Raw genomic sequence first — 72,089 nt, 5'->3', positions numbered from 1 at the left:
CCCCTGGTCCAAATTGGACTAGGAGAGGGGGGTGACGCCCCCCTTTCCTTCTCCCTCCCCACTTCCTTCCCCCTCCTAGTAGGAGTCCTACTCCTACTAGGAGGAGGACTCCTCCTTGGCGCGCCTATAGGGCCGGCCGGCCTCCTCCCCTTGCTCCTTTATATACGGGGGCAGGGGTCACCCCTAGACATACAAGTTGATCCACGTGATCGTATTCTTAGCCGTGTGCGGTGCCCCCTTCCACCATAATCCTCGATAATATTGTAGCGGTGCTTAAGCGAAGCCCTGCGATGGTAGAACATCAAGATCGTCATCACGCCGTCGTGCTGACGGAACTCTTCCCTGACACTTTGCTGGATCGGAGTCCGGGGATCGTCATCGAGCTGAACGTGTGCTAAAACTCGGAGGTGCCATAGTTTCGGTGCTTGATCGGTCGGGCCGTGAAGACGTACGACTACATCAACCGCGTTGTGCTAACGCTTCTGCTGTCGGTCTACAAGGGTACGTAGATCACACTCTCCCCTCTCGTTGCTATGCATCACCATGATCTTGCGTGTGCGTAGGAATTTTTTTGAAATTACTATGTTCCCAAACAAACACTGTGGTGATGGATGAGAATGAACCATCTTCTGTGCAAGCACAAGCAAAGAGGGAGAAGACAAGGACTGAAAAGGCTGAAAAGATGCCAGCCATTGATGAGGCATCTCAGTATCTTCTGAAGAGCAAGCAAGATCAGCTTGGCTACTTGATTGCCTCCACTCTGAGGATTGAGAAGGGATTGGCCACCCTGACTGAAAACCAGGAGAGCTTGGAGATGATCATGGAGCAGAAGTTCTATGATTTAGATGTGAAGGTCACTGGGATACAGTCAGTTGTTGAGAAACTTCAGGATGAAGTGTAGGAGAAGAAGGGCAAGTCTACCACTGATGCTTTTGCTAGAGTGCCCAGAGGACAGAGATCTGCTGCAGTGCCAGTTACAGACACCAGAGCAACTTCATCTGCACCAGCTATAGCTTCAGTGCCACTAGCTCCAGCACCCACTCCACCAGCTCCATCTACATCAACTGATGCCTTTGTCCTTGGAGTTTTATCTACACCACCACCTTAAGACCAAGCCTGAGAGTCGATCTAGCACTATGCATTTTTTATGAACTTTTTGGTAACTTGTTGCCAAAGGGGGAGAAAATGTATAGATCATAGGCTTCGAGGGAGAGTGTTGCTCTTTGTTCTCTCTTGGTATTTGGTGGTTGAACTTTGTTATTTGCTTGTTTGAGATACTTTATGCTTTTGTGTGATACTTGGATGATCATGTGTTTGATCATATGCTACCTTAATGCTTGTTGGATGACATTATCCTTTTATATCCCATATGATCATTCACTTTGCTTGGTGATGAGTGCATGTATTTAATTATTATCATTTTGAGCGCTCCACCAAGATGTATGTGACATGGAAGAGTAACCCATGATCCTAAATCTTAAACGATGCACAAATTTAGGGGGAGCTCTTGCTTTTCACAAACGTCTCAAAGCGACAATGTTTCACAAACGTCATCAATTACCAAAAAGGGGGAGATTGAAAGTGCAACTATCCCTAGGTGGTTTTGGTAATTCCTAACAACATATAGCTCATTGAGCTAATGCTATTTCAAGATTAATATTTCAGGAAAGCTCAATGATTGGCATGGCATGGATGAGAAAAGTGGACCCCTCAAAATGCTAAGGACAAAAGGATTGGCTCAAGCTCGAAGCTCAAGACTCTACATTTTCTATTTTAGTGATCCAAGATCACACTGAGTCTATAGGAAAAGCCAATACTATCAAGGAGGGATGAGGTGTTTCTTAATGAGGCTCTTGCTCAAAATGCTTAGTGATATGCTCCAAAGCCCTCAACTACTTTCTCACATCAACATATGACCTAAACCAAAAGTCAAACTCGGCCCCACCGATTCTTTCTATCCGACGCCACCGAGTTTAGATGTCATAGCCACTGCCACAAACCCTAGGCAAATCGGTCTCACCGATAGGGATCTCGGTCTCACTGAGATGGGATTGTAATCTCTCTGTTTCCCTTCGTCACATTTCGGTCTCATCGAGATGAGCGATTTGTCCCACCGAGATTGCAATGTAAACTCTTTGTTTCCCTTTCATAACATTTCGGTCTCACCGAAATGAGTGAATCGGTCTCACCGAGTTTACCTGACCAACTCTCTGGTTAGCTTATTACCAAAATCGGTCTCACCGAGTTTGTGTAATCGGTGTCACCGAGATTACGTTATGCCCTAACCCTAATCATATCGGTCTTACCGAGTTGCATGTCGGTCGCACTGAAAATCCTAACGGTCACTAGATTTGCTGAATAGGTCCGACCAAGTTTATCAATTCGGTCCCCCCGAGATTGGCAAGTTGTGTGTAACGGTTGGATTTTGTGTGGAGGCTATATATACCCCTCCACATCCTCTTCATTCATGGAGAGAGCAATCAGAACGAACCTACACTTCCAACTTACCTTTTTTGAGAGAGAACCACCTACACTTGTGTTGAGGCCAAGATATTCCATTCCTACCATATGAATCTTGATCTCTAGCCTTCCCCAAGTTGCTTTCCACTCAAATCTTCTTTCCACCAAATCCATATCCTGTGAGAGAGAGTTGAGTGTTGGGGAGACTATCATTTGAAGCACAAGAGCAAGGAGTTCATCATCAACACACCATTTCTTACTTCTTGGAGAGTGGTGTCTCCTAGATTAGCTAGGTGTCACTTGAGAGCCTCCGACAAGATTGTGGAGTTGAACCAAGGAGTTTGTAAGGGCAAGGATATCGCCTACTTTGTGAAGATCTACCGCTAGTGAGGCAAGTCCTTCGTGGGCGACGACCATGGTGGGATAGACAAGGTTGCTTCTTCGTGGACCCTTCGTGGGTGGAGCCCTCCGTGGACTCGCGCAGCCGTTACCCTTCGTGGGTTGAAGTCTCCATCAACATGGATGTACGATAGCACCACCTATCGGAACCACAACAAAAACATCCATGTCTCCTATTGCGTTTGAATCCTCCAAACCCTTCCCTTTACATTCTTGCAAGTTGCATGCTTTACTTTCCGCTGCTCATATACTCTTTGCATGCTTGCTTGAATTGTGTTAAGATTTCTTGACTTGTCCAAAGTTGCTAAAATCTGCCAAGAACTAAAATTGGGAAAAGGATAAGTTTTATTTGGTCAAGTAGTCTAATCACCCCCCTCTAGACATACTTCCGATCCTACAAGTGGTATCAGAGCTTTGGTCTCCATTTGCTTTGATTTCCATAGCTTTTGGTAGTCATAGCCTTGGTCTCACAACCTAGGAGAGTATGGCGTCTAGCGAGGGAAATTACCATCGTAGAGGCTAGCAAAAGACCGGGAAGCGACCAGCTAGAGAGCGACAACAGTCATGAACATGCATTAAAATTAATCAACACCGAATGCAAGCATGAGTAGGATACAATCCACCATGAACATAAATATCGTGAAGGCTATGTTGATCTTGTTTCAACTACATGCATGAACATGTGCCAAGTCAAGTCACTTAAATCATTTAGAGGAGGATACCACCCTATCATACCACATCACAACCATTTTAATAGCATGTTGGCACGCAAGGTAAACCATTATAAGCCTCTAGCTAATTAAGCATGGCACAAGAAACTATGATCTCTAGTTGTCATTGCAAACATGTTTATTCATAATAGGCGGAATCAGGAACGATGAACTAATCATATTTACAAAAACAAGAGAGGTCGAGTTCATACCAGCTTTTCTCATCTCAGTCAGTCCATCATATATCGTCATAATTGCCTTTCACTTGCACGACCGAATGATGTGAATAATAATAATAGTGCACGTGCATTGGACTAAGCTAGAATCTGCAAGCATTCAATAAACATGAGAAGACAAGGCAATATGGGCTCTTTTGTCAGATCAACAGTAATGCATATAAGAGCCACTTCAACAATTTAATCATGGTCTTCTCCCATCGACCCCAAAGAAAAGAAAAGAAATAAAACTATTTACACAGGAAAGCTCCCAACAAGCAAAAGAAGAACATGAAATATTTTTGGTTTTCTTTTTAATTACTACTACAAGCATGGAAAGTAAACCAATTAAAAGCTACAACTTTTGTTTTTCTTAAGGTTTTATTAAGCACACAAGAAGAAAGCATAAAAAGGGAAATAAACTAGCATGGATGATACAATGAAAAAGTATGAGCATCGACATCTAGCAATGGGTGTGTGAACATGAATATAATGTCGGTGGGAAATACGTACTCCCCCAAGCTTAGGCTTTTGGCCTAAGTTGGTCTATGGCCACCGTTGGCCTGGCGGATATCCATAATAATAGTTGGAGTCGTACTGCGAAGAAGAAGACTCTGACTGCCACTGGTTGGCAATCACTTTTGGATCCCAATGGTAATTAGACTGTCATGGATGATCAACTTGTGGTTCTGACTCTGGCTCTGTGGCTGATGTAGGGTTTTGGTAGGTGTGAATAGCCTCTAACGGAACAAGGTACTGGCCTGCAGATAAATCAAACAAGGAAGGAGCAGGCAGGCTAATAGTATCAGGATGATGTTTATGAAAGAACAATTTGTATTTAAACTCCCCTTCCCTATTCTTAACAATAAAGTCGTATGCCACCATACTCTTATAAACTAAATAAACAGTGGGCAGCAATTTTTCTTCCTTCTCATAATGCCTAATAGGTATGTTAAAATGTGCAGCTAGGCGTGAAGCATAGATGCCTCCAAAGATGGGGCCCTTTGTACGGTTCAGACTTAACCGTTTAGCAATAATACCGCCCATACTAACAGAGTTATCACAGAATAAACCGTGGAACAAAATAATAATATCAGGAACACTAAGGTTTCCATAGTTTCCGCGACCAATTAAGCAACGACTAGCAAATATTGCAAAGTAGCATAAAACAGGAAAATGTATGCTAGTGATTCGTGCATCGGAAACCTTCCTCGTTTCCCCTACAGTGATGGTATCAATAAACCCATCCACATCACCACGGTGTGGTTCCTCTATTGTTCCCTCGAAAGGGGATCAAACAAACCCGACAAAAATCATGAAGTGACATCTCCTTATGCTCATCATATAAATAAAACTCCACCGTAGGTGGTGAGTTCCTAGCATGGAAATGAAAATTTTGCACAAAGATATTGGTGAGTAAGAGATACTGTTCGCGTCGGTCGTGGAGGAAGGCGGTGAGGCCTACATTCTCAGCCAATTCATAAAAATCATCATAAATCCCGGCTGCTCTCAAGAAATCATCGGAAGGCCATTCACACGGCCGAACCTCCGCGGTGCGAGGCAGATTATATTTGGGCCTCTCTGCTTTTTCATTTTGCTTTTCCTTCGAGCTTCGGCTCGATGAGCCCCTCAAAAATCTCTTCATTATTTTCTGATTTTTTTGAAATTTTTAGTAACTTCAAAATAAAAGTAAACCAAACTCAACAAAATTGATAGCAACTACTCCTACAAGTGCCTAGAGCCTATATCGTGCATCAAAACTACTTTTGACCATATAAATTTGACATGCAAGCTCAAGAACAGGGTCACCTAAGTAGCACAAATTTGCAATGAATAAAGCACTAGAACAAAAAGTAATTGGACCAATGGAGGAGTCACATACCAAGGAACAATCCCCCGAGCAGTTTTGTGAGAGGTGCTTTGAGCAAGGAGATCGAAAATGGCAGTAAAATGAGCTAAAACTCGTGCTTGAGCTGGATATTCGTGTTTGTGGGAGGAAGAAGAAGTATGTGGGTGTAGGAATAAGTGGAGGAGGGCCACCATGGGCCCACGAGGCAGGGGCGCGCCCAGGGGGTAGGGCATGCCCTCCACCCTCGTGGCCAGGTGGATGCCCCCCTGCCGTGTTCTCAATGCCAAATATTCTCAAATATTCCAGAAAAAATCATATTTAAATTTCAGGGCATTTGGAGAACTTTTATTTTCAGGGTATTTTTATATTGCATGGATAATTCAGATAAAAGACAGAAAAATACTATTTTTATTTTATTTAATATAAATAACAGAAAGTAAAAGGAGGGTACAGAAGGTTGTGCCTGTCGTGGTTCTAACTCGGACAGTGATGTAGGGGGGTATGTATGGAGAGGCCGCAGTAATCGGAAGCGATAAAGCGGAAGCTCCTCGATCCCCGTGTCGCCTTTTTCGCCACGTACTGCGTGCACGTCCGCTGCGGGATTTGACTGGATAGTTTGGGCCTACCAGTCAGCCACTCGGGAGCAGCCCCTTATAAATCGCCGGCTCAGGGTTTCCAAGCAGTGCGCTCTCTTCTCCTCCTTTCTTCTTCCTCTCTCCCTTCGCAAGTCCTTCCGCCACCTCCGTTCTCGCCCCAGCGCAGCAGGCCCGTGCGAGACCTCGCTGGCGACGATGACGAAGGGCAAGACCTCCGCTCTGGAGCGCACGAAGAAGGCGGCGGCGGCAGGGAAAGGGAAGAGGTCTGCTCGGGGCGGATCTTCCTCTAGGACCGCTCTGCCCAAAGGTTGGATCCAGGGCGACTGGATGCCGTCGGTGCTCCGGCAAGAGGATCTCGATGACATGGTCGAGGGGGGGGGGTCATTCCCCACGAAGCCACGCGTCTTCCGGGGGGAGAGATCGAGCCTCAACCCCGCGACGGTGAGTGCGTGCTCCTAGCCACCCACATCGACCGAGGGTTTTCTCTGCCGCCCCATCCTTTTTTCCGGAGCTTCTTGAACTTCTTCGGAGCGCAGCTCCACCACTTTACTCCCAACTCCATTGTATACCTTGCCGCCTTCATTTCCATGTGTGAGGCTTTCTTGGGTTGCCGCCCCCATTGGGGACTTTTCAAGCACATCTTTACCTGCCGTTCTCAATCGGTCAAGAAGGCCAAGTCGAGTGACGAGAGGACGCAGGTGATCCAGTTGTGTGGGGGCTTGGCGATCCAGATGAGGGGGAAGAGCTGTTTTCCATCCATTACTTTCCCGGAGTCGGTCCGTGGTTGGCAGGCGACCTGGTTCTACTGTCAGGACCAGGCGACCCCAGGACAGTCGACTGGTCTTCCGCCTTTCTCCCTCGACCGAGCTGAAAAACCTGCTTCTCTGAAAGTGGCGCCGGAGGAAAGGGCCCAAGTCAAAGTGTTGGCCGGTCGAGTGGTTGAGCTTGTCCGTGAGGGTGTGACTGGGATGGACCTGCTGGAGGTCTTCCTCCAGAGGCGCATCCAACCGCTCCAGGCCCGTGACCACCCGATGTGGTTGTACTCGGGTCTCGATGACACCACTCGGATCCACCCGGAGGAGGTCACCGACGAGATGCTGGAGGGGTGGCTGTCGAGCATCACGGGGAACAAAGACAACCCCCGAGGAGCCAGGAGGGTAACTCCACTCGACAACTCGTATGAAGTGGACCAGGTATGTCTTTATGCTCCCGACTGAAATCTTTTTTTCTGCATTGGTCTTCTTTGAGTTGGTCGATTGACTTTCCTCTTGTCTATTGTTTTCCAGGCGACCACCGAGATGTACTCGACGCCCAACGGGGCTCAGGAGCCAACTGAGGAAGGGGAGGCGAGCGGAGGTGAGAGTGGGGACGACCAAGGCGAGTGGGAGTCCGACGGTGAAGGAGAGGGAGACGACAACGTCGACTTCAGCGAAGAGGAGGAGGAGGAGGTCGAACCCCCTCGCCCAGAGGGGCGGTCCAAGCACACACACGACCCAGCGCGGGAACGTGGCAAGGCGACTGCTTCTGTTGGGCAGTCGTCGAAGCGCCCTCGGACCTCTTCTCCTACGCCGACTGGGAAGGTTCCCAAGCACCCACGCACGACGCTGTCCAAGCCGCCCAAGGCTCTGCCTAAGATGAAGATAGCTGTCCCTACCATTTTCGGGTAATAATAAAACTTGCTTTCCTTCGTCGACCATGGACAGATCCTTGGTCAATTCCTTGAGCCAACTGACTGACTTTCGAGATTTGCAGCGCTACTACTTCTGAGGTCTCTGCCAAGGACGACGACCAAGAGATGGAGGATGCTGTTACCTCCAACCCTGGTACGATTACTGACGTTCTGCTTTGAGTCGACTAAACATTTGTTGCAACCCTGGTCGATTGAACTTTTCCTTTGTAGCCCCTCCTCATGTTATCGACCTCCTGGATGACGACGACAACGGTCCGTTGAGAGTGAGGAGGCACAAGAGGGCGTCAGCTGACAAGACCCCCCAATCCGCTCCGGCGTCCAAGGCCGTGGCTCGGGATGGTGGTGACACCACTCGGGCTTCTGTGACCTTCGCCGTTCCTCTGGCGAGTGCGTGGCCCTCGTCGTCGACTGCGGATCCGTCTTCGCTTTTTGCCGCATACCCCGTCCCTGAGGACCAAGCGGCTGCTGCAAAAGAGGCTATACGCCAGGCGGGGATCATGATGGAGCAAGTGAAGATGGCTCGGGAGGCCAGCCAAGCAGCCTATGATGCGAGTTCGGCTCTTCAGAGAAACGTCCAGGTCAGTCGACTCAACACTTGGCCTGTTATGATATGCTGTTTGAAGAGTCTCTTTTCCGAAGATCTTTTGTATCTGTATCTGTACACCCACTGGGTGTGTCTGTCAATCCTTGGACGAGTGGGGGCACGCTAAGTGCACCCACTGGGTGTAGTCCCCGAGACTACAGTGGACTGCTGGCAGTCGACTGTAGTCTTTACATTGTGTTGCTGTAGCTGTATTTCTTCACTCGGTTTGGTCAGGCCAGGTCGAGTGGAACTGTATCCGGTCGACTGCGGGCAGTCGACTTTTTCTCTCTTTCTCTTTGTTTTTTTTGGTCGAACTAGTGGGGGCACGCTGAGTGCACCCACTGGGTGTAGTCCCCGAGACTACTATCGAATGTTTTTGATTCGGCTGTGGTCTTAGAAACGTCATCATTGTCTCTTAGTTACTCGGAAGTAACTTATCTTGGACGTCTGTCGACTGATTTTTCTTTTTACAGAAATCTTGCGAACTTGTAGCTCGCTATACTGAGTTGGAGAATCAGCAGATCCAGCTCAACCTTAACTTGAAGATTGCTCAGGAGAATTTGAAGAAGGCGCAAGAAGAAGCAAAAGGTATGGCTGGTGAGGTTCTCCATTCTTAACGGGTGGCTTTTCTTTCTTGTCCATTCTTGATGTTGGTTCCACTCGACGCACCGCAGATAAACTGGAGGAAGCTCTGAAGAAGAAGGATCAAGACCTTGCAGAGGCACAGAAGGAGGCCTCGAGCAAAACGAAGCTTGCAGAAGAGAAATTGGCTTCGATCGGAGCTCTTGAACAGGAGAACTCCAGACTGAAAACTGCCCTCGAGACAGCTAATCGAGATGCCAGTCGACTGAAGAAGGAGAAGATGGCTCTGCACGACAAGGCGGGCGAGTTGGCGGGGAAGGCAAAAGATCTGGAGGCTTATCTCGGAGGACTCGCCAAGAAGCTGCTCGTCATGCTCGAAGGTAATTATTCCAACCCGGCTGTCTTGTAGTTGCCGAGCCTGCGTACGGCCACTGTCTTATTCTTGAATCGTGCTTGCAGAATTCTGCCGGAGCTTCGAAGAGGAAACCAGTCGAGTGGAGCCAGGCTTGGATCCCGCCAATTCTCTCATGAGGGACGAGGCTGCTATGAACGTGCTCCGACTGGAGTCTCGCGTTACCAGCGTCGTTGATTATCTTGCTCGGCTGAAGGCTGCAATGTCGCGGATCGACACATCACTCTGGCCCGGAGCGACACTTCAGAATGACCTCGAGTCCCTGATGGTCCGACTGAATGAAGTCCCGGGTCGAGTGGCGGAATGGAAGAAATCCTCTGCTAGATGTGGTGCTGATGTCGCTCTGTCTCTGGTCCGCGTCCATTGCAAGGAGGCGCGAGAAGAAAAACTGGCTGCCATCCAAGTTGCCAATACCAGGAAGCACAACTTTCAGGACTTCATGGAGACTTTTATTACTGCTGCCACTCGTATTGCAGATGGGATCGACTTGGACGAGTTCGTCGCCCCTTCCAGTCCTCCTCCTGAGGAATGAAAAAACTTCTATGCTTCACTTTAAATTTGCCTCGGAATGCCGAGTGGATTTGTAACCGTTAAACTCCGCCAAGCCGAGGGCTTGAGTACTTTGATCTGAGGTCTGGGACCTTTTAGGCTTTATCTGATCTTGATTTGTCATTGAATATCTTCATGGTTTGATTCGTCAAGTGGATCTTGACCTTCACTCGGAATAACCTTGTATTTGCAGCGCAGCTCCGAAGGGGAAGGTAGCAGTCGACTCGCGGATTGGGTTGTGTCTTGTACTTAGGCGAGCACTGGGCTGTAGCTAAGCCTCCGAGTGAGAGGTTTGCTCTCCACTCGGTAGGATTTTTAAACACTTAGGCGAGCACTGGGCTGCAGCTAAGCCTCCGAGTGGGAGGTTTGCTCTCCACTCGGTAGGATTTTTAAACACTTAGGCGAGCGCTGGGCTGCAGCTAAGCCCCCAAGTGGGAGGTTTGCTCTCCACTCGGTAGGATTTTTTCAAACTTAGGCGAGTGTCTGACTGCAGCTAAGCCTCTAAGTGAGAGAACTTAGGCGAGTACTGGACTGCAGCTAAGCCCCCGAGTGGGAGGTTTGCTCTTCACTCGGTAGGATTTTTGAACACTTAGGCGAGCACTGGGCTGCAGCTAAGCCTCCGGGTGGGAGGATTGCTCTCCACTCGGTAGGATTTTTTCAAACTTAGGCGAGTGCCTGACTGCAGCTAAGCCTCTAAGTGAGAGAACTTAGGCGAGTGCTGGACTGCAGCTAAGCCCCCGAGTGGGAGGATCGCTCTCCACTCGGTAGGATTTTTTCAAACTTAGGCGAGTGCCGGACTGCAGCTAAGTCTCTAAGTGAGAGAACTTAGGCGAGTGCTGGACTGCAGCTAAGCCCCCGAGTGGGAGGATCGCTCTCCACTCGGTAGGATTTTTTTCAAACTTAGGCGAGTGCCTGACTGCAGCTAAGCCTCTAAGTGAGAGAACTTAGGCGAGTGCTGGACTGCAGCTAAGCCCCCGAGTGGGAGGATCGCTCTCCACTCGGTAGGATTTTTTCAAACTTAGGCGAGTGCCGGACTGCAGCTAAGTCTCTAAGTGAGAGAACTTAGGCGAGTGCTGGACTGCAGCTAAGCCCCCGAGTGGGAGGATCGCTCTCCACTCGGTAGGATTTTTTTCAAACTTAGGCGAGTGCCGGACTGCAGCTAAGTCTCTAAGTGAGAGAACTTAGGCGAGTGCTGGACTGCAGCTAAGCCCCCGAGTGGGAGAATCGCTCTCCACTCGGTAGGATTTTTTCAAACTTAGGCGAGTGCCGGACTGCAGCTAAGTCTCTAAGTGAGAGAACTTAGGCGAGTGCTGGACTGCAGCTAAGCCCCCGAGTGGGAGGATCGCTCTCCACTCGGTAGGATTTTTTCAAACTTAGGCGAGTGCCGGACTGCAGATAAGTCTCTAAGTGAGAGAACTTAGGCGAGTGCTGGACTGCAGCTAAGCCCCCGAGTGGGAGGATCGCTCTCCACTCGGTAGGATTTTTTCAAACTTAGGCGAAACGGATTCGCAGCTAAGACACCCACTGAGGGATTTCGCACGCAAACAAAAGTGACAGCAACTATTGGAACACTCTTGTCTTTGATAAAAATGAACTGCGGAATTTTCTTCTTCTTATTACATCCCGTCCAAGGGAGAACTCAAGTGTAAAATGGGCGGAGTAGTTCCACATTCCAAGCTTGTGGCTCGTCGATCCGGTGATCAACATTGTAGAGGTGATATGCTCCATTGTGGAGGACTCTGGTGACGATGAAGGGGCCTTCCCAAGTAGGAGCAAGTTTGTGCGGTTTCTGTTGATCCACTCGGAGGACCAAATCTCCTTCCTGGAAGGCTCGGCTCTTCACATTCCGGGCATGGAATCGACGCAAGTATTGCTGATAAATGGTCGATCTGATCATGGCCATCTCCCTCCCTTCTTCTAGGAGGTCGACTGCGTCTTGCCGGGCCTGTTCTGCTTCATCCTCGGTGTAAAGCTCGACTCGGGGCGCGTTGTGAAGAAGATCACTCGGCAGGACTGCTTCGGCTCCATAAACCAGAAAGAATGGAGTTCTTCCAGTCGACCGGTTAGGGGTGGTCCTCAATCCCCACAGAACTGACGGAAGCTCGTCGACCCAAGCACCTGCCGCGTGCTTGAGATCGCGCATCAGTCGAGGCTTTAGTCCTTTGAGAATCAGACCATTTGCTCTTTCAGCTTGTCCATTCGACTGGGGATGGGCGACCGATGCGTAGTCGACTCGGGTGCCTTGAGAGGCGCAAAAAGCTCTAAACTTGTCCAAATCGAAGTTTGACCCATTGTCAGTGATGATGCTATGTGGGACTCCATATCTGAATGTTAGCCCTCTGACGAAACTGATAGCAGTGCAAGCATCAAGATTCTTGATAGGCTTAGCTTCAATCCATTTGGTAAACTTGTCGACTGCCACAAGCACATGAGTGAAACCACTTCTGCCTGTTCTCAGTGGACCAACCATGTCTAGTCCCCAGACAGCAAAGGGCCAGACGAGTGGAATGGTCTTCAGGGCTGATGCAGGCTTGTGCGACATGTTGGAGTAGAACTGGCACCCTCCACACTTGTCGACTATCTCTTTCGCCATCTCATTTGCTCTAGGCCAGTAAAATCCCGCTCGGTATGCTTTAGCCACAATGGTCCGAGAGGACGCATGGTGACCACAGGCCCCCGAGTGGATATCATCAAGGATTATCCGACCCTCTTCTGGTGTTATGCACTTCTGACCAATTCCCGTCGTGCTTTCTCTATACAACTGCCCCTTTATGACTGTGAAGGCCTTGGATCGGCGGACGATCTGTCGAGCCTCTTCCTCGTCCTCTGGGAGTTCTTTCCTTAGGATATATGCGATGTACAGTATCGTCCAGTCGGGAGTGATTGCCAAGACTTCCATGATTAGGTCGACCACAGCAGGAACTTTGACTTCAGTCGGATCTGTGGCACTTTTCGGCTGCGGGGCTTCTTCTGTGAAAGGATCCTCTTGGACTGACGGCGAGCGGATGTGCTCCAGAAACACATTGCTGGGAACGGCTTCTCTCTTGGAGCCTATCTTTGCCAGATCATCAGCTTCTTGATTTTTCAGTCGGGGGATGTGATGAAGCTCTAACCCCTCGAATTTCTTTTCTAGCTTTCTCACTGTGTTGCAATAGCCAGTCATAGCCGGACTTCTGACGTCCCACTCCTTCATCACCTGATTAACTACCAAATCTGAGTCGCCATAGACCATGAGGCGACGGACGCCGAGTGAAATGGCCATGCGCAACCCGTATAAAAGTGCTTCATATTCTGCTTCATTATTGGAGGAATCGAAGTGAATCTGGAGAACATATCTGAGCTTATCTCCTCGGGGGGAGACTAGAACTACCCCAGCACCGGAACCATTCAGCATCTTAGATCCATCGAAGAACATGGTCCAGTGCTCCGAGTGAACTTGAGTCGGAAGTTGCTGTTCAATCCACTCGGCGATGAAATCTGCGATTGCTTGGGACTTGATAGCCTTCTTTGCTTCAAACTTGATATCTAGGGGGAGGAGTTCAATCGCCCACTTAGCCACTCGACCAGTTGCATCTCTAATGTGCAAGATCTCTGACAGTGGAGCGTCGCTGACGACTGTAATGGAATGTTCAGAGAAGTAGTGAGCAACCTTCTTCGTGGTCATGTAGATCCCATATACAAGCTTCTGGTAGTGAGGGTATCTTTGTTTTGAAGGGGTCAAAACTTCAGACAGATAATAGACTGGGCGCTGAACTCTGAAGGCCTTCCCTTCTTCTTCCCGCTCGACTGTAAGTACTGTACTGACAACTTGTCCTGTGGCTGCAATGTAAAGCAGCAGAGGCTCTTTGCTGATTGGGGCAGCAAGCACCGGCTGGGTGGAGAGCAGAGCTTTGAGCTCTGCAAATGCTGCGTCAGCTTCTGGAGTCCACTCGAACTTGTCAGACTTCTTCATCAGTCGGTAAAGAGGCAACGCTTTTTCACCGAGACGAGAAATGAATCGACTTAGAGCGGCCAAGCAGCCTATAAGCTTTTGGACATCGTGCACGCGTACAGGACGCTTCATCCGGAGTATGGTGCCAACTTTTTCAGGATTGGCATCGATCCCCCGTTCGGAAACGAGAAAACTGAGTAACTTTCCACCTGGAACTCCGAACGTGCACTTTGACGGATTGAGCTTGATATCATACCTCCTGAGGTTGGCAAAGGTTTCAGCAAGGTCAGCCCGCAGGTCGGAACCTTTCCGTGACTTGACCACAATATCATCCATGTATGCCTCCACATTCCGACTGATTTGAGTGAGTAGACACTTCTGAATCATTCTCATGAATGTGGCTCCGGCGTTCTTGAGGCCGAATGGCATGGTGACGTAACAGAAGCATCCGAATGGAGTGATGAAAGCTGTTTTGATCTCGTCGGGTCCATACAGACGGATCTGATGGTACCCGGAATAGGCATCTAGAAAAGACAATCTCTCGCACCCCGCAGTCGAGTCGACTATTTGGTCGATGCGAGGGAGAGGAAAATGATCTTTCGGGCAGGCCCGATTGATATGTTTGAAATCAATGCACATGCGAAGTGACTTGTCCTTCTTGGGGACCATGACAACATTGGTGAGCCACTCGGAGTGGTAGATCTCTCGGATGAACTCTGCTGCTAAGAGCCGAGCCACCTCCTCGCCAATAGCTTTCCTCTTCTGGACGGCGGACCGTCGAAGATGTTCTTTCACGGGCTTGAACTTTGGGTCGACTCGTAGACGGTGCTCAGCCAGCCCCCTGGGAACTCCAGGCATGTCAGAAGGCTTCCATGCGAAGACGTCCTAGTTCTCATGGAGGAACTGGATGAGCGCTTCTTCCTATTTGGAGTCGAGCGTCGTCGAGATGTGAGTCGGAGCAGCGTCGGGGTCGGTCGGGTGAATGTGAGCTGTCTTAGTTTCACCGGATGACTGAAAAGCAGATTCTGAAGCAGGCTTCTTGGCTCGTAGCAGTTCACTTGGATCAGCAGTCTTCTGGTACTCTTGTAGCTCAACGACTACCATCTGAGCGTCAGCAATCTTCGATCCTTTCTGAAAACACTCTTCTGCTTTCTTCCGATTGCCGGTAACGGTGATCACACCTCTGGGGCCGGGCATCTTCAACTTGAGATATACGTAGCATGGTCGAGCCATGAAGCGTGCATAAGCTGGCCGGCCCAGAATAGCATGATAAGCACTTTGGAAGTCCACAACCTCAAATGTCAACTTTTCCCTGCGGTAATTCTTTGAATCACCGAAAACCACATTGAGAGCAATCTGGCCGAGTGACTCGGCTTTCCTTCCAGGAATGACTCCATGGAAGCTCATGTTGCTGGCACTGAGCCTGGACATCGGAACGCCCATCCCTTTCAATGTTTCAGCATACAATATGTTCAGGCCACTGCCACCATCCATCAGGACTTTGGTCATTCGAGTGCCTTCGACGACTGGGTCGACCACCAAAGCTTGCCTCCCAGGGGTGGCAATGTGCGTAGGGTGATCGGACTGGTCGAATGTGATGGCAGTCTGAGACCACTTCAGATAACTGGGTGTCGCCGGAGCAACCATATTCACCTCACGGTTAATGACTTTCAGTCGACTTTTGCTTTCGACATCAGCAAAAATCATCAGGGTGGAATTGATTTGGGGGTATCCATCGTCACTGTCTTCCTTATCCTCGACCCTGTCCGACTCTTTTTCCTTATCCTTGGACTGTTTGCCCTGAAACTGCTGGATCAGGAGCCGACACTGTCGAGTGGTATGCTTTGGGTAAATGAAGTTACCCTCTTCATCTTTCTTGGTGTGGATGTGACATGGCAGATCCAAAACATCGTTTCCATCCTGATCCTTGACTTTCTTGGGCTTCCAGGTGCCTTTGGGTTTTCCCTTGAAGTTTCCCTGGGCAACGGCCAGGGCCTCCCCAGGAGCGGCTGGCTCGGCCTTCCGCTTCTGTTTCCGACTGGAGTTTCCTCCGGTTTCTTGGGCGACTGCCTTGTGCTTGCCACTCCGGAGTCGGTCCTCGTCTTCACCATTAGCGTACTTGGTGGCAATCTCCATCATCCGATTCAGAGACATCTCTCCAGTTCGACCGAACTTCAGATTCAACTCTCTGTATTTAACGCCTTCCTTGAAGGCACAAACTGCTTGATGGTCTGGCACGTTCTCAACCGAGTGATGTAGTGTGATCCACCTCTGGATGTATTACCTCAGAGTTTCATTCGGCTTCTGTACGCAAGACCGCAACTCTGTAAGGCCTGCAGGTCGCTTGCATGTTCCTTCAAAGGTTGTGATAAACACTCGGGAGAGGTCCTCCCAAGTGTAAATGCTGCTGGGTGCCAACTGATTTAGCCACGCTCTGGCTGAGCCCTCTAACATGAGAGGCAAATGCTTCATGGCCACCTCATCATTGCCACCGCCAATCTGTACAGCCACTCGGTAATCTTCGAGCCAAGTGTCAGGCTTAGATTCACCGGTGAACTTGCTGATCCCAGTCGCCAGCCTGAAATTGGGAGGAATCACTGCGGCTCTGATGGCTCGACTGAAACACTCTGGCCCTGAAACACGTATTCTGCTGCTGGAGGGCGCATCTCTGTTCTGGCCTTCCCGATGAGCCCTGTTCCTGTCAACCAAGCCTTGAACGAGGACAGATCTCGCGTCAAAGCCTGGGCCCCTGGGGTCGACGGGAATCCTCTGCCCAACGCTATGAGGGCGCCTGTCATCTCGATGTCGAGGCGCATATGACCCACTCCTCGGGGGAGGGGTTGGCACTCGACGTCGATCATCGCGATCGGATCGGTGATCATACTGCTCATTCCTTCTGTACTGATCATGCCGGTCGCCACGTCCCTCACGCCTCGGGGGCGACCGCGGGCTGTGAGCCGACTGGACTGCATCTGTTGCAACGGATCGACTGTGGATCCTATTCCGCGACTGGGAAACAACGGAATTCTGGTTTCCCGCCGCCCGGAGCAACGCTCTGATCTACAACAAGCCCCTGCCAGCCTCCGACCGGGAGGGCTGAATCGATTCTGCTATACGGGCCGCGGCGGCCAAATTCTGAACTGGGGTTTGATATACCTGCGTCGGCGGGAGAGCTGGCGTCGACTGGACTCGGGAGCCCGCTGACGCGCTTGCTCGTCGAGTGCTCGCTGGAGATTCTCCAGTCGAGTGCGCTCGGCCAAGTTAGCCAAGCGCGCGTCCTCCAAGGCCCGGGCCTCGGGGGTCTCTCCGACGATAGGAGTGCGGAGTGCGTCCATGTTCCGGCGGCGGAGCTCCTCCCGCTTAATGATGTGAGAGGTTCGGGGAGATACTCATCGTGGGGATGCGACGGGTCGCCCCCACCCGCGCCTCCATCAGCGCGAGGGAAATCGGGAGGACCGTGCGTTCCATCGACCGCCAGGATCTCAGCCGCGGGGTCGCTGCTGTCGCACTCGGATGCGGTCTCCGCGGAGCCAGTCGACAGGTCGAACAGGCCGCAGAGGGATTCGTCGGGCTCGATTACCGCGACTTGCGGGGCGGCCGACTGGCGAGCCACGGCATGCCTCACCCACCTCTGAAGTCTCGACCGACCGGAGCGCTTGCGCCGGTGGGAGACAGAGCGGGGAGACGATACGGGGGCCGACCGATACTGGGTCGACGGCTGCCGCAGGAGGACGCCACGAACGCATGCGCGGAAATGCGTCGCACCGCGGACGGGGAGCGCGTCGATGTCGAGTGGCGCCTCCTAAAGCCAGGCGGAGTCGTCGGCGATGAACGTGAGCGCGCCGAGGTGGATCTCGCGGCCCTCCACCAAAACTCCGCACGAAACCATGATCAAAGGGATCGGAAAAAACGCAACTTCTCCAATCAGGCGCTAAGATTCCTGCCCCACGGTGGGCGCCAACTGTCGTGGTTCTAACTCTGACAGTGATGTAGGGGGGTATGTATGGAGAGGCTAGATCTCAGCTATTGGGAAGTTGTAAACGCACCAAGATGTACGAGTTCAGGCCCTTCACGGAGGAAGTAACAGCCCTACGTCTCGGTGCCCGGAGGCGGTCGACTGGATTACTGGCGGTGAATAACAGGGGTGCGAACCCTTCATACTGAGGAGGGGGGTGGCTTATATAGAGTTTGCCGGCCCCCTCCTGCCCTCAGTAATGCAGGGTTTAAGGTACATTTAAGGTTGGGCGTTACTGGTAACACCCCTAATAAAGTGCTATAATGACCATAAAGACTACTTAACAGCTGACCGTTTGCCTGCGGAGTGACTATAGGTCTCCTGGCGGTCGAGTGGTTGGCTTCATGGTCGAGTGATAGCTTTCTGGTCGAGTGTCTTGAATCCGTCGAGTGGGATACCTTCAAGTCGATTGGAAGGTGACTTCTCCTAGGGATGTCCTAGGGTAGGGCTTCTTGGACAGGTCCGTGCCCCTACCCTAGGTACATGGCTTCATCAGTGCCTTCTAGTTTCATCCATCTCATGCTCGTCAAAAGGAATCCACTAACAAGGTTGATCAAGTCTTGTTAATGAACTCATTTCGAATAACATGGAACTGGAGAAATTTCGAATAACACTATGTTACCTCAACGGGGATATGCACATCCCCAATAATAAGAATATCATATTTCTTCTTGACAGTAGGAAGAGGAAATTCAAAACCTCCAAATATAATCGATGGAATTTTTCCAATAGAGTTGATACTATGAACTTGAGGTTGTTTCCTCGGAAAGTGTACCGTATGCTCATTACCATTAACATGAAAAGTGACATTGCCTTTAGTGCAATCAATAACGGCCCCTGCAGTATTCAAAAAGGGTCTTCCAAGAATAATAGACATACTATCGTCCTCGGGAATATCAAGAATAACAAAGTCCGTTAAAATAGTAACATTTGCAACTACAACGGGCACATCCTCACAAATACCGACAGGTATAGCAGTTGATTTATCAGCCATTTGCAAAGATATTTTAGTAGGTGTCAACCTATTAAAATCAAGTATACGATATAAAGAGAGAGGCATAACACTAACACCGGCTCCAAGATCACATAAAGCAGTTTTAACATAGTTTCTTTTAATGGAGCATGGTATAGTGGGTACTCCTGGATCTCCAAGTTTCTTTGGTATTCCACCTTTAAAAGTATAATTAGCAAGCATGGTGGAAATTTCAGCTTCCAGTATCTTTCTTTTATTAGTAACAATATCTTTCATATACTTAGCATAAGGATTCATTTTGAGTATATCGGTTAATCACATACGCAAAAAGATAGGTCTAATCATTTCAGCAAAGCGCTCAAAATCCTCATCATCCTTTTTCTTGGATGGTTTGGGAGGAAAAGGCATGGGTTTCTGAACCCAAGGCTCTCTTTCCTTTCCGTGTTTCCTAGCAACAAAGTCTTTCTTATCATAACGTTGATTCTTTGATTGTGGGTTATCAAGATCAACAACAGGTTCAATTTCTATATCATTATCATTACTAGGTTGAGCATCATCCTGAACCTTATCATTAACATTATCACTAGTTTCAGGTTCATTACCAGATTGTGTTTCAGCATTAGAAATAGAAATATCATTTGGATTCTCCGGTGGTTCAGCAATATGTTCACTAGAAGCATGCAAAGTCCTATCATTTTTCTTTTTCTTCCTTTTAGAAGGACTAGGTGCATCTATATTATTTCTCTGAGAATCTTGCTCAATTCTCTTAGGATGGCCGTCAGGATACAGAGGTTCCTGAGTCATTCTACCACCTCTAGTCATAAATCTAACAGCATTATCATTATTATTACTATTCAGTTCATTGAGCAAATCATTTTGAGCCTTATGTACTTGTTCTACTTTAGTGGTAACCATAGAAGCATGTTTACTAATAAGTTTTAATTCACCTTTGACATTAGCCATATAATCACCCAAGTGTTCAAGCATATTTGAATTGTATTTCAATTGTCTACCAAAATAAGCATTAAAGTCTTTTTGCTTAACCATAAATTTATCAAACCCATCTAAGCATGGGCTAGCAAACTTAGTAAATGGGATTTCAGCTTTATCATATCTATAGAGAGAGTTTACCTTTACTACCTGTGTCGGGTTATCAAGACCATGTATTTATTCAGTAGGTAATGGATTAAGATCATATGTTTCTTCAACAGGCGGTAAATTAAGACCATGTATTTCTTCAATAGGAGGTAAATTCTTAATATCTTCAGCTTTAATACCTTTTTCTTTCATAGATTTCTTTGCCTCTTGCATATCTTCAGGACTGAGAAATAGAACACCTCTTTTCTTCGGAGTTGGTTTAGGAATAGGCTCAGGAAGTGTCCAATTATTTTCATTTGTCAACATATTATTCAATAGAATTTCAGCTTCATCCGGTGTTCTTTCCTTGAAAACAGAACCAACACAACTATCCAGGTAATCTCTGGAAGCATCGGTTAGTCCATTATAAAAGATATCAAGTATTTCATTTTTCTTGAGAGGATGATCAGGCAAAGCATTAAGTAATCGGAGAAGCCTCCCCCAAGCTTGTGGGAGACTCTCTTCTTAAATTTGCACAAAATTATATATATATCCCTCAAAGCAGCTTGTTTCTTATGAGCAGGGAAATATTTAGCAGAGAAGTAATAAATCATATCCTGGGGCCTATGCACACAACCAAGATCAAGAGAATTAAGCCATATCTTAGCATCACCCTTTAATGAGAACGGAAATATTTTAAGGATATAAAGGTAGCGAGATTTCTCATCATTAGTGAACAGGGTGGCTATATCATTTAATTTAGTAAGATGTGCCACAATAGTTTCAGATTCATAGCCATAAAAAGGATCAGATTCAACCAAAGTAATTATATCAGGATCAACAGAGAATTCATAATCCTTATCAGTAACACAGATAGGTGAAGTAGCAAAAGCAGGGTCAGGTTTCATTCTAGCATTAAGAGATTACTGCTTCCATTTAGCTAATAACCTCTTGAGCTCGTATCTATCTTTGCAAGCTAAAATAGCTAAAGCTCCACAAGAACCACTTCTTCATCGCCCAACGAGCTCTTCATCAAGAAAGTGAAGCTTTGGGTGAGCGCATTGAACAACTCGCCACCGACCTTCGTCAATCGCAAGCAAGGAACCGCGACTACCTCGATGCCAAGCTCACCACACAAATGGAAGAATTCTGCAACATGATCATGAGCTGCACGTCTTCCTCAACCTCTTCGCCAAGACGGCACCACTCAAGCCGCTGCTCAAGTCGGCAATCTTTGGACTACTCTTCTTATGATGCAAGTCCTCCCCGAGCTCGCTTTCATTGACGTGACGATCCTCAAGATCGCCAAGCTCAAGAAAATCCATTCCATGGCAATGGTTTCCAAGACCGAGTCCGAGCACGTGAAAGGGCGAGACGCCAAGCTCAAGACGTCGAGGATCAAGAGCAACCTCCACAAGTGCAAATTCAAGCACCTCAAGACGGTGATGCAATCCGACAAGCACAAGAGTGCCGTGAAGCACAAGCACTCGAAGCACAACATGCACTCTGCGAGACCACTAGAGCCATCGACGAGCGCAACTGCCAAGTGCGTGAACAAGAAGAAGCACTTCGTCAAGCACAACAAGAGGAAGCCGCCCGACATGAAGAGCAACAAGAAAGCTGAAACCAAGCGCATATGCCTCATCCTCCTCCATGACAAAAATGACACCAGGTGGTGTTGGGAAACGTATTATTTCAAAAATATTGCCTACGATTACGCAAGATCTATCTAGGAGAAGCATAGCAACGAGCGGGGAGAGTGTGTCTATGTACCCTCGTGGACCGAAAGCAAAAGCATTTAGTAACGCGGTTGATGTAGTCGAACGTCTTCGCGATCCAACTGATCCAAGTACCAAACGTACGACACCTCCGCGATCAACACATGTTTAGCTCGGTGACGTCCCTCGAACTCTTGATCCAGTTGAGTCCGAGGGAGATTTCCGTCATCATGACGGCGTGGCGACAGTGATGATGAAGTTACCGGCGTAGGGCTTCGCCTAAGCACTACGACGATATGACCGAGGTGTGTAACTGTGGAGGGGGGCACCACACACGGCTAAAAGATCAACTTGTGTGTTCTAGGGTTCCCCTGCCCTCGTATATAAAGGAGGGAGAGGGATAGGTAGCCGGCCCTAGGTGGGCGCGCCAAGGTGTGGAGTCCTACTAGGACTCCCTAGTCCTAGTAGGATTCCACCTCCCACACAGAGTAGGAAAGGGGGAAGGGAGAAGGAGAAGGAAAGGGGGGGCCTTCTCCTAGTCCTAATCGGCCTCTTGCCCAAGGGGGGCGCACCAGCCCCTTATGGGCTTGTGTGCTTCCCTCTTATGGCCCATAAGGCCCATAACTTCTCCCAGGGGGTTCTGGTAACCTCCCAGTACTCCGGAAAATACCCAAACTTCTCCGGAACCATTTCGATGTTTGAATATAGCCTTCCAATATATCAATCTTTATGTCTCGACCATTTCGAGACACCTCATCATGTTCGTGGTCTCATCCGGGACTCCGAACAAACTTCGGTTCATCAATTCACATAACTCATAATACAAATCGTCATCGAACGTTAAGCGTGCGGACCCTAAGGGTTCGAGAACTATGTAGACATGACCGAGACACATCTCCGGTCAATAACCAATAGCGAAACCTGGATGCTCATATTGGCTCCTACATATTCTACGAAGATCTTTATCGGTCAAACCGCATAACAACATACGTTATTCCCTTTGTCATCAGTATGTTACTTGCCCGAGATTCGACCGTCGGTATCATCATACCTAGTTCAATCTCGTTACCGGCAAGTCTCTTTACTCATTCCGTAATACTTCACCCTGCAACTAACTCATTAGTCACATTGCTTGCAAGGCTTATAGTGATGAGCATTACCGAGAGGTCCCAGAGATACCTCTCCGAAACACGGAGTGACAAACCCTAATCTCGATCTATGCCAACCCAACAAATACCTTCGGAGACACCTGTAGAGTGATATGTCCATTTTGCATCATGCTTTTATATCGATATTTATTGCATTATGGGATGTTATTACACATTATGTCATAATACTTATGCCTATTCTCTCTTATTTTACAAGGTTTACATGAAGAGGGGGAATGCCGGCAGCTGGAATTCTAGGCTGGAAAAGGAGAAAATATTAGAGACCTATTCTGCACATCTCCAAAAGTCCTGAAACTCCACGGGAGCACTTTTCAGAATATATAAAAAATATTGGGCGCAAGAAGTACCAGAGGGGGGCCACCCATCAGCCATGAGGGTGGGAGGGGCGCCCTACCCCCTGGGCGCGCCCCCTGCCTCGTAGGCCCCCTGGTGGCCCTCCGATGCCCATCTTTGGCTATATGGAGTCTTTCGTCCGATAAAAAGTCATAAGCAAGCTTTCGGGAAGAAACTTCGCCGCCACGAGGTGGAACCTTGGCGGAACCAATCTAGGGCTCCGGCAGAGCTATTCTGTCGGGGAAACTTCCCTCTAGGAGGGGGAAATCATCGCGATCGTCATCACCAACGATCCTCTCATCGGGAGGGGGTCAATCTCCATCAACATCTTCACCAGCACCATCTCATCTCAAACCCTAGTTCATCTCTTGTATCCAATCTTTCTTTGTATCCAAACCTCAGATTGGTACGTGTGGGTTGCTAGTAGTGTTGATTACTCCTTGTAGTTGATGCTAGTTGGTTTACTTGGTGGAAGATCATATGTTCAGATCCATTATGCATATTAATACCCCTCTGATTATGAACATGAATATGCTTTGTGAGTAGTTACGTTTGTTCCTGAGGACATGCGACAAGTCTTGCTATAAGTAGTCATGTGAATTTGGTATTCGTTCGATATTTTGATGAGATGTATGTTGTCATCCCTCTAGTGGTGTCATGTGAATGTTGACTACATGACACTTCACCATTGTTTGGGCCTAGAGGGAGGCATTGGGAAGTAATAAGTAGATGATGGGTTGCTAGAGTGACAGAAGCTTAAACCCTAGTTTATGCGTTGCTTCGTAAGGGGCTGGTTTGGATCCATATGTTTCATGCTATGGTTAGGTTTACCTTAATACTTATGTTGTAGTTGTAGATGCTTGCAATGGGGGTTAATCATAAGTGGGATGGTTTTCCAAGTAAGGATAGTAGCCAAGCACAGGTCCACCCACATATCAGATTATCAAAGTACCGAACGCGAATCATATGAACGTGATGAAAACTAGCTTCACGATAATTCCCATGTGTCCTCGGGAGTGCTTTCCTTCATATAAGAGTTTGTCCAGGCTTGTCCTTTGCTACAAAAAGGATTGGGCCATCTTGCTGCACCTTATTTAGTTTTATTACTTGCTATTCGTTACAAATTATCTTATCACAAAACTATCTGTTACCGATAATTTTAGTGCTTGCAGAGAATACCTTGCTGAAAACCGCTTATCATTTCCTTCTGCTCCTCGTTGGGTTCGACACTCTTACTTATCGAAAGGACTACGATAGATCCCCTATACTTGTGGGTCATCAAGACTCTTTTCTGGCGCCGTTGCCGGGGAGTGAAGCGCCTTTGGTAGGTGGAATTTAGTAAGGAAAAATTTATATAGTGTGCTGAAATTTACCGTCACTTGTTACTATGGAATATAATCCTTTGAGGGGCTTGTTCGGGGTATCTTCACCCCGACCAGCAGAGCAAAGAGTTGATCCTCAACCTACTGAACCTACTGAAAATGTTTACTTTGAAATTCCTTCGGGTATGATAGAGAAACTGCTAGCTAATCTGTGGCACCCCGGCTCAGAGCGACTGGTTTACCATGCATTGCCAGCCCAGAGACCATGTCTTCTAGCAACACACAACATCTTGGTACAGAATAACAACCGCTTTATTGATGCTAGCGGAATAGAGTTACATTACAACAGTTGCCGAGGCCAAGCGGCACACTCTCTTTAGCCAGGCCATTCTCTAGAGGAGAGTTCCGAGAATGAATTCCAATCCGGTGTGGCTGAACAATATGTACAGTATTTAGTGAACATAAAGGGGCCTCGATCCGAGCAACTACGTGGCAGTGGAATAACGTCATGGTGGAAGCTCCATATCACAGGGACACCGATGTGGACATGATCTAGACCCGAACAACGCTCCTCTCCAACGATACTTCCCTGAAATCTAGCATGACACGCCAGGTCAGTACATTGAATGTACTTGCAAGCTCACAACAGGCATAATCATAATGACAAACAATATCATGATATTTAACCAATTATTAAAAATGCAACACTATATGTCAACATGCTGTGATCATGCTCGAACGTCCCTCAGGACAACTTACCAACCGTGATCATCTCTAGATCACAAACACACCACCAAAGTGGTCAGATCACAAACACACCACCAAAGTGGTCTTTCTCAAGAACAACTCGTGATCCTTACGGCGATCACAACCAAGACCATCATTTGGTCCAAATGCCTCGATGGCCTTACTGCCATCCATCAACAATGCAAAGTTCATAGCTTAGTGTGCAATTTTTATTAAACGTTGACTCATGGTGGGACCTACTACGAGGTGTCTGTAACCGTGGACTCGGCTATCGATAGATTACACACTCTGCAGAGGTAGCACACTGTACCCACACCACGGAACCCATGGCCTCGTACTCCCATTCGGGTGGACCAACGACATTCTGTCAAAACCCCTCCATTACCACGGCACTCTCCCGGCCACTCCGACCCAAATCCCCAACGGGCTGGTCCTGGGTGGCCCCGTGTCAACCGAAGACACCCCGACCACCATCGTGGTCAAAATACTCCCACTCGGGGACACTCCCACTCGGGGACTCGGTACCATAATCTCATCAATGAGCACACAAGATTATGTCTGCTTATCGGGCCAGGGCAAGCACGACATAACCTTCCCTAGATGGAGGCACCTAGGCCGTGTCAATGTACCGAATCAAGGCCTTCCCACAAAGGCAAATGTGGTTGCACTGGAAAGAAACTCGATTCAGCGGCATCATGACCCAGTCAACGATATATTCGAGTTGAGTTATATTCAGGTTTAACTTTAAACTGAAATTGACCGGTGTCATAGCATGCCATGAAATGCAAAACAACACATGCATCATATAGTGATAAAAGACCGATGTCATCCTTATACACACCAAGCATAACGTCAACAACTCAAATTACTCTACTTGCTCAAATAACTCACAACTTAACCAAAATATTTTGCAACAAGTTTTATTGATTTCTTACGCAAGAAAGTAACTCCGATAAATTTCTCATATGCTTGTCAAAAATATTTCACTATCAACAACTCTTACTTTCTTTATCACTAAGTTGGGTTCAAACATTCTGTAAGACAAGTGATATGATTAAACAAGTATTTAACAGAACATTTTATAACAAATTTTTATCAACCTAAGAGGGCAAAAACATAGCTTTAAATAATTGCTAACATGCATAACAAAATTATTTCTAACATCACCTCAAATAAATCTTATCTTGCTTTATCCATTAAACTAGTTTCACCTATTCTGTAAATCAAGCATAACAACTAACCAATATTTAACAGAATATAAATAACTCCATAATCATTTAAATGCATGGATTAATCATTTCATTCAAGTAAGAAAAATCACAAATATTGAAATGGCACCATGAAAATGTTGATGTGGCTTGCCTTAGTGCAGATGAGGTTCACAAGCCTCCTGGTGATCCTCAAGACAAGCTTCACCTTCTTAAAATAGTTTTAAACACAAAAAGAAAATATCAAGAACACTTCTGAAAATCACCAGAAATTCTAGACAGCTCAGGAAAATCTCATCTTTGGTGAGCTGCTAGATTTCTTATCAAAGAACACAATGCAAAAAGAATCAATTCATTTGGGCTTATGGTTGAAAAGTTATAACTGTTTGAAGTGTTCTGTAAATTCAAATGAATTTGAATAAAAGAAATAGACTGGGGGTGACGTCGAAGGCGTAAAGCCCAGGGGCGCCACCACTCGTACTGCTTCACGTGCGTACTGAGTGGCTGACTAGCGGGCCCCACTAGTCAGGTGGGGGAAGAGGGAGAAGGAAACAGAGGGGGCGCGGCTTCGCCGGAGCTCTCGCCGGTGACGAGGGCTCCTTGGCCCAAACGAGAGGGAGGGATGGCAAGAGGGGGTTGAGGCGCACCTGCCCGTACCCGTAGCATAGCTAGGGGCGGTCAGACGACGTCGGAATCAACCTCGCAAGCGGAGGCAGAACGTGGAGGTGGCCGGAGTTAAGGACGACGGCGAGCAGAAAGTGCACCTAATTTTTGGTATTTCGTGTTCCATATCCATAACTAAAGATAGAGAACAACTAAGAACAGCAAATAAAATTACTTAGTGATAAAGCAAACAAGCACACACGAGAATATTCACCCCACGCTATTGCTCCCCGGCAACGACGCCAGAAAAAGGTCTTGATAACCCACAAGTATAGGGGATCGCAACAGTTTTCGATAAGTAAGAGTGTCGAACCCAACGAGGAGCTAAAGGTAGAACAAATATTCCCTCAAGTTCTATCGACCACTGATACAACTCTACGCACGCTTGACGTCCGCTTTACCTAGAACAAGTATGAAACTAGAAGTACTTTGTAGGTGTTGTTGGATAGGTTTGCAAGATAATAAAGAGTACGTAAATAAAAAGTAGGGGCTGTTTAGATAAAGAAACAATAAAGTAAATAAAGCGAGTGTGGAAAAGTGGTGGTAGGAGTTGCGAAATTGCCCCTAAGCAATTGACTACTTTACTAGACCGATAGCAAGTATTATGTGGGAGAGGCCACTGCTAGCATGTCATCCCTGACTTGGAATTCTATGCACTTATGATTGGAACTATTAGCAAGCATCCGCAACTACTAATGTTCATTAAGGTAAAACCCAACCATAGCATTAAGGTATATTGGTCCCCCTTCAATCCCGTATGCATCAATTTCTATGCTAGGTTGAAGCTTCTGTCACTCTTGCCCTCCAATACATAGTCCTATCAACATACAACTAACCCTAGGGTGTGATCCACGCGCGCAATAATATGATGGGCACCAAAGGACAGCAACATAACCACAAGAAAATTAAATCAATCATAGAAATTCATCAACCACCAATAGGACAACGAAAATCTACTCAGACATCATAGGATGGCAACACATCATTGGATAATAATATGAAGCATAAAGCACCATGTTCAAGTAGAGGGTACATCGGGTTGCGGGAGAGTGGGCCGCTGTAGATAGAGGGGGGAAGGTGATGGAGATGTTGGTGAAGATGGCGGAGGTGTTGGTGTAGATCGCGGAGATGATGATGATGGCCACGGCAGCGTTCCGGCGCCACCGGAAGAGAAGGGGAGAGGGGGCCCCTTCGTCTTCTTCTGCCTTGACCTCCTCCCTAGATGGGAGAAGGGTTTCCCCTCTGGTCCTTGGCCTCCATGGCATGGGAGGGGCGAGAGCCCCTCCGAGATTGGATATGTTTCTCTGTCTCTCTCTGTTTCTACGTTCCCAAATTCTTCCCTTTCACCGTTTCTTATATTCCCGGAGATCCGTAACTCCGATTGGGCTGAAATTTTGACACGATCTCTATCCGGAAATTAGCTTTCTTGCGGCGAAAGAAGGGCACCAACCGCCTTAAGGGTGGCCCACGAGGGTCAGAGGCGCGCCTGGGGGGCAGGCGCGCCCTCCTGCCTTGTGGCCACCTCGGGCACCGTCTCGTGTGGATTTTTCTTCCCAAAAGTAATATATATTCTGAAAAAAATCTCCGTCAGTTTTTATTCTGTTTGGACTCCGTTTGATATGGATATTCTGCAAAACAAAAAACATGCAACAAACAGGAACTGGCACTGGGCACTGGATCAATATGTTAGTCCCAAAAATAGTATAAAAAGTTGCCAAAAGTATATGAAAGTTGTAGAATATTGGCATGGAACAATCAAAAATTATAGATACGACGGAGACGTATCAATGAGTGGAGTAATAGTAGTAGATGCAGGCAGGAGTCGGTCTACTTGTCTCGGATGTGATGTCTATATACATGATCATACCTAGATATTCTCATAACTATGCTCAATTCTGTCAATTGCTCAACAGTAATTTGTTCACCCACCGTAAAATACTTATGCTCTCGAGAGAAGCCACTAGTGAAATCTATGGCCCCCGGGTCTATCTTCATCATATTAATCTCCTACTACTTAGTTATTTCCTTTGCTATTTACTTTGCCTTTATTTTACTTTGCATCTTTATCACAAAAATACCAAAAATATTGTCTTATCATATCTATCAGATCTCACTCTCGTAAGTGGCCTTATAGGGATTTACAACCCCTATTTGCGTTGGTTGCGAGGATTTATTTGTTTTGTGCAGGTATGAGGGACTCGCGCGTAGCCTCCTACTGGATTGATACCTTGGTTCTCAAAAACTGAGGGAAATACTTACGCTACTTTGCTGCATCATCCCTTCCTCTTCGGGGAAAACCAATGCAGTGCTCAAGAGGTAGCAAGAAGGATTTCTGGCACCGTTGCCGGGGAGGTCTACGCAAAAGTCAACATACCAAGTACCCATCACATACCCTTATCTCCCGCATTACATTATTTGCCATTTGCCTCTCGTTTTCCTCTCCCCCACTTCACTCTTGCCGTTTTATTCGCCCTCTCTCTCTATCCTCCCTCTCTTTCTCTATTTGCCTCTTTTTGCCCGCTTGCTTTTTGTTTGCTTGTGTGTTAGTTTGCTTGCTTGTAATGATGGCTCAAGATAATACTAAATTGTGTGACGTCACCAATACCAACAACAATGATTTTATTAGCACTCTGATTGCTCCTCTTACCGATGCTGAATCTTGTGAAATTAATACTGCTTTGCTGAATCTTGTCATGAAAGATACGTTTTCTGGCCTTCCTAGTGAAGATGCCGCTACCCATCTAAATAGCTTCGTTGATTTGTGTGACATGCAAAATAAGAAAGATGTGGATAATGATATTGTTAAATTGAAGCTATTTCCTTTTTTGCTTAGAGATCGTGCTAAAGCTTGGTTTTTGTCTTTGCCTAAAAATAGTATTGATTCATGGAATAAGTGCAAAGATGCTTTTATCTCTAAGTATTTTCCTCCCACTAAGATCATCTCTCTTAGAAACGATATTATGAATTTTAAGCAACTTGATCATGAACATTTTGCACAAGCTTGGGAGAGAATGAAATTAATGATACGTAATTGCCCTACTCATGGTTTAAATTTGTGGATGATTATACAAATTTTTTATGCCGGATTGAATTTTGCTTCTAGAAATCTTTTAGATTCGGCCGCGGGAGGCACCTTTATGGAAATCACTTTAGGAGAAGCTACTAAACTCCTAGCTAATATTATGGTTAATTATTCTCAATGGCATACCGAAAGATCTACTAATAAAAAGGTGCATGCGATAGAAAAAATTAATGTTTTGAGTGGAAAGATGGATGAACTTATGAAATTATTTGCTAATAAGAGTGTTTATTTTGATCCTAATGATATGCCCTTGTCTACTTTGATTGAGAATAATAATGAATCTATGGATGTGAATTTTGTTGGTAGGAACAATTTTGGTAACAACGCGTATAGAGGAAATTTCAACCCTAGGCCTTATCCTAGTAATCCCTCTAATAATTATGGTAATTCCTACAACAACTATTATGGAAATTATAATAAGATGCCCTCTGATTTTGAATCTAATATTAAAGAATTTATTACTTCGCAAAAGAATTTTAATGCTATGATTGAAGAAAAATTGCTTAAGATTGATGATTTGGCTAGGAACGTTGATACAATTTCTCTTGATGTTGATTCTTTGAAACTTAGATCTATTCCACCTAAGCATGATATCAATGAGTCTCTCAAAGCCATGAGAATTTCCATTCATGAGTGCAAAGAAAGAACCGCTTTGATGCGTGCTAAGAAAGAAGGCTTTATAAGAGTGTGTTCTTCTAGTTCCTATGAAAATAAAGATGAAGATATAAAAGTTATTGATGTGTCCCCTATTAAATCTTTGTTTTTCAATATGAATTTTGATAATGATGGGACTGAATATGATCCACCTTTACCTAGAAGGCGTTCCAAGAATTCAGAATTTGTTGATCTTGATGCTAAAATTGATAAAAGTGGGATTGAAGAAATTAAAACCCTAGATGTTGCTAAATCCACTATTATGGATTTCAAGGAATTTAACTATGAAAATTGCTCTTTGATTGATTGTATCTCCTTGTTGCAATCCGTGCTAAATTCTCCTCACGCTTATAGTCAAAATAAAGCGTTTACTAAACATATCGTTGATGCCTTGATGCAATCTTATGAAGAAAAACTTGAATTGGAAGTTTCTATCCCTAGAAAACTTTATGATGAATGGGAACCAACTATTAAAATTAAAATTAAAGATCATGAATTCTATGCTTTATGTGATTTGGGTGCTAGTGTTTCCACGACTCCAAAGACTTTGTGTGATCTGTTAGGTTTCCGTGATTTTGATGATTGCTCTCTAAACTTGCACCTTGCGGATTCCACTATTAAGAAACCTATGGTAAGAATTAATGATGTTCTTATTGTTGCAAATAGGAATTATGTGCCCGTAGATTTTATTGTTCTTGACATAGATTGCAATCCTTCATGTCCTATTATTCTTGGTAGACCTTTCCTTAGAACGATTGGTGCAATTATTGATATGAAGGAAGGAAATATTAGATTCCAATTTCCATTAAGTAAAGGCATGGAACACTTTCCTAGAAATAAAATTAAATTACCTTATGAATCTATTATGAGAGCCACTTATGGATTGCCTACCAAAGATGGCAATACCTAGATCTATTCTTGCTTGTTATGCCTAGCTAGGGGCGTTAAATGATAGCGCTTGTTGGGAGGCAACCCAATTTTATTTTTATTCCTTGATTTTTTTCTCCTGTTTAGTAATAAATAATTTATATAGACTCTGTTTTGGTTGTGTTTTTTGTATTTAATTAGTGTTTGTGCCAAGTAGAACCGTTGGGAAGACTTGGGGAAAGTCTTGTTAAACTTGCTGTAAAAAACAGAAACTTTAGCGCTCACGAGAAATGCTGCCATTTTTATTTGTAAAGTGATATTTAGTTAATTATTTTTTCAGATGATTAATAGATAAATTACTCACGTCCAGAAATTTATTTTAGAATTTTTGGGGTTCCAGATCTTGCGCTAGCTACAGATTACTACAGACTGTTCTGTTTTTGACAGATTCTGTTTTTCGTGTGTTGTTTGCTTATTTTGATGAATCTATGGCTAGTAAAATAGTTTATAAACCATAGGGAAGTTGGAATGCAGTAGGTATAACACCAATATAAATAAATAATGAGTTTATTACAGTACCTTGAAGTGGTCTTTTATTTTCTTTCGCTAACGGAGCTCACGAGATTTTCTACTTTAAGTTTTGTGTTGTGAAGTTTTCAAGTTTTGGGTAAAGATTTAATGGATTATGGAACAAGGAGTGTCAAGAGACTAAGCTTGGGGATGCCCATGGAACCCCCAAGATAATCTAAGGACACCTAAAAGACAAAGCTTGGGGATGCCTCGGAAGGCATCCCCTCTTCCGTCTACTTCTATCGGTAACTTTACTTGGAGCTATATTTTTATTCGCCAAATGATATGTGTTTTGCTTGGAGCGTCTTGCATTATTTGATTCTATGATTTTTATTTTACCACAATCATCCTTTCTGTACACACCTTTTGAGAGGTCCATACATGATTTGGAATTTGTTAGAATACTCTATGTGCTTCGCTTATATCTTTTGAGTTATATAGTTTTGCTCTAGTACTTCACTTATATCTTTTAGAGCACGATGGTGGATTTGTTTTATAGAAACTATTGATATCTCATGCTTCACTTGGATTATTTTGAGAGTCTTAATAGCATGGTAATTTGCTTAAAATCCTAATATGCTAGGTATTCAAAGTTAGTAAAATTTTCTTAAGAGTGTTATGAATACTATGAGAAGTTTGATGCTTGATGATTGTTTTGAGATATGGAGGTAATAATATCAAAGTCGTGCTAGTTGAGTAGTTGTGAAATTGAGAAATACTTGTGTTGAAGTTTGCAAGTCCTGTAGCATGCACGTATGGTAAACGTTATCCAACAAATTTGAAACATGAGGTGTTATTTGATTGTCTTCCTTATGAGTGGCGGTCGGGGACGAGCGATGGTCTTTTCCTACCAATCTATCCCCCTAGGAGCATGCGCTTAGTACCGAGGTTTTTGATGACTTGTAGATTTTTGTAATAAGTATGTGAGTTCTTTATGACTAATTTTGAGTCCATGGATTATACGCACTCTCACCCTTCCATCCTTGCTAGCCTCTTCGGTACCGTGCATTGCCCTTTCTCACATTGAGAGTTGGCGCAAACTTCGCCAGTGCATCCAAACCCCGTGATATGATACACTCTTTCACACATAAACATCCTTATATCTTCCTCAAAACAGCCACCATACCTACCTATTATGGCATTTCCATAGCCATTCCGAGATATATTGCCATGCAACTTTCCATCATTCCGTTTATCATGACACATTCATTATTGTCATATTTCTTAGCATGATCATGTAGTTGACATAGTATTTGTGGCAAATCCATCGTTCATAATTCTTTCATACATGACACTCTTGGTCCATTGTATATCCCGGTACACCGCCGGAGGCATTCATATAGAGTCATCTTTTGTTCTAGTATTGAGTTGTAATCATTGAGTTGTAAATAAATAGAAGTGTGATGATCATCATTTTCTAGAGCATTGTCCCGAGTGAGGAATAAAAAAAGAGATAAAGGCCATATAAAAAAAGAGAGAAAGGCCATAAAAAAAGAGAAAAGGCCCCCAAAAAAGAAAAAAATGAGAGAAAAAGAGAGAAGGGACAATGTTACTATCCTTTGCCACACTTGTGCTTCAAAGTAGCACCTTAATCTTCATGTTAGAGAGTCTCTTGTTTTGTCACTTTCATATACTAGTGGGAATTTTTCATTATAGAACTTGGCTTGTATATTCCAACAATGGGCCTCCTCAAGTGCCCTAGGTCTTCGTGAGCAAGCAAGTTGGATGCACACCCACTAGTTTCTTTTGTTGAGCTTTCATACATTTCTAGCTCTAGTGCATCCGTTGCATGGCAATCCCTACTCCTTGCATTAACATCAATCGGTGGGTATCTCCATAGCCCATTGATTAGCCTTGTTGATGTGAGACTTTTTTTGTCTTCTCCACATACCCCCCCTCATTATACTCTATTCCACCCATAGTGCTATGTCCATGGCTCGCGCTCATATATTGCGTGAAAGTTTATAGGTTTGAGATTACTAAAGTATGAAACAATTGCTTGGCTTGTCATCGGGGTTGTGCATGATGAGAGCATTCTTGTGTGACGAAAATGAAACATGACTAAACTATATTATTTTGAGAAGACATAATTGCTTAGTTAGTATGCTTGAAGTATTATTATTTTTATGTCAATATGAACTTTTGTCTTGAATCTTTCGGATCTGAATATTCATACCACAATTGAGAAGAATTACATTAAAATTATGCCAACTAGCACTCCACATCAAAAATTCTGTTTTTATCATTTATCTACTCGAGGACGAGCATGAATTACGCTTGGGGATGCTTGATACGTCTCCAACGCATCTATAATTTTTTATTTCTCCATGCTATATTATCTACTGTTTTGGACATTATTGGGCTTTATTATCCACTTTTATATTATTTTTGGGACTAACCTATTAACCGGAGGCCCAGCCCAGAATTGCTGTTTTTTGCCTGTTTTAGGGTTTCGAAGAAAAGGAATATCAAACGGAGTCCAAACGGAATGAAACCTTCGGGAACGTGATTTTCTCAATGAACAAGACCCGGGATACTTGGACCCTACGTCAAGAAATAAAAGAGAAGGCCATGAGGTAGGGGGCGCGCCTACCCCCCAGGCGCGCCCTCCACCCTCGTGGGCCCCCTGTTGCTCCACCGACGTACTCCTTCCTCCTATATATACCTACGTACCCCCAAATGATCATATACAGAGCCAAAAACCTAATTCCACCACCGCAACTTTCTGTATCCACGAGATCCCATCTTGGGGCCTGTTCCGGAGCTCCGCCAGAGGGGGCATCGATCACGGAGGGCTTCTACATCAACACCATAGCCCCTCCGATGAAGTGTGAGTAGTTTACCTCAGACCTACGGGTCCATAGTTAGTAGCTAGATGGCTTCTTCACTCTTTTTGGATCTCAATACAATGTTCTCCCCCTCTCTTGTGGAGATCTATTCGATGTAATCTTCTTTTTGCGGTGTGTTTGTTGAGACCGATGAATTGTGGGTTTCTGATCAAGTCTATCTATGAACAATATTTGAATCTTCTCTGAATTCTTTTATGTATGATTGGTTAATTTTGCAAGTCTCTTCGAATTATCAGTTTAGTTTGGCCTCCTGGATTGATCTTTCTTGCAATGGGAGAAGTGCTTAGCTTTGGGTTCAATCTTGCGGTGTCCTTTCCCAGTGACAGTAGGGGCAGCAAGGCACGTATTGTATTGTTGCCATCGAGGATAACAAGATGGGGTTTTCTTCATATTGCATGAGTCTATCCCTCTACATCATGTCATCTTGCTTAAGGCGTTACTCTGTTTTTAACTTAATACTCTAGGGGGTTGTTTGGGTAGATAGAATATATAGAATGCAATCTCTACAAACTAGGAAAACCGTCCAACAGAAAAAAATCTTGTTTGGGTACTCTAACTAATCCGTGGATATAAAGAACATGTTTCTAGGAAACCCAGAATTTCATGGTTATGGAAAAACGACTACTAGTGGTTTTTCCAAAAACACATTTCACATATACTGGATCGTAACTGAACTTCTCATGATGCGCTCGTTTCTCACGGCCCGCTCCTACCTATACTCACGGGAGCGATGGTTATCCAAACAAGAAATTAGATAGGCCAGCTTTTAGCCTTTTTGACACCAAACGTGATTCTACATAAACTGATTATTCATAGAAAAACTAGCAAAACCGATTTTACTAAAAATCTGCTATAAACAAGTTTTTGATAAACGCATGGCTAAGTATCACTATCCAAACAAGCACTAGATGCATGCTGGATAGCGGTCGATGAGTGGAGTAATAGTGGTAGATGCAGGCAGGAGTGGTCTACTTGTCTCGGACGTGATGCCTATATACATGATCATACCTAGATATTCTCATAACTATGCTCAATTCCGTCAATTGCTCAACAATAATTTGTTCACCCACCGTAGAATACTTATGCTCTCGAGAGAAGCCACTAGTGAAATCTATGGCCCCCGGGTCTATCTTCATCATATTAATCTCCTACTACTTAGTTATTTCCTTTGCTATTTACTTTGCCTTTATTTTACTTTGCATCTTTATCACAAAAATACCAAAAATATTGTCTTATCATATCTATCAGATCTCACTCTTGTAAGTGGCCTTATAGGGATTGACAACCCCTATTTGCGTTGGTTGCAAGGATTTATTTGTTTTGTGCAGGTACGAGGGACTCGCGCGTAGCCTCCTACTGGATTGATACCTTGGTTCTCAAAAACTGAGGGAAATACTTACGCTACTTTGCTGCATCATCCCTTCCTCTTCGGGGAAAACTAACGCAGTGCTCAAGAGGTAGCATTTGCTAACAGCAAAAGAGATGTCAGGTCTTGTAGCACTGACTAAGTACATAAGCGAGCCAATAATCTGAGAATACTTCAATTGGTCTCTAGCAGCTCTTCGATTCTTTCGAAGCAACACACTAGCATCATATGGTGTTGGAGAGGGCTTGCAGTCACTGTAGCCAAAGCGACTCAAGATCTTTTCCACATAGTGAGATTGAAGCAATGTAATCCCACCATCATCGTCTCTCAACAACTTGATGTTCAGAATGACATCAGCCACTCCTAAATCTTTCATCTCAAAACAGTGAGATAGAAAGTCCTTGACCTCCTTAATAACATTCAGATTTGTTCCAAAAATTAGCATGTCGTCAACATACAAGCAAAGGATAACTCCCTCGCCCCCACCATGGCGATAGTACACACATTTGTCAGCTTCGTTTACAACAAAGCCTGCAGCTGTTAAAGTTCTTTCAAACTTCTCATGCCACTATTTGGGTGCTTGCTTGAGTCCATACAAAGACTTCAAAAACTTGCACACTTTTCCTTCCTGACCATCTAGTACAAAACCATCTGGTTGTTCCATATAAATTTCCTCATCCAACTCTCCATTTAGGAAAGCAGTCTTAACATCCATTTGATGAACGAGAAGACCATGCGAGGCAGCTAGTGAAAGTAGAACTCGAATAGTGGTCAGTCGAGCCACATGTGAGTAAGTATCAAAGAAGTCTTCACCTTCCTTTTGGGTATAACCCTTAGCCATGAGCCGAGCCTTGTACTTTTCAATAGTACATCAAGCCTAAGCTTCTTCTTGAATACCCATTTGCATCCTATAGGTTTGCACCCATAAGGACGATCAGTTATCTCCCAAGTTTCATTCGCCAAGATGGAGTCCATCTCGCTACGAACCACTTCCTTCCAGTAGTCAGCATCTTCAGATGCATAGGCCTCTGAAATAGAACTGTGAGTGTCATCTATGAGATACACAAGAAAATCATCACCAAAGGACTTTGCAGTCCTCTGTCTCTTGCTCCTAGTAGGAACTTCATTGTTCTCCTCCACGGGACTTTCAAAGTGTTCCATCAAAACGACAGGTTCTGTAATTGTAACTGGTTCCTGATTCGATGAACTAGGCATCTCCTAATTAGATGAGGTAGCCATATCCTTCATGGGAAAGATATCTTCAAAGAAAATCGCATCATTCGACTCCATGATCGTACCGACATGCATGTCAGGTACCTCAGATTTTACAACCAAGAATCTATAACCAATGCTATGAAAAGCATATCTCAGGAAAACACAATCCACGGTCTTTGTCCAAGCTTGCGCTTCTTTGGAATTGGCACATTGAATTTCGCCAAACAACCCTAGGTTCGTAGATAAGAGAGCTTTAACCTTTTCTTCTCCCATTCCTCGAATGGAGTTATCTCTTTGTTCTTTGTGGGGACTCGGTTTAGGACATGACATGCTGTCAATATCGCCTCCCCCCACCATGCCTTGGAGAGACCCGATGTGTCTAACATGGCGTTAACCAAATCAGTTAGAGTACGGTTCTTTCTTTCGACCACCCCATTTGACTGAGGTGAGTAGGGAGGCGTTCTCTCATGGATTATACCATGTTCCGCACAAAAAGCATCAAATTCATTGGAAAAATACTCTCCACCACGGTCGGACCTAAGCCTCTTGATTTTTCGATCAAGTTGGTTTTCCACTTCACCTTTATAGATCTTGAAAAAGTTCAAAGCCTCATCATTAGATTTCAGAAGATACACACGGCAGTATCTAGTGGAGTTGTCAATTAACGTCATGAAATATTTCTTTCCGCCTTTTGTCAAAACACCATTCATTTCACATAGATCTGAATGTATGAGCTCTAGTGGTGCAAGATTTCTCGTTTCCGCAGTCGTGTGAGACTTACGAGGTTTCTTAGCTTGCACACAAACTTGACACTTAGATCCCTTGACAGTGGTGAAACTAGGGATTAAGTTCAACTTCGCTAGTCATGACATGCAACCAAAGCTAACATGACAAAGACGTGAATGCCACACATTTGATTCACTATTGTTGCAAACATGATTAACAACTTTATTGCAAACGTCTGATAAGGATAAACGAAATAGGCCTCCTGACTCATAGCCTTTACCAAAAAAGGTTCCATACTTGGATATTACAAATTTATTCGACTCAAAGACAAGCTTATAGCCATCTCTACATAGAAGAGATCCGCTAACAAGATTTTTATTGACGGAGGGGACATAATGCACGTTCTTCAGCCACACGATCTTCCCCAAAGTAAACTTCATATCGACCGTGCCAACACCATGAACAGAAGCACTTGAACCATTGCCCATCAGCATGGTTGAAGTCCCTGCGGTCTGATAAGAAGAAAACATGGAAATATCACTGCATACATGCACATTAGCACCCGTGTCAATCAACCAATCATGATAATGACATACTGAAAGAATAGTGGGAAATATACCATACCCAGCATCCTTCATGTCAATGTCTCCAATGACAACATTAGCAGTCTTGCGGCCTTTCGCAGAATGACGCTTGTCATAGCGATTAGGGCAACTAGGAGCCCAATGATCAGGATCCCCACACACATGACAAACACCTTTATTCTTGTCATTCTTCTTCTTGAAATTCGTGTGTTGCACAACCTTGTTCTTCCCATCAAACTTTGCTTTACCATCAAACTTGCCCTTGTTCTTGAACTTGTGGGGCTGGAAGTTCTTCTATAGCATATTGGCACTAGATCCTCCCTCAATACCTCGAGCACATGTGTCCTTTTCTCTCGCTTTTCTTCGACATTAAGAGTACCAATGAGATCCGGAATGGAAAACTCCTGTCTCTTATGCTTCAGTAAGGTAGCAAAGTTCCTCCACGAAGGAGGAAGCTTGGTGATGATACCTCCGGCAACAAACTTGTCTGGTAGCATACAGTTGAAGTGCTCAAGTTCTCTAGGAAATGACTGTATCTCATGAGCTTGCTCAACCACGGAGCGCTCTTCAGTCATCCTGTAATCATAGAATTGCTCCATGATGTACAGCTCAGTGCCGACATCCGAGACCCCAAACTTGGCCTCGAGTGCGTCCCACTTATCTTTTCCATTGTCAATTAATGCATAAGCATCAACTATGTTCTCACCAAGAACACTCAAGAGAGCAGCCTCAAACAGAGTATCCATTTTCTGAAAAGCTTGTTCCTGTTGGGCATCAAACTTCCCTTCAGGCTTTCCAAGCGTGGCGTCATAGCAACTCATGGTTTGAAACCATAAGACTTCTCTCACGCGCCACCTCTTATAGTGGATACCCTCAAACATAGGAGGTCTCATGAAAGCAGCAAAACCACTTGGGGTAAATTGCCTATAATAAGGTTTTTGGATTGTTGGAAATATGAGCAATTTACCAAATGAATTTATTAACAGAAATAGTAGATAAAGCATGACTAATATAGTAGAGATAAAACAAGTCATGCATTCTAACAGAGAGAAGGTAAATAACATCTGCATATATGAACTGTAGCCTAGCATATCTAGAGCAAATAGTAGAGCTAGTTGCATATATGGAGTAGAACCTAACATATGTAGGGCAGAAACTAGAGCAAAGAACTGTGGTAGAACTTCTAACATAAAGGAAAAGAACACGTACGGGACGGCAACAGCAGAAGCACTGGACTTGGGGTCGACATCCTCTCCAGCCATGTCGTCGATGAGGTTGTCGACGTCGCCTACTGTCCCGACCTGCGGTGCACGCCGCAAGCCGGGATGGGGAAGATCGTAGCAATAGTGCAGTGCTCAGGAACCTTGTGGTGAGAGGAAGAGGTAGGCATAGGAGAAGGACGCGAACAGGCTGCAACGAGCGGTGAAGCAATGAAGGGAGACGAAGCGAACAGGCAGCACTCAAAGAGGTGCGCCATTCGTATTCAGTCTCCACTACAGCAAAATGTTTCAGCTCCCGTGTGACCGTTCGTATACCCGTCGTGCGTGGCAAAAATTTAGACATCGGCTCGGCTCATTCCCGCAACCCGCAACCCATGGCGTGTCATGTCGTGACAAGGCGTGGCGTGGCGAGGCGGGCGGCGGAGGAGGAGCGCGCGTGGATGTCCCTCTTGTTCTCATGCTCATACATGTGGGGAAAGAGCCTCCCTTATAAAGAGGTCCAACTCCCTCTAAACTAGCAATGTGGGACTAAACTTTAGTTCCACCTCTTGCCTTGCACGAATGGGCTGCGTGTGCCTCTAGGATTTATTAGGAATTTCTGAAACTGCTATTGGGCTAGGCCAAAAATAGACAAAATTCCAGCACAAAGAGCAATTCTAGAAGATCATACTTAAAAGATATAAGTGAAGCACATGAAGCATTCTATAAATCAATGAAGGGCTATCTCATACTATCATGGTTCTTAAAGGAAAAACAGAAAACACAAAGGACACAAATCATGTGAACAAAACAAAAACTGAGGTATACCGATAATTGTTGAAGAAGAAAGATGGGATGCCAACCGGGGCATCCCCAAGATTAGATGCTTGAGTATCCTTGAAATATTGACTTGGGGTGCCTTGGGCATCCCCAAGCTTGGGCTCTTGCCTCTCTTTATTCTTGTCATATTGGTAGCTCCTCGATCTTCGAACACTTCATCCACACTAAACTTTAACAAAAACTTTGTGAGATCCGTTAGTGTAATAAAGAAAATCACTACCAACTTATTCCAATTTCATATTAGAACTATATCTACTATATTCCAACTTCACCATGGTTCATTCCCCCCGATACTACCCATAGATTCATCAAAATAAGTGAACAACTCATAGAAAATAGAATCTGTCAAAAACAGGACAGTCTGTAGTAATCTGGAAGTTTAGTAAACTTCTGTAACTCCAAAAATTCTAAAAAAATATGACAATTTAAACAATTTATACAGAAGTAATGTGCAAAAAGTTTCAGACCCATTTGACTTTCCAGTAAAAAAAATGTAAAATCACGTGCTGCGGCCAAAGTTTCTATTTTTGTACTGCACAAAGTATACAAGCAATCTAATCATCCTAAAACCAAGGCTTGTCACATTATTTTTATAATACAATGGATATATACAAGGGGATAATTATATTCAGAGAAGCTTCCATGAATTTTTTTACATTGTTTCCATGAGCATGAACACAAGTGTTCAAGGTCGACCCTCATTTCTCCAATGCATAACCTTCCAATCACTTCTCTTATTGAAAAACTTTTTAGGTATGAGAGGCAAGTATTTTTTGTATTTTCATTCTTTAAAAAAAGTATGTTTCACCCACAACTAAACAGAAACAAAAAAGGAAAAACAAAATATACTTAGTGAAGAAAGCAAACAAGCATACACAAGAATATCAACCCCACGCTATTGCTCCCCGGCAACGGCGCCAGAAAAGAGCTTGATAATCCCCAAGTGCAGGGAATCATCGTTGCAATTCCCAATGGTGGAAGTGATAAGTATGGAGTGTCGAACCCACAAGGAGCTAAAGGTAAGATCAATATTCTCTCAAGCCCTATCTGCCACTGATACGACTCTACGTACACCGAACGTTTGCTTCCAACTAGAAACGAGAAATAAAACTACGTTGTGGGTATGAAGAGGGTAACTTTGCATGGTATCGGAGAGATAAAATATAAAAGTAGGGGCTGTTATCATAAAGTTAGAATATATTACTAAATATTATAAATATCGAGTGTGGAATAATGATGGATCGGTGTGCGGAATTGTCTTAAGCAATTGTTAACAAGACCGGTGGTCGTCATTGCAATTTCATATGAGGGAGAGGCATAAGCTAACATACTTTCTCTTCTTAGATCATATGCACTTATGATTGGAACTCTAGCAAGCATCCGCAACTACTAAAGATCATTAAGGTAAAACCCAACCATAGCATTAAAGCATCAAGTCCCCTTTATCCCATACGCAACAACCCCCTTACTCGAGTTTATGCTTCTGTCACTCAAGCAACCCACTATAAGCGAATCATGAACGTATACAAAGGGAATCCCTCATGCTTGCGCGACAAGTAGGGCACAATAGGACAACACAAAAATAAAATATACAACTCGTACCAATCTAGATCATCAATCAACCTAAAGACAAAGGATATCTACTCAAAACATCATAGGATGGCAACACATCATTGGATCATAATATGTGGCATAAAGCACCATGTTCAAGTAGGGATTACAACGGGGTGTGGGAGAGTGGACCGCGTAAAAGAGATGAGGATGGTGATGATGATGGTGATGTTGATGAAGACGATCACCGCGGCGATGATTCCCCTCCCGATGGCACTCCGGCGCCACCGAGAGAGAGGAGGAGAGGTTCTCCTCCTTGTGCTTCCTTCTCCATGGCCTCCCCCTGGATGGGGAGTGGTTCCCCCTCTGGTCCTTGGCCTTCATGGTGATGATGGCCCCTCCGGGATCCTCCCCCGTGCCCTCCGGTGATGATGGCCCCCTCCGGCAGGGTGCCACAGAGGGCCTAGATTGATTTCTCGTGGCTACAGACGCTTGCGGCGGTGGAACTTCCGATCTAGGTTATTTTATGGAGGTTTGGGGATTTATAGGAGAGGTTGGCGTCGAGAACAAGTCAGGGGCCCCACGGGAAGTCCACGAGGCACAGGGGCGCGCCCAGGGGGGTGGGCGCCCCCACCCTCGTGGGGCCCACGGGGCTCCCCTCCGGTAGATTTTTGTTCCAGTATTTTTTATATTTTCCAAAAAAATTCTCCGTTGATTTTCACCGCATTCCGAGAACTTCTATTTCTGCACAAAAACAACACCACGGTAGTTTTGCTGAAAACAACGTCAGTCCGGTTAGTTCTAATCAAATCATACCAAAATCATATAAAACTATTGTAAACATGGCATGAATACTTGATAAATTATAGATGCGTTGGAGACGTATCAGTACCCAACAGTTTCTTTTGGGTATCCTATGAAGACGCACTTCTCCAATTTGGGTTTGAGCTTATCAGGCTGAAACTTTTTCACATAAGCATCACAACCCCAAATTTTAAGAAACGACAGCTTAGGTTTCTTGCTAAACCATAGTTCATACGGTGTCGTCTCAACGGATTTTTAGACGCTGCCCTATTTAACGTGAATGCAGCTATCTCTAATGCATACCCCCAAAACGATAGTGGTAAATCGGTAAGAGATATCATAGATCGCACCACATCTAATAAAGTACGGTTACGATATTCTGACACACCATTATGCTGTGGTGTTCCAGGTGGCATGAGTTTGTGAAACTATTCCACATTGTTTTAATTGAAGGCCAAACTCATAACCCAAATATTTGCTTCTGCGATCAGATCGTAGAAACTTTATTTTCTTGTTACGATGATTATCCACTTCACTCTGAAATTCTTTGAACTTTTCAAATGTCTCAGACTTGTGTTTCATCAAGTAGATATACCCATATCTTCTCAAATCATCTGTGAAGGTCAGAAGACAATGATACCCGCCGTGAGCCTCAACACTCATCGGACCGCATACATCGGTATGTGTTATTTCCAATAAGTCAGTGGTTCACTCCATTGTTCCGGAGAACGGAGTCTTAGTCATCTTGCCCATGAGGCATGGTTTGCAAGCATCAAATGATTCATAATCAAGTGATTCCAAAAGTCCATCCTCATGGAGTTTCTTCATGCGCTTTACACCAATATGACCTAAACGGCAATGCCACTAGTATGTTGCACTATCATTATCAACTTTGCATCTTTTGGCATCAATATGTGTATCACTACAATCGAGATTCAATAAACCATTCACCTTGGGTGTACGACAACAGAAGGTTTTATTCATGTAAACAGAATAATAATTATTCTCTAAATGAATAACAATATTGCAATAAACATGATCCAATAATATTATGCTCAACGCAAACACCAAATAACATTTATTTTAGGTTCAACACTAATCCCGAAGGTAAAGGGAGTGTGCGATGGTGATCTTATCAACCTTTGGAATCATTTCCAACACACATCGTCACCTCGTCCTCAACTAGTCTTTGTTCATTTTGTAACTCCTGTTTCGAGTTACTAATCATAGCAACTGAACAAGTATCAAATACTCAGGGGCTACTATGAACACTAGTAAAGTACACATCAATAACATGTATATCATATCTACTTTTGTTCACTTTGCCATCCTTCTTATCTGCCAAGTATTTGGGGCAGTTCCGCTTCCAGTGACCATTTCCTTTGCAGTAGAAGCACTCAGTTTCAGGCTTAGGTCTAGCTTTGGGCTTCTTCATGGGAGTGGCAACTTTCTTGCCATTCTTCTTGAAGTTCCCTTTATTTCCGTTGCCCTTTTACTTGAAACTAGTGGTCTTGTCAACCATCAACACTTGATGCTTTTCTTGATTTCTACCTTCGCCGATTTCAGCATCGCGAAGAGCTCGGGGAATCGTTTTTCATCATCCCTTGCATATTATAGTTCATCATGAAGTTCCAGTAACTTGGTGATAGTGACTAGAGAACTCTGTCAATCACTATCTTATCTGGAAGATTAACTCCCACTTGATTCAAGCGATTGTAGTACTCAGACATTCTTAGCACATGCTCACTGGTTGAGCTATTCTCCTCCATCTTGTAGGCAAAGTGCTTGTCAGAGGTCTCATACCTGTCGACTCGGGCATGAGTCTGAAATACCAATTTCAGCGCTTGGAACATCTCATATGCTCCGTGAAATTTCAAAACATTTTCGAAGTCCCGGTTCTAAGCCGTAAATCATGGAGCACTAAACTATCAAGTAGTCATCATACCGAGCTTTGTCAAATGTTCATGACGTCTGTATGTGCTCCTGCAATAGTTCTGTCACCTAGCGGTGCATCAAGGACATAATTCTTCTGTGCAGCAATGAGGTTAATCCTCAGATCATGGACCTAGTCCGCATCATTGCTACTATCATCTTTCAACTTAGCTTTCTCTAGGAACATATCAAAAAATAAAATAGGGGAGCTATACACAAGCTATTGATCTACAACATAGATATGAAAATACTATCAGGACTAAGTTCATGATAAATTAAAGTTCAATTAATCATATTACTTAAGAACTCCCACTTAAATAGACATCTCTCTAGTCATCTAAGTGATCACGTGATCCATATCAACTAAACCATGCCCGATCATCATGTGAGATGGAGTAGTTTTCAATGGTGAACATCACTATGTTGATCATATCTACTATATGATTCACGCTCGACCTTTCGGTCTCAGTGTTCTGAGGCCATATCTGCATATGCTAGGCTCGTCAAGTTTAACCTAAGTATTCTGCATGTGCAAAATTGGCTTGCACCCGTTGTATGTGAACGTAGAGCTTATCACACCCGATCATCACGTGGTGTCTCGGCACGATGAACTGTAGCAATGGTGCATACTCAGGGAGAGCACTTATACCTTGAAATTTTAGTGAGAGATCATCCTATAATGCTACCGCCGTACTAAGCAAAATAAGATGCATAAAGGATAAACATCACATGCAATCAAATAAGTCATATGATATGGCCATCATCATCTTGTGCCTTTGATCTCCATCTCCAAAGCACCGTCATGATCACCATCGTCACCGGCTTGACACCTTGATCTCCATCGAAGCATCATTGTCGTCTCGCCAACTATTGCTTCTACGACTATCGTTACCGCTTAGTGATAAAGCAAAACAATTGCATGGCGATTTCATTTCATACAATAAAGCGAAAACCATATGGCTCCTGCCTATTGCCGATAAATGTTACAAAACATGACCATCTCATACAACAATTTATATATCATCACGTCTTGACCATATCACATCACAGCAAGCCCTGCAAAAAACAAGTTAGACGTCCTCTACTTTGTTGTTGCAAGTTTTATGTGGCTGCTACGGGCTTCTAGCAAGAACCATTCTTACCTACCCATCAAAACCACAACGATTTTTCATCAAGTGTGCTGTTTTAACCTTCAACAAGGACCAGGCTAGTCAAATCGGTTCAACTAAAGCTGGAGAAACAGACACCCACTAGCCACCTGTGTGTGAAGCACGTCGGTAGAACCAGTCTCATGAACGCGGTCATGTAATGTTGGTTTGGGCCGCTTCATCCAACAATACCGCCGAATCAAAGTAAGACATCCTGGTAAGCAGTATGACTATTATCGCCCACAACTCAATGTGTTCTACTCGTGCATTTAACATCTACGCATAGACCTGGCTCGGATGCCACTGTTGGGGAAGATAGTAGTTCAAATTTTTTGCCTATGATCACGCAAGATCTATCTAGGAGAAGCATAGCAACGAACGGGGAGAGTGTGTCTACGTACCCACGTAGACCGAAAGTGGAAGCGTTTAGTAACGCGGTTGATGTAGTCAAACTTCTTTGTGATCCAAACGATCCAAGTACCAAACGTACGACACCTCCGCGATCAGCACACTTTCAGCTCGGTGACGTCCCTTGAACTCTTGATCCAGTTGAGGCCAAGGGAGAGTTCCGTCAGCATGATGGCGTGGCAATGGTGATGATGAAGTTACCGGCACAGGGCTTCGCCTAAGCACTACGACGATATGACCGAGGTGTGTAACTGTGGAGGGGGGCACCGCACACGGCTAAAAGATCAACTTGTGTGTTCTAGGGTGCCCCTTCCCCCTTATATAAAGGAGGGAGAGGGAGAGGCATCCGACCCTAGGGGGCACGCCAAGATGTGGAGTCCTACTAGGACTCCCTAGTCCTAGTAGGATTCCACCTCCCACACGGAGTAGGAAAGGGGGAAGGGAGAAGGAGAAGGAAAGGGGGGGCCTTCTCCTAGTCCTAATCGGCCTCCCGCCCAAGGGGGGGGGGGCGCACCAGCCCCTTGTGGGTGGTGTGCTTCCCTCTTATGGCCCATAAGGCCCATAACTTCTCAAAGGGGGTTCTGGTAACCTCCCGGTACTCCGGAAAATACCCAAACTTCTCTGGAACCATCCTGATGTCCGAATATAGCCTTCCAATATATCAATCTTTATGTCTCAACCATTTCAAGACTCCTCGTCATGTCCGTAATCTCATCCGGGACTCTGAACAAACTTAGGTTCATCAAATCACATAACTCATAATACAAATCGTCACCGAACGTTAAGCGTGCGGACCCTACGGGTTCGAGAACTATGCAGACATGACCGAGACACATCTCCGGTCAATAACCAATAGCGGAACCTGGATGCTCATATTGGCTCCTACATATTCTACGAAGATCTTTATTGGTCAAACCGCATAACAACATACATTATTCCCTTTGTCATCGGTATGTTACTTGCCCGAGATTTGATCGTCGGTATCATCATACCTAGTTCAATCTCATTACCGGAAAGTCTCTTTACTTCTTCTGTAATATTTCACCCCGCAACTAACTCATTAGTCACATTACTTGCAAGGCTTATGGTGATGAGCATTACCGAGAGGGCCCAGAGATACCTCTCTGAAACACGGAGTGACAAATCCTAATCTCGATCTATGCCAACCCAACAAATACCTTCGGAGACACCTATAGAGCATATTTATAATCACCTAGTTACGTTGTGACGTTTGATAGCATACAAGGTGTTCCTCCAGTATCTGGGAGTTGCATAATCTCATTGTCAGAGGAACATGTATAAGTCATGAAGAAAGCAATAGCAATAAAACTAAACGATCATTATGCTAAGCTAACGGATGGGTATTTTCCATCACATCAATCTCTAATGATGTGATCCCGTTCATCAAATGACAACACATGTCTATGGCTAGGAAACTTAACCATCTTTGATTAATGAGCTAGTTAAGTAGAGGCATACTAGGAACACTCTATTTGTTTATGTATCCACACATGTACTAAGTTTCTGGATAATACAATTCTAGCATGAATAATAAACATTTATCATGATATAAGGAAATATAAATAACAACTTTATTATTGCCTCTAGGGCATATTTCCTTCAGGTGGAACAAGTGCTTGAAGACTCTCTTCCACGCCAAGAGCGACATCAAGAGGAATGAGCATTTGAGGACCTTCCTCCGCGGCAAGAGCGACATCAAAACCGCCACTATGATGAAAAACTCCGCTACGACAAGCGTTCACCATGCCCAAGTTATCTGAAAGCAATGATCCCGAAGAATATCTCTCATGGGCATTGAAAGTGGACAAGATATTCCGTCTTCACAACTACGACGAGGAAAAGAAGATCGCCATGGCCTCCCTCGAGTTTCAAGACTACGTCCTCATTTAGTGGGAGCAAGTGATCGAGCGACGACAAGCAACAGGCGAACCACCCATCACAACTTGGTGCGAATGAAGGATGTCATGAGAGCTTGCTTCATGCCTACACACTACACCCGCGATCTTTTCAAGAAGTTGCAACTCCTCAAGCAAGGCACGAAGAGGGTGGAAGAATACTACCAAGAAATGGAGATTGCCATGATAAGAGCCAATGTCAAGGAAGATGACGAGCAAACTATGGCACGATTCTTGAACGGCCTCAATCACCCCATCAAGCGAATTGCTGACTTCCAACCCTACTCCAACCTTCTCGAGCTAGTTCATCAAGCGACCAAGGCCGAGTGATAAGTACAAGATGACTTCAAATATGCCAAGTACTCTTCCAAGACATACGGATCCTACACTCAAGCTCCCATGACTTCGGCACATCCTACCTCAACTAGAGCATCACCAAGTACCGGTGACAATTCAAGTTCCAAGCAAGTTACGTCTTCCTCGACTCGTCCTCCGGCAAGCAACTACAAATCCAAAACTCCCTTATCTTCGACGCAACCAAATGACCCCGTCAAGACAATTTCTCTCAAGTGCTTCACATGTGGTGGCCGAGGACACAAGTCCTTCCAATGCACCAACAAGTGAACCATGATTGTCAACGATGATGGCACAGACGACTCCATGAGTGAAGAAGAAATGAAAGCCCTTGAGCACGTGTCCATGCACCGGCATGTAAATGAAGATGAAGATGATCAAGTCTTTTGTGAAAATGATTCAAGTCCCTCTCTCGTGGTCTCCAAGGTCTCTACGCTACAACACCATAAAGAAGAAGACCAACATTGCCACATCTTCCACGCCAAGGCCGGCATCAACGGGCGTTCCGTGAAGGTCATCATCGACGGAGGAAGTTGCAACAATTTGGCAAGCGAAGAGCTATGTTCCAAGCTATAATTTGTCAAGAAGAAGCATCCTCGGCCCTACAAAGTCCAATGGCTTAGCGACTCCGACACTATTCAAGTGGAGCACAGGGTGCAAGTTTCCTTCAAGATCAGCGCCTACGAGGACACCTTGGAGTGTGACGTGGTTCCAATGTCTGTGTGCCATCTTCTCTTGGGAAGACCTTGGCAATTCGACCACGGCGTCATCCACAACGGAAGAAGAAACCACTATAGCTTCAAGATGAAAGGAAAGGAGTACGTGCTACGACCTATGTCACCAAGTCAAGTGATCGCCGACAAGCAAGCATCCACCCATCGTGGAGAGGCTAGTGAGAGAGTGAACCACCACAAAGAGAGATAGAGCCATAGGCCAAAAATGAGTGACTCTTCACTGAGAGAGAAAAACTTAGTCCTCCTAGCCACCAAAAGAGAGATGAGAGAAGTGTGTGAGAACCCGTCGAGTGTCATACACTACGTCCTAGTGTGGAAAGATGAGGTGGCAAGGACTAACCCTTCTAACCCTCTTCCTCTAGTGTTCTGTAACTTGTTGCAGGAATTCGCGGATGTCTTCCCCGATGAGCTACCTTCCGGTCTCCCTCCTCTACGTGGAATTGAACACCGGATCGACCTCATCCCCGGTGCACCTCTTTTGAACAAGGCTCCATACCGCGTCAACCCCGAGGAAACTAAGGAGATCCAACAGCAAGTTGAAAAACTCATCGACAACGGACATGTACGTGATAGCTTAAGCCCTTGTGCTAAAAAGAGATGGTAGTTTTTGCACGCGTTCCGATTGTAGACCCATCAATGCTATCACCGTTTGTTATAGGCATCCCATTCCACGACTTGATGATATGTTAGATGAGCTTAGTGGAGCCACCATTTTCTCAAAAAATGATCTTAAAAGTGGTTATTACCAAATCCGCATTCAAGAAGGCGATGAATGGAAAACCGCTTTTAAAACTAAATTTGGCTTTTACGAGTGGTTAGTTATGCCTATGGGTTTATCATAAGCTATCGGCCCTTTCATGCGTGTTATGCATTTTGTGCTTCACCCATACATTGGCGTGTTTGTTGTGGTCTATTTTGGCGACATACTTGTGTTTAGCAAATCCCTCAAAGACCATGTAAATCATCTTAGGGCCGTTTTGCAAACTCTTCGAAAAGAACGTCTTTATGCCAATATGGAAAAATGCACTTTTCGTGTTGACAAGCTTGTTTTCTTGGGTTTTGTTGTTTCTTCCAAGGGTCTTCATGTTGACGAGTCCAAAATTGAAGCAATTAAAACTTGGCGTCTGGATGCCTTTTCTAGTACTCTGCTGGAGGGGGGGGGGTCGATCATGGAGGGCTTCTACATCAAACTTTCCGCCCTTTCGATGATGTGTGAGTAGTTCACAACAGATACTGGTCCATAGCTAGTAGCTAGATGACTTCTTCTCTCTCTTTGATCTTTAATACAATGTTCTCCATGATCTTCATGGAGATCGATTCAATGTAATCTTCCTTTGCGCTGTGTTTGTTGGGATCCGATAAATTGTGGGTTTATGATCAGATTATTCACTGAAAGTAATTAGTCTTTTCCAAACTTTATTATGCATGATTATTATAGCCTTGTATTTCTCTCTAATCTATTCGTTTGGTTTGGCCAACTAGATTGATTTATCTTTTGTGGGAGATGTGTTTTGTAATGGGTTCAATCTTGCGGTGTCCTCACCCAGTGACAGTAGGGGTAGCGAGGCACATAGTTGTATTGTTGTCATGAAGGGGAAAACGAGGGTTTTGACCATATTGCTTGGTTTATTCTATCTACTTCATGTCATCTTGCTTAAAGCATTACTTTGTTTGCCATGAACTTAATACCATGGATGCATGCAGGAGTCAGTCGATATGGGAGTAATAGTAGTAGATGCAGGCAGGAGTCGGTCTACTTGTCACGGATGTGATGCCTATATACATGATCATTTCCATGAATAATGTCATAACTATGCGCTTTTCTATCAATTGCCCAATAGTAATTTGTCTACCCATCATATGCTATGTTTCGAGAGAGAAGCCTCTAGTGAAAACTATGCCCCCCTGATCTACTTCTATCATATTACTAAAACCAAAAATACCTTGCTGCAATTTTACTTATTTTATTTTACTTCTCAATTTATATATCTATCACTATTAGATTTAACCCTTGCAGGTAATGAGTTCAAGGGGATAGACAACCCTCTTACCCGTGTGGTGCAAGTATTTTCTCTTGTGTGTGTAGGTGTTGCTTATTAGACATTTGCGTGATTCTTCTATTGGTTCGATAACCTTGATTCTCACTTAGGAAAATATTGACCGCTACTATATTGATTCACCCTTCTCTCTTCGAAGAAAATCCCAACGCAGCTCACAAGTAGTAGTCCTCTCCGTCAAGGACTCCTCCCTCGCTCTCCCTACCAAAACCGATGCCAGGGTAACAATCTCCTTTACCATCTCCGCCGCCTATTATATTCTCGTCCCTCCTATGGTAGAAGATGAGGCCGGTGTCCATTCGTGCGTGCATGCTCCAGTTATTCTTGTATCACATAACTGAGAGTAAAAGTTTGCGATCAAAGGAAAGTTTGCATAAATTGATGAAATTGGTCAATCGGTAGGAAAAGCCCGAACAAACAGGGTCTATATCTCGTTATGCTACCTGTGGAGTCTTTTCAATGAGAATTCACCTGGGGAACCTCTTCCATTGTTGAAAATAAAATAATAATTAGTTACACATCTATAGAAAAACCGTGCAATTTTTGTTATTGTTGTATGCGTCATTTAGACTGATCAACTTCAAGTTTATCTTCGCTCTCACTCAAAAAAAAAACAACTCAAAAAAGCTTAGGGTTCCTCTGCCTCCCACTGCCGGCGCCAGTCCGCCTCGTCTCCGGTGGCCTTTGAGCCACGGCGGCTCGATGGATCCTAGCCCTTGCCGTTGGGAGGGCTCTGTTTTAGTTATTCCTTCGTGTTTTGTTAGGGTTTGTGTCCTACTTAAGAAGACAAGACGGTGACGGCTGCCTAAAGATGGAATAATGTTCTCCCCGCCTAGCCCTCGTCCAGGTGGTATGTCTGTACCGTCGGTGGGCGTGTGGAGGTTTGTCTTCGAGGGACCTGTCCTTGGTGGATTTGCCCGGATCTAATCGTAGTTCGTCTATATTTATGTTTTTTCAGGTTGAATCCTTCCGATCTACGCTTGTGGCGACCCGACCCGAATGGATCAAGTCTACTGTGCTCGGGTGTCATCCCTGGATCAGTAATGCTGACACCACACAGTACATCAAAGGATTTATAGCAGAGTGGCAATCACACACTTATTACATCGTTGTCTCAAAGAGAACTTATTACAATAAGTATGGCTTAAGGCCATCTAGTGTCGATAACAGCGGAAGACTCGGAAGATAAATGGGTCCATCAACTCCAACGGCATCACTGAGTATAGAACCACGACCTAAGAGCACCTTACTCGTTGTCTGAAAAGTCTGCAACATGAGAAGTTGCAGCCCGAAAATGGGTCAGCACATGGAATATGCTGGCAATGTAACACATAGAGGGTAATGGAATGAAACAGCTATACTATATGCATATATGGCTGGTGGAAAGCTCTATGGTTACAGTTTTGCGTAAAGCCAGTTTTTCCCTACTGCAAAGGAATAAATTTATTTAACTATCATGGTGGTTGTGAAACATCGAGAATGGTTGACAGCATTCCGATCCCAATTAAGTGAACAATTAAAACCCAACAACATTAATTAGAAGTAACATGTTGAGATTCACATGATATTCAAGTACTAGATACTCAAGATGTCCATGACCGGGGACACGGCTAATCATGATTAGTTTGTACACTCTGCAGAGGTTTGCGCACTTTTCCCCACAAGACTCGATCGCCTCCGTTGGATTTCTCTCACTACACGGTGTTTGAGAAATGGATGACCGAGACATAGCCTTTCAGAAGCGCTAGCACCTTACGATCGGGTAGACCGGTACACCTACATCCCCTACATCTGCTAGTCTACCACGGTAAGAGTTCGCACAACTTAGTCAACTATGCCAGAGCCCATAATGGCTTGTGGCTGCACACGGAAGTTTCTAGCATGAAAGATCTTATGATCCCTTTGAGCCTGGGTGGCGGTCCAAAAAAAACAGGCAAGTCCTGATAGACATCAGGTGCCTCAATCCACCCAGATGTGTGTTTAAGTTGCCACCTTAGATAAACCATTAAAATTATCAATACTCACATCTGTCATGGATATCACTCACCCAATCCACGTCTACTAGCATAGCATGGCATAAAAGCAAACGTAGAAGTAACTCCCAAAGGTTTCATAATAATACAGGTGATAGGTACTACCTCATCTACTTCCCATCCCACAGTTTAATTAGATCCTAATAATGCAATGTGAGAGGATTGATCTAATGCAATAAAACATGGGTTGTAGAAAGGTATGATCAAAGTGTTACTTGCCTTGCTGATGATCCGCGAGTCCTAGGGTTTCGAAGTAACAGGCGGCGCAATCCGGGTGATCTATCGCAGACAAACAACAAGCATACAATAAGTACTCATCTAATGCACAGGTAAAACTCGAACAAGAGATCGAACCAGAAAGTTCAACTTAAGAACTCCGGTTGCAAAGAAAGAACGAACCGAACAAAGAAACGAAAAACAAACGGCGGAAGAAAACAACTCGGTTCTAGCAAGTTGAAACTAGGTCAAATTTTACCTTGGAAAAAACTTGTGTAAGTTGATTAGATGGAACGGCAGTTTCAAAACGAAACTCCAGGCGCTTGAATCGCCTAATTCCGATAAACGAGCGAGAAGATAAACTAGAACGAAGATCGTATCTGAGATCGCGATCGCGGAATAAATCCGACGAGAAGAAAAAGAAGAACGGTTATACGAACGGACGTTCGTTAACCTAGAAGAATCCGGTGATCACGTTCGTTAGGACGAACAGTCCGGCGAACGATCCAAAGGCAACTAAATCGGAAAAGAAAACGAATCCGATCTAGGGTTTCGGAGAAGAAAACCGAAACGAAAAACCGATCTAGAAAACGAATCAGAGGAGAAGAAAAGAATCGGAACGATTAGAAGAAAACGATCCGAGGAAAAGAGACGCGGGCAACCTCCGGCGAGGTCTCCGGCGAGGGGCTCCGGCGGCGTGGCGTAGGGCGGCGGCGGCGTGGGCAAGGTGCGGCGGCGCGGGTGTGGGGTGGCGCGGCGGCGGTGTAGGGCGCGGGGTGGGGCGCGGCTTGGGGCTTGGGGGCTTGGGGTTTGATTTGATGGTTTTAGAGGGGGGGGTGTTGGGATATTTATATTGGGGAGGGGAGAAGAGACTTGGGGTAGGGGACAAGAAATAGAAAGGAAAAAGGAAAACGAAACAAAGGAAAGGAGGCTAAGAATCCTACTAGGATTCGGCCTAGAAGGATTCCTCCTGGGAATCGGTAGTGGAGGCGGCGGCTGGCGCCTGCCTAGCGCTGGCGCGCGCGACGGGGAGGCTGGGGCCTGGCCGGCTGGCTGGGCCTTGGCCCGGCTGGCCTGCTGGAGTTCCTTTTTTTTAAACGGTTTCGCGCGCAGAAAAACAAAGAAAAGAAAATCTAAACGGGCTCCAAAAATTCTAAAGTAAATTTTCCCCGACTCCTAAAAATGAGTCGAACAAAATGAACTTTTCTCCGGACCTAAAATGCAATTTTTGAAAACGCGCATTTTCCCCTATCCAAATAAAAAGCAAACAAAACTCCGGCAAACAAAATTGATCTATTTATTAAATCTTCATTTTTCCTAAATTTGGGAAAGTCATATTATTCCCTCTCTCATTTTTGATATCGGAAAATAATTGAAGATGAAATAAATAAATCAAATGATCCTCTTTTCAAATTCGAGAAAACTCTCAAATATGAAAATAACGAAATCCCCAACTCTCTCCGAAGGTCCTTGAGTTGCGTGAAATTTCTAGGATCAACCAAAATGCAAGAGAATATGATATGCATGATGATCTAGTGTATAACATTCCAAATATAAATTTGGGATGTTACAAACCTACCCCCCTTAAGATGAATCTCGCCCTCGAGATTCGGGTTGGCTAGAAAATAGGTGAGGGTGGTCCTTGAGCAAATCTTCTTCTCTCTCCCAGGTGGCTTCATCCTCTGAGTGGTGGTTCCACTGAACTTTGCAAAACTTGATAACCTTGCTGCGAGTAACTCTACTGGCATAATCGAGAATCTTGACTGGTTTCTCCTCATATGTTAAGTCGTCCTTCAACTGAATCACTTCAAGCGGCACGGTATCTCTTAGCGGTACCTTCGCCATTTCGGCATGACATTTCTTCAGCTGAGACACATGGAATACATCATGAACTCCTGACAGTCCCTCTGGTAATTCCAACTTATAAGCGACTTCTCCCATACGTTGCAAGATATTATACGGTCCAATGAAACACGGTGCTAACTTTCCCTTAACTCCAAAGCGCTTAACTCCTCGAAGTGGGGATACTCGAAGATAAACTCTGTCTCCGGGTTCGTAAACTGTCTCCTTGCGTTTAGAATCTGCGTAGCTCTTCTGCCTGGACTGGGCTACCTTGAGCCTATCACGAATCAACTTAACTTTCCGTTCAGACTCCTTAATCAAATCTGGTCCAAAGAATTGACGGTCTCCAACTTCGTCCAATGACAACGGTGTCCTGCACCTCCTTCCGTATAAAGCTTCGAAAGGTGCCATCTTTAAACTGGTTTGGTAACTGTTGTTATAAGAAAACTCCGCATACGGCAAGTTATCGTCCCAGCTGGATCCATAATCTAGTGCACAAGCTCTCAGCATATCTTCCAAAATCTGATTGACTCTCTCGGTCTATCCATCTGTCTGCGGGTGAAAAGCTGTGCTGAACTCTAGTCTGGTTCCTAAAGTTTCATGCAACTGATTCCAAAATTTTAAGGTAAATTGGGTTCCTCTATCTGATACGATACTCCTCGGAACTCCATGCAAACAAATGATTCTAGTCATGTATATCTTTGCCAACTTAGCACTGGTGTAAGTGGTCTTAACTGGAATGAAATGTGCTACCTTCGTCAAACGATCAACTACTACCCATTTCGAGTCATAGCCTGCTTTCGTCCTGGGTAGTCCTGTGATAAAATCCATGCCTATCTTATCCCACTTCCATTCGGGTATCGGCAATGGCTGTAACAATCCTGCTGGCTTCTGATGCTCTGCCTTTACTCTCTGGCATACGTCACAAACTACTACATATGCTGCAATATCCTTCTTCATTCCGGTCCACCAGAATGTTTCCTTTAAATCCAAATACATCTTGGTATTCCCTGGGTGAATCGAATATGGTGAATCATGTGTCTCTTGCAAAATCAACTTCCTGATCTCTGGGTCATTGGGCACATAAACACGGTCCTCAAACCATAAGGTATCGTGCTCATCCTCACGAAATCCCTTAGCTTTTCCTTTGCTAAGTTTCTCCTTTATAGCAGCAATCTTCTTTGTCAGATTTCTGAGCTTCTCTGATCTTATCCATCAATGTTGACTGAATCTCCAATGCTGCTACATAGCCTCTCGGAACTATTTCCAAACATAGCTCACGAAGGTTTTCTGCTAACTCCTTGGGTATTTTCCCCGTCATTAGGGTATTGACATGGCTCTTACGGCTCAATGCGTCAGCTACTACATTAGCTTTTCCGGGATGGTAATGCAATCTCATGTCATAATCCTTGATGAGCTCCAACCATCTCCTCTGTCTGAGGTTCAACTCCTTCTGCGTGAAAATGTACTTCAAACTCTTGTGATCCGTGTACACCTCACAATGATTTCCAATGAGGAAATGTCTCCACGTCTTCAATGCGTGCACTACGGCTGCTAACTCCAAATCATGCGTGGCATAATTCAACTCATGAGGCTTCAGTTGCCGTGAAGCATACGAAACAACTCTTCCTTCCTGCATAAGCACTGCTCCAAGTCCTCGACGTGAAGCGTCGCAGTACACCTCATAATCCTTGGTCTGATCTGGCAAAATCAATACTGGTGAGGTAACCAAACGTTTCTTCAACTCCTGGAAACTAGCCTCACACTCCTCAGTCCATTTGAACTTAGTATCCTTCTTCAACAACTCCGTCATAGGCTTTGCAATCTTTGAAAAGCTCTCAATGAATCTCCGGTAGTATCCTGCGAGTCCAAGAAAACTCCGGATCTCTCCAACTATTGTTGGTGCTTCCCATTCGGTTACGGTCTCAACCTTTATGGGGTCAACTGCTATACCTTCTCCGGATATAACGTGTCCGAGGAATCCAACTTCCTTCAACCAAAACTCACATTTGCTGAATTTGGCGTATAACTGATGTTCCCTTAGTTTCTCCAAAACCAAACGCAAATGTTCCTTATGCTCCTCTTCATTCTTTGAATAAACCAGAATGTCATCAATGAACACTACGACGAACTTATCCAAAAACTCCATAAACACTTTGTTCATCAGGTTCATAAAATAGGCAGGTGCGTTAGTCAATCCAAATGACATAACAGTATACTCATACAGTCCATATCTTGTGGTGAATGCTGTCTTAGGTATGTCCTGCTCCCGAATCTTCAATTGGTGGTACCCTGATCGCAAATCGATCTTGGAAAACACTTTAGCTCCTTGCAAACGATCAAATAGATCATTGATCATTGGCAGTGGGTACTTATTCTTGATGGTTACTTCATTCAATCCTCGATAATCTACAACCATCCTTAATGATCCATCCTTCTTTTCCACTAGAAGTACGGGTGATCCCCAAGGCGAAGAACTTGGGAGAATGTAACCTTTATCCAATAATTCCTTAATCTGATTCTTAATTTCCACCAAATCCTTTGTTGGCATCCTATATGGTCTCTTTGATATTGGCCCAGTGCCTAGCAATAACTCAATCAAAAACTCAATGTCCCTATCCGGTGGCATGCCTGGCAATTCCTCAGGAAATACATCAGGAAAATCCTTTACCACTGGTACTTCCTCCTGTACAACTCCTGATAAGGAATTTACTTGTGTCCTGTTTGGCACATGCCGGGATACATACTTGATCCTTCTTCCTTCTGGTGTGGTAAGCAAAATTGACTTACTAGCACACTCAATATTCCCTTCATACTTTGATAACCAATCCATGCCTAATATCACATCCAATCCTTGAGATTCCAGAATAATTAAATCCGTTGGGAAAACATGCCTTCCTATACTTAATGGCACTTGGAAACATCCTTGTCTGGCCATGTACTCTGCTCCTGGCGAGCTTACTAGCATAGGTGTTTTAAGAATCCTAGTGGGCAGGCTATACTTTTCCACAAATCCCCTTGATATGTATGAACGCGATGCACCAGTATCAAAAAGAACGAGTGCAGTAAATGACTTAACCAAAAACTTACCTATTACTGCATCGGGCTGATCTTCAACCTCCTCCACATTAATGTGGTTCACCTGTCCCCTATTGAAAGGGTTCGGCTTCTTCCCAGAGCTTCCATTGCCATTTCCATTCTGGCCTTCAGGACATTCATTTGCATAATGCCCTGGCTTTGAACACTTATAGCAAGTGACGTGGCTCAGGTCCTTCTTGGCTGGGGTGGATGGGGTGGTCCTGTTCTGGCCGTTGCTTCCTCCATTCCCATTACCATTCTTGTGGCCATTATGGTTGTGCGAGCTACCTCCTCCATGGGTATGCTGAAACTGAAATCCCGGTTTAGGGGCAAAACGGGGCTTCTGTTGGGCTCCAGAGTTATACTTCCCCTGTCCATATTTCCTCTTGCGGTTCTCAATCTGCTGTTGCTTCCCTTCAATCATGATGGCACGATCTACCAACTCCTGGTAGTTGTTGAAACTCGCTACCATCAACTGCATGCTTAGCTCATCATTCAATCCTTCTAGAAACTTCTCCTGCTTAGCTGCATCCGTAGCAACGTCATCTGGGGCATAACGTGCTAACTTGCTGAAGTCGTCAACGTACTGGCCAACTGTCCTTCCTCCTTGGCGTAAGTTGCGAAACTCACGCTTCTTTATGGCCATAGCTCCTGCTGAAACATGGGCAGTGCGGAAAGCTTGCTGAAACTGATCCCATGTGACAGTGTCAACTGGGTAAGTGGCTGTGAAATTCTCCCACCATGCTGCCGCGGGTCCGTCTAGCTGATGTGCGGCAAACTTCACTTTCTCACCATCTGTGCATCCTACAGTGGTCAACTCCCTTCCTATCTTGCGGAGCCAATCGTCTGCTACTATCGGCTCGGTGCTACTAGAAAATACCGGCGGATTCAGCCTAAGAAAACGAGCTAAGTGGTCAACAGGTGGTGGTGGTGGTGGGTTGTTGTTGTTGTTCTGTTGGTTCTGGACTAACATCTGCATCAATTGATTCTGCTGTTGGATCAACTGAGTGAGCTCCGGTGGAAATCCATTGTCACGTCTCGGAGGCATCTGAGGGTTTAGAAAAGACGAGAATTGAGAATAGAGTGAGGTCTAAAGGGAAAACACTACCCATATGCACATGAGCAAATGCACACAAAATCACTTCAATCAATCAAACAAGGGCTTACAATCGGTCTAAAACTATCGCAAAAGTGCTCGACTATAATGTTTACATGGGGGAAATACTACTACTATCTGGTGGTCATCTAGAGATTTGAACCGGTGGAAGACTCCATGATATCTGCTCCAGCTTCGTCTTCAAAGTCGGGTTCACTTGGATCCGAATCGGTGTCATCGATGATGATGTAGTTGTCCGGACATGCGACGTACTCGTCTTCCTCCGTGGATGCTAACTTCCTCTTGAGTTCTTCAATCTCCTGCTTAAGATCGCCATTGTGTCTTGCTAGAGCTACGATCTCGTCCATGTAGTCCTTGCGTGTAGACTGCAGTTCTCCTTCTAGCTCGATGATCCTTGCCTTTGCATTCTTCAATTCTATCATATCATTGCACATCTGGTTCTCGTGGCGTCGAATGTGCTGGTTTAACTCCTGGATGAATGATGCAATGGATCTATCCTTCTTGGTGCTGACTAACTCCCATTGTTCATCTCGGCGTCCGCAAATCTGGTAGATAGTGTCCTTGAGGTCTTCTTGGTAGACTTCTCCAATGCGTCCTATGGTGATATGAGCTGCCATGCTCCTTCCCAGACTCCAGGTTGGTGCATTGAAAACACTATCTATAGGCTTCGTGATTGGCGCGAATGTCCTTCCCGGAACGTGAGCTTGAATCTTCCAGCGCTCCTCTTCAGGCAGAGTGGCGTTGAAGGTTCCCGTGAAGCTTGGTAATCCAATGTTCAGGTACTTGGTGACTTCCTTCAGGTGAAATCCAAATGGTGTGCCTTCATCTGGTTGAGCGTACTTAATCTTCACGTGCGTCATCCTAAAAGGGTAGAAAAGATGAGGAGTTAGAAAATGAGAAGAGAATGGTGATCTATGGCTTTAACTTAGTGGTCGTGTCCTACAGTCAGCGTGTGCTCTGATACCATTCTCTGTGGCGACCCGACCCGAATGGATCAAGTCTACTGTGTTCGGGTGTCATCCCTGGATCAGTAATGCTGACACCACACAGTACATCGAAGGATTTATAGCAGAGTGGCAATCACACACTTATTACATCGTTGTCTCAAAGAGAACTTATTACAATAAGTATGGCTTAAGGCCATCTAGTGTCGATAACAGCGGAAGACTCGGAAGATAAATGGGTCCATCAACTCCAACGGCATCACTGAGTATAGAACCACGACCTAAGAGCACCTTACTCGCCGTCTGAAAAGTCTGCAACATGAGAAGTTGCAGCCCGAAAACGGGTCAGCACATGGAATATGCTGGCAATGTAACACATAAAGAGTAATGGAATGAAACAGCTATACTATATGCATATATGGCTGGTGGAAAGCTCTATGGTTACAGTTTTGCGTAAAGCCGGTTTTTCCCTACTGCAAAGGAATAAATTTATTTAACTATCATGGTGGTTGTGAAACATCGAGAATGGTTGACAGCATTCCGATCCCAATTAAGTGAACAATTAAAACCCAACAACATTAATTAGAAGTAACATGTTGAGATTCACATGATATTCAAGTACTAGATACTCAAGATGTCCATGACCGGGGACACGGCTAATCATGATTAGTTTGTACACTCTGCAGAGGTTTGCGCACTTTTCCCCACAAGACTCGATCGCCTCCGTTGGATTTCTCGCACTACACGGTGTTTGAGAAACGGATGGCCGAGACATAGCCTTTCAGAAGCGCTAGCACCTTACGATCGGGTAGGCCGGTACACCTACATCCCCTACATCTGCTAGTCTACCACGGTAAGAGTTCGCACAATTTAGTCAACTATGCCAAAGCCCATAATGGCTTGTGGCTGCACACGGAAGTTTCTAGCATGAAAGATCTTATGATCCCTTTGAGCCTGGGTGGCGGTCCAAAAAAAACAGGCAAGTCCTGATAGACATCAGGTGCCTCAATCCACCCAGATGTGTGTTTAAGTTGCCACCTTAGATAAACCATTAAAATTATCAATACTCACATCTGTCATGGATATCACTCACCCAATCCACGTCTACTAGCATAGCATGGCATAAAAGCAAACGTAGAAGTAACTCCCAAAGGTTTCATAATAATACAGGTGATAGGTACTACCTCATCTACTTCCCATCCCACAGTTTAATTAGATCCTAATCATGCAATGTGAGAGGATTGATCTAATGCAATAAAATATGGGTTGTAGAAAGGTATGATCAAAGTGTTACTTGCCTTGCTGATGATCCGCGAGTCCTAGGGTTTCGAAGTAACAGGCGGCGCAATCCGGGTGATCTATCGCAGACAAACAACAAGCATACAATAAGTACTCATCTAATGCACAGGTAAAACTCAAACAAGAGATCGAACCAGAAAGTTCAACTTAAGAACTCCGGTTGCCAAGAAAGAACGAACCGAACAAAGAAACGGAAAACAAACGGTGGAAGAAAACAACTCGGTTCTAGCAAGTTGAAACTAGGTCAAATTTTATCGGGGCAAAAACTTGTTTAAGTTGATTAGACGGAACGGCGGTTTCGAAACGAAACTCCAGGCGCTTGAATCGCCTGATTCCGATAAACGAGCGAGAAGATAAACTAGAACGAAGATCGGATCTGAGATCGCGATCGCGGAATAAATCCAACGAGAAGAAAAAGAAGAACGGTTATACGAACGGACGTTCGTTAACCTAGAAGAATCCGGTGATCACGTTCGTTAGGACGAACGGTCCGGCGAACGGTCCAAAGGCAACTAAATCGGAAAAGAAAATGAATCCGATCTAGGGTTTCGGAGAAGAAAACCGAAACGAAAAACCGATCTAGAAAACGAATCAGAGGAGAAGAAAAGAATCGGAACGATTAGAAGAAAACGATTCGAGGAAAAGAGACGCGGGCAACCTCCGGCGAGGTCTCCGGCGAGGGGCTCCGGCGGCGTGGCGTAGGGCGGCGGCGGCGTGGGCAAGGTGCGGCGGCGCGGGTGTGCGGTGGCGCGGCGGCGGTGTAGGGCGCGGGGTGGGGCGCGGCTTGGGGCTTGGGGGTTTGGGGTTTGATTTGATGGGTTTAGAGGGGGGGTGTTGGGGTATTTATATTGGAGAGGGGAGAAGAGACTTGGGGTAGGGGACAAGAAATAGAAAGGAAAAAGGAAAACGAAACAAAGGAAAGGAGGCTAAGAATCCTACTAGGATTCGGCCTAGACGGATTCCTCCTGGGAATCGGTAGTGGAGGCGGCGGCTGGCGCCTGCCTAGCGCTGGCGCGCGCGACGGGGAGGCTGGGGCCTGGCCGGCTGGCTGGGCCTTGGCCCGGCTGGCCTGCTGGAGTTCCTTTTTTTAAACGGTTTCGCGCGCAGAAAAACACAGAAAAGAAAATCTAAACAGGCTCCAAAAATTCTAAAGTAAATTTTCTCCGACTCCTAAAAATGAGTCGAACAAAATGAATTTTTCTCCGGACCTAAAATGCAATTTTTGAAAACGCGCATTTTCCCCTATCCAAATAAAAAGCAAACAAAACTCCGACAAACAAAATTGATCTATTTATTAAATCTTCATTTTTCCTAAATTTGGGAAAGTCATATTATTCCCTCTCTCATTTTTGATATCGGAAAATAATTAAAGATGAAATAAATAAATCAAATGATCCTCTTTTCAAATTCGAGAAAACTCTCAAATATGAAAATAACGAAATCCCCAACTCTCTCCGAAGGTCCTTGAGTTGCGTGAAATTTCTAGGATCAATCAAAATGCAAGAAAATATGATATGCATGATGATCTAGTGTATAACATTTCAAATTGTAAATTTGGGATGTTACAACGCTACTCTTCATCAGCGATGGTTGCTGTTCTGCTGCGCTGGTCATGTGCGGCCTTAACACAACAAATTCCCGACTGTCTACTACAACAGGTTTTGCCCGGCTCCGGCGAGAGAGGGGTGATGATGGTGACGCGCCTTCGACTCGTTTTAATGCTTGTAGTCGTCGCTAGATGGTCTACAGATCTGGATGTAATTTTTATTATTTCTAGTGTTCGTTGTAGTGCCATGATTGAAGAATAGATCAGGAATTTCTTTAAAAAAAGGAAAACAAAACAACTCCACGGTTTTCAAGAGAAAAAGACGGATCAACTCCACTGTCAGCCGTGTTTAGAAGATCCACTCCACTTTCAGCCCTATTTACATGATCGACTCCGCTTTTAGCCCTTAAAATAAACATAGGAAGTGTATAAGAAAGAAAGAGTGTATTCGCAAAAAAAAAAGAGAGGTTTAAAACGCAAAAGCTAGACGCTGCAAGGGCGGGCCACCGCAACCGCCCGATCCCGCGACAGATACAGCGTCATTCCGTTCCGGTGCCGGCGAGGCGACGACAGAGCGACAGAGCTGTCATTCCTCTTCCGGATGGCGTCGACGGCCGGGGTGGTCCTCTCCATCAAGGACTCCTTCCTCGCCCTCCCCACCAAGACCGGCGACAGGGTAATAATCGCCTTTCCCATCTCCGCTGCCTCTTATAATCTCGATCACCCATCCTATGCTAGAAGATGAGGCTGGAGTCCATTCGTCCGTGCCTGCTCCAGTTATTCTTGGATCACACAACTGAGAGTAAAATGTTACGATCAAAAGAAGGTTTGCATAAATTGCTGAAATTGGTCGATCGGTAGGAAAAGCCTGTTTCAGGGTGAGTCTTCAGGGGTTTGTGTGATTCTGTGTGCATGATCATATTGTTTCTTCTCTCAGTTTGTATTCTTCACTGCCCTGGAAAGCTGCAAGCTCTAGAATCTAGATCAAAATAATGCATGATGATGATGTTTGCAATTTGGTCATGTTGTAGAGAAGAAGTCATATATATTTCTGGTAAGTCGTCCAACGCAGTTGTGATGTACAAATGACTCCTAATTTGTGTATCTTCTTAGGCTCTCGAAGAGGTTGAGAAAAACATCTCCTCGTTGCGGCAAGTGCTCTCTGGTGATGGAGAAGCAGGAGCAAATCAAGAGCAAGTCCTGCAAATAGCACTTGAAATTTGCAAGGAGGGCGTGCTTTCCCTCTTTGTTCAGAATCTACCTTCCTTGGGTTGGGGAGTATGTCGCTTATCAACTAAATGTGTTTATCTCTTTTTTTTAATCTATTACTGCCTCCGTCCCATATTAATTGACGCTCAAACGGATGTATCTAGATGGGGTGGAGCGAGTATTACTCAGGTACTGAACTCGCCAGCTCTGAATTGCAGGTAAGAAAAGATTTGGTTATTTGCTGGTGCATTTTGCTTGGGCAGAAAGTTGATGAGAATTATTGCTGTGTGAAGTATATTGAAGATCACGTGGAGCTTTTAGATTTCCTAGTTGTTTGGCAAGTCATCTACTTCTCCAGTTAATTCCAGTTGGAACAGTGAAAATGAATGCAGAGATAGTTTACAAGATATCCTCTGTTTGCATGTATATCAAATTGCTTTTCCTTAAAATTATTTAATTTACCTGATTTTCCGTATCATTAATATGGACTTCTGTAATTGGCACTTACCAAAGGGTCTTGCACTTGAAGCCTTGCAGTCCATGATTTAAATCTTCTGCAACAGCTTTCTAATAATAGTTGCTGTTCCTTGGTATACCGTATCTTTGTAAGCCTGATTGGTAAACTCTTGCAACAGTTACAAGAAGTCGGACCTTGCACTGAACTGTGGGATTATGGTGAGAGAATGCATAAAACATCCAACCCTTGCAAAGTAAGGCTTCAAACTCTTCATCTACTTGGGACATTATTTTGTTTGGGACTACTATAATATATGCACCTAACTTTTTCTTGGTAAATCTGTGCTGAGCTAAATGTAGCACAAGATGTACGCGTACAAAATAATATAACATGAAGAACAAGTTGATGCGTTTTAATTTTCCCATGCTAGGAATCTTTGGCTATGCACGAATATGTGAAAAGAATTGATTGCCTTCAATAGCATTTACTATGAAAACAAGGTTGAACAACCATAAAGCTGTTTGCCTTAGATGCATTATTGCACCTTTCTTCTGAAATAAAATGTAAAATACTTTAAATTTACCGATTCAAATTTAATATCTACCAGACATGTCCTTCTTTCTTCACCACAATTATTGTGCTGTTATCCACTTAGCCTTTGAAACAGCTTTGTCTCTCACATTCACCTTACCACAAAAGTATCGTCGGTGAATCATTTTGTTACCGAAATAGGCTTTCGCCCCGCTATATTAATATAGCAACCACCCGATACATCCAGAAGTTCGACGCTGGGGCAAATAGCACAATCATGCCCAAAAGAAAAACAAGAAAAAATCAAGAGAAAGAAATGCCGGCAGCACCGGATGAACGAAAGCTGAGGCATCCCGCAACCGCTGCGCCCACCGGAAACATCCACCACGCTCCAATGCCATCGAGTCGCCGTGAACCAAGCAACACCCTCAAGAAGGACTGCGACGACGACGCCGCTGCTGCCCGGACGAATCCTAGGATTTCTCCCGGTACACGGAGGGAAGCGGGCGAGAGGTACTCCCGACGCCCTTCAAGAAGGTTGATGGCGCCCACAGGCGTCACCGCGCCGGTGCCGGGCGGACCCGAGAGGGATTTTGCCCTGCCCTTCATACCCACAACCCAGGACTAACCGGCGGCTCCACCATGCCAACCGCCCACCAACCTGCGCCACCAGTCACGAGGACACCACCGTCGTCTCTCCACCGCAGACGCTGCGAGGCCGGCCGAACCAAGCGAGACCACCGCCGATTGGGACCGGGAGCACCACAGCCACGTGGGAGGGGACAACCTCCACTGGCACAAGCCGTAGCAGACCGGACGCAGGCGCGGGAGCATGCTGGACCCCCTGCCCAGCCGGGCCCAGATCAGGCCAGTTAAGCTCCTGCCGCTGCGCTGCAGCCGACGCAGCGCAGAGCCGCCGATCCCAACGACCGCATCCCGCCAGCCCAGCCGGAGGAGGCCCGTCGGAGGCCAGACCAACCCGCCCTGACCCAGATCGGGCCCAAAAGGGCCCGGATCTGGGATGAGGTGGTTATTAACCATAAGCACAACATATTCTGAAATATAAAATAGTTTGATAACTAGTTAATTCAATTTTGCACATATATGATTTTGTAGCGCCCTTTCAGATATATATTGGAATCCAATAGCTTTGAGCTGTTTTTCGAGTATGTTGAGCTGCCGAACTTCGACATTGCCTCTGATGCTCTATACACCTTCAAGGTAAATCCATATTTTCAGATTTATCTTTATGTAAATTTACTCTTTATCAAATATTGAATGGTCGTTCTTGACAAGATGTTTGCAGGATTTGCTTACCAAACATGAAAGTGTTGTGTCCGTGTACTTGAGCTCCCACTACGAGCAGGTCACTCTCTTTTGCTGAAAAAAATCTGCATTCATGCAATCAAAATGAAATAACATTTCTTATTTTTGAGTTCATATTTTTGTATGCCATCATTGTCGGATTATTACCTCTCTGACTCTGCCTTCTGATTTTCTGATACACTTACAGATTTGCACTTTCATTGTTGCTTGCCCTAATGCCTACATAAATACTTGACTCCGCCAACCAGATCACTAACAGTCTAACATAACATAGTGGATAGTTCCATTCCTGTTGTCACTAACACTGTAAAATATTTTGTTCAGTTCTTTGAACGCTACACAAGGATCTTAACATCAGCTAATTATGTAACAAGGCGTCAGTCGGTGAAGGTCAGACTTGATGCTCTAGCTAATCATCTCATTCACATGGAAAAGAAACTGATATTGGTGTCTGTATTTTCAGTTCCTTTCAGAATTTCTATTGGAGCCTTCAAACTCTAAAATAATGAAGCGATACATTCAGGAAGTTCGTTTCCTAAATATTATGATTGGTCTACTGAAGGTATCAGTTATAGTATACATTTTACTGTTCATCTGGGAATTACGTGACAATGAGATAGCCTATTTTGGTTATTCATTACTCTGTTTCTTGTTAAGTTCGTATTTAAAAGCCTCACTAATATGATTTTTCTATGGATATTATGGAAATTAATAGATTGTTTTTTAAGGTCAAATTAATAGATTGTAATATTATTTAGATTCCATTTCAGTAGTTGTTATTCCACCTTGAACTTAAGACGTAAAAGGTAGTCAGCGGTTTTTTAATGAGGAACTGTTAGTGATCTGCCTATATTTAAAATAAAAAGAGTTTTACAGAGTTAGCATTACAAAGCGAAAGGCCAATGGCCGCCCACAACGCACCCTGGTCCCTGAAGTATAAGTAAACATACACTAATCAGACCTAGGGGTGGTTCATTCTCACAGTCAGATAGCCAATGAACAGAGGTAGTGGGCTGGAGAAGGCGAAGGTTCTGCTTGATCAGGTGAAGAACTCCAGGACCTAGTAGTGTAGAATGCTCGAAAATGCGCATAAATGACTTCTAACCTGTAGAAAACTATACATTTTGAGCGTAAAACAGTAAGGGAGGCATATGTACAAGCTTTTTTGGTAGCTACGTACTAGGTTAGACTACATAGAGTAACTGCTTGACTAAGTGTTTATAGGCTGCTAAGTGAAGGCCCATCATTGTGAAAACTCAAGCATTATATTACTCTTTTAAACTGGGCCTGTCTTCTATATGAGTGTGCAAGAGCTCCCAGCCCTCTTGACGAGGTTCTGTCAAAAGAAAAAAAAATACTGTCTTGAACATTCTTATCTCTTAGCCAAATGTTCCAGCAGTTGTCTGGAAGTTCAGACGTGAATATACATTTGAAAGGCTTCATTTATGAGAAATAAAAGCTTGCAAACTTTCTTAACATTGATTTTTTGCATGAAAGATTCTCCATTTCTGCACAAATATTATTAAATATTATGTATGTACAGATCCTATCTATTTGTAGGAGTGTTACTACTAACCGGCATCCTTTGTAGGATTCAAGCAAAAATATCAAAATATGTGCCTTCCACGTTTTTAAGGTACCATCTTCAAGTGCACGTACACTGTATTTCCCCGTCAAACAAATTCCTTGTAACAATTTTTGTTGGTCCATTTCCCTGTGTGGAATTAGGTGTTCGTTGCCAATCCAAACAAGCCTCCTGGTATTATTGAAGCTTTACGAGACAATCGCAAAGAATTGTTGAAACTACTCCACGATCTTCCTGCAAGTAAAGGTAGTGCTGTGAAGTTTCCATCTTAGAGCCCATTACAGACCAGCTTAAAAGTGCAAAAGAAGGATGGAGTAGTCAGGAAACCCGCTTCTGGTTGTTCTGAGTTTAGACTTGAAGCCATGATGTCAACCACCACAAAAACCCGCATATGTAAGTTTTTTTGTTCCATTTTACAGGTGAAGATGAACTTGACGAGGAGAGAGACCTGATCATTCAGCGAATCGAGAAGTTGTAATGCTGATCACCTATCAGAAGTTCTGACTTGTTTGGCATATCAGAAGTTCAGAACAAACCTATCAAAAGTTCAGAACCAACACCCTTAAGCCTCCAAGAGCTGCGTCAATTTGGAGGACATTGCAGTTCGGCGAAGGATGGTATAATAAAGTCATAATAAATATATCCGCTATTCGTTCTCGAGTGAGCTTTTTTATGTGATTTTTTAGACAAAGCTTTTTTTATATGATGTGTAGCATCAAAGAACTCGAGCCAAGAATATTATTGCTGGTACAATCCGGCCCAGTTTCTGTGACTTTCCCTCCTGGTGATCCCCCAAGTGATAATCCATCAACAAGAAGAAAATCTGAAGTTACAGCAGAACGGAGAGCCTAGCTCAAAATCGGTAAATAAAAAACAGTACACTGGTAACAGAGAATGGCTTTGGAGATGCGTAATTCAGCTAGCTCCGTTCTTGGCGCGCACCCTGGCGATTCAGTTGATCATCCCTCTACTTGGATGAGGCTAAGGCCTTGCGGACCCTGGAGCTCACCCTGATCTTCCCCTTTGTCTGCTGCGCCTTGTTGTCCCCAGCCTTCGCGTCCGCTGCCGGCCTTCCAGCCATGACCGCCGGCGGTGGCACCGGAACTGGGATCCCCCCTGCCGCCTTCTCGGGAACCTTGCTCGTGGTTGCCGCGACGGTAGAAGTGCTCCCGAGGACCTGCCCAGGCTTGCCACCTCCCTTGGCAGCAGCCGGTTTCTGGGGCGCCGCTGGCACGATCGCCGGTGCCGCCTTAGGTGCGGGAGCTTTGCCTACTGGAGACGGCGCCGGTGCACGTGCCGGCAATACAACCGGTGGCGGTGCAGCACCGTGCGTCGCGGCAGGCGCTCCCCCCGGTACGCCGGTAGCGGCAGCTCCGCCGTCGTGGGGTTGGCCCGTGAGGCGGCGAAGAGGCCCGAAGACCGGCCGGGCGTGGAAGGCTCTCTGAAGCCTGCTACAGATGGTAGTCGGCGACTTGCCGTCGGCGGCCGGCTCCTTGTTGTTCATCTGCATCACTGCTGTACGAAGGACAAACTTCGGATGCAGCGAAGTGGAGAAAGAACTGTGCTTCATATATAGGCAAATGACATATACTCAGCTTCCTGGTGAAGTGAGAGAGATGGGGACGCATTTCGCTACATCTTCGCTTTCCGTCAGATGAGATGCTCCGCGCACGAACTCAACAGATGAGCCGACGAGAGACGGGTATCATATTCCTCGGGAATACTAGTAGATGGAAAGGCGCGCTTTGCCGCGCAGATGAACGGTCCTTAATAGTGTTGCGGATATAGACCACTAAATTTGGCTAGCTTTTGGCTCGTTTTGTATGGACTTAATTGTGATAAATTTGCACTATATGATCAACGTACATGAGCTTGAGGGTTAAGGAGTGTGATTGTTCAATAGGATATTTGAGGGGCCGTCCATCGTTGTCTACGATCACGTCCCATGCGTCCGTAGACGTTTAAGTGGTCGAATTTGCCAGGTTCAGCTATAGATGCTCTAAAGCAGATTGAGTAGGAACACAACGGAAGAAAAGGTGCAAAAAGATGAGACTGGGTTACGACTAGCAGAATTGGCTGCTAGTGGGCCTAAAACGCTGCACCTATGAGACACCCACTTACATGTGGGGCCATCAAAGTTGCCCAAAGCCTTGGGCCACCACATGCCAGCATTTTGTGGGAGCTTAACTCATGACTATCTAGCATGTCATCGAATATTCTTTTTTTTTTCTTTTTTAAATGGACAGAAAATATTTGCCTCGTATATTAATTAGCCCAAATGATAAGGGCCACATGTGTGGCACAAAGCAATATGATTCAAACGTCATCATTGCTATCCATTTTACCACATTAACAAATGACATCAGCGAAATCTTTTTGGTTTTTCAGACTTACAAATATTTTATCTCTTAAATAAAAAATCCGATTAAAATCCATTTTCAACATTAAATCCGTCTAGACGAGATCTTCAAAACTAAATACAATATTAATATGTTTCGATGACTTTTTCTTGGGCCAAAAGTTGCCATGATTTTACACTGAAGTTGCCATAGTGTTTACACTAAAGTTGCAATGATATGTCCTATTTATTTTTTTTCTTCTAGATTTAAAACTACTATTGTATTTCAACTACTTTTCACAGCAAGTTTTATTAATTGATCATGGCAATTTTAGTAATTAACCACGACAAATTTAACTCATGGATCATGACAACTTTTAGTAATTCATGATGGTAATTTTAGTATTTTGACCATGGAAATTATTTTTTGTATGAACCATGGCAAATTTTTGTGCATGTATCATGACAAATTTAAGTAATTCACCATGGCAATTTAAGTTTCTAGTTCATG

At 44.7% G+C, this 72,089-nt stretch overlaps 3 protein-coding genes across 5 annotated transcripts; 2 read left to right on the top strand and 1 right to left on the bottom strand.

The window, feature by feature from the left end:
* Positions 1 to 21,294: 21,294 nt before the first annotated feature.
* LOC147980600 (uncharacterized) lies at positions 21,295 to 48,777 on the top strand. Its single transcript, XM_087515679.1, has 2 exons — positions 21,295 to 21,713; positions 48,621 to 48,777. The coding sequence occupies exons 1-2, from the start codon at positions 21,295 to 21,297 to the stop codon at positions 48,775 to 48,777; spliced, it is 576 nt and encodes a 191-aa protein (XP_087371805.1).
* A 15,836-nt stretch (positions 48,778 to 64,613) lies between these two features.
* Positions 64,614 to 69,796, top strand: LOC125545172 (putative MO25-like protein At4g17270). Of its 3 annotated transcripts, none has more exons than XM_048709047.2 (11): positions 64,614 to 64,808; positions 65,246 to 65,410; positions 65,560 to 65,678; positions 65,977 to 66,051; positions 67,457 to 67,550; positions 67,636 to 67,695; positions 67,980 to 68,045; positions 68,119 to 68,217; positions 69,247 to 69,291; positions 69,384 to 69,486; positions 69,660 to 69,796. In XM_048709047.2, the coding sequence occupies exons 1-11, from the start codon at positions 64,734 to 64,736 to the stop codon at positions 69,716 to 69,718; spliced, it is 960 nt and encodes a 319-aa protein (XP_048565004.1). In that variant the 5' UTR covers positions 64,614 to 64,733; the 3' UTR covers positions 69,719 to 69,796. The 3 variants fall into 3 exon arrangements, with proteins under 3 accessions (XP_048565004.1, XP_087369529.1, XP_087369530.1); XM_087513403.1 differs by having other exon boundaries at positions 65,506 to 65,678; XM_087513404.1 differs by lacking the exon at positions 64,614 to 64,808 and adding an exon at positions 64,815 to 65,010 and having other exon boundaries at positions 65,506 to 65,678.
* Positions 69,797 to 70,025: 229 nt separating this feature from the next.
* LOC125545171 (uncharacterized) lies at positions 70,026 to 70,825 on the bottom strand. Its single transcript, XM_048709046.2, has one exon. It carries the CDS (start codon positions 70,808 to 70,810, stop codon positions 70,208 to 70,210), a length of 603 nt encoding a protein of 200 aa, XP_048565003.2. The 5' UTR covers positions 70,811 to 70,825; the 3' UTR covers positions 70,026 to 70,207.
* Between the last annotated feature and the right edge of the window lie 1,264 nt (positions 70,826 to 72,089).

The sequence above is a fragment of the Triticum urartu genome, chromosome 3A, assembly GCF_056163025.1.
Source record: "Triticum urartu cultivar PI428250 chromosome 3A, HENAU_Tu73, whole genome shotgun sequence".
In the NCBI taxonomy this organism is placed as follows: Eukaryota; Viridiplantae; Streptophyta; class Magnoliopsida; order Poales; family Poaceae; genus Triticum; species Triticum urartu.
The sequence above is the reverse complement of the archived record's forward strand: the minus strand, read 5'-3'. Positions and strand labels throughout refer to the sequence as shown.

What these genes read in the sequence shown, in the direction of transcription:
- LOC147980600 (XM_087515679.1), top strand. Translation starts at nt 21,295, where the DNA reads ATGCAAGTCCTCCCCGAGCTCGCTTTCATTGACGTGACGATCCTCAAG. An exon ending in CATGACAAAAATGACACCAG is followed by an intron (nt 21,714 to 48,620) that starts GTGGTGTTGGGA and finishes TATTTCCTTCAG; the next exon opens with GTGGAACAAGTGCTTGAAGA.
- LOC125545172 (XM_087513403.1), top strand. Translation starts at nt 64,734, where the DNA reads ATGGCGTCGACGGCCGGGGTGGTCCTCTCCATCAAGGACTCCTTCCTC. An exon ending in ATGCTCTATACACCTTCAAG is followed by an intron (nt 67,551 to 67,635) that starts GTAAATCCATAT and finishes AGATGTTTGCAG; the next exon opens with GATTTGCTTACCAAACATGA. An exon ending in TGAGCTCCCACTACGAGCAG is followed by an intron (nt 67,696 to 67,979) that starts GTCACTCTCTTT and finishes TATTTTGTTCAG; the next exon opens with TTCTTTGAACGCTACACAAG.
- LOC125545171 (XM_048709046.2), bottom strand. Translation starts at nt 70,810, where the DNA reads ATGAAGCACAGTTCTTTCTCCACTTCGCTGCATCCGAAGTTTGTCCTT.